Source organism: Pelophylax lessonae (assembly GCF_965119305.1).
Source record: "Pelophylax lessonae genome assembly, chromosome: 12".
Lineage (NCBI taxonomy): Eukaryota > Metazoa > Chordata > Amphibia > Anura > Ranidae > Pelophylax > Pelophylax lessonae.
Genome location: NC_138779.1, coordinates 77,935,457 through 78,007,545, shown reverse-complemented (window position 1 = coordinate 78,007,545; position 72,089 = coordinate 77,935,457). Strand labels below are relative to the sequence as shown.

The window sequence follows — 72,089 nt, the reverse complement described above, 5'->3', positions numbered from 1 at the left end:
AATACGATACATAAACAGCTGTGCAGGTGCTAGTCCAGGGTAATCTAACCAATCCTGCCAGATTTTATAAAACTTTGTGGCTGCATTACGATGGCGATACGCTAACTGTTCCCTTAGCAGAATATAATTGACTCGTGCCACCCACTGTGCCAATGTAGGAATCGTTGGACTCATCCAATAGTTAGCAATCAGTTTCCTGGCCAAGTATAATAGCCTATGCACCATGATATATGCACCAGGGGTAAACGGCTCCGGGTCTAGTATGCCCAACAGACACACCAGAGGGTCAACCGGTATAGGTGCATGGGCAACTTGTGAAATGCATTGTGTGACCTGAGTCCAATACCTAACCAACTTCGGGCAGCGCCACAGCAGATGTATGAAATCTCCCCTGAGGGAATCACATTTAGGGCAAAGAGGCGTATCCCGCCTACCCCACTCATGCAGGAGGACTGGGGTACGATACGTCCTATGGAGTATAAAGAGCTGGGAAAGCTTGTGGGAAGCCGACAGAGACACTGAGGGAAGGGCCTCCAAGGCCTGATCCCACTGATCTCCGCCAATATCCCCCAGATCCATTTCCCATGCCGCTCTACACCGCAAGGAGGCCGGGTCCTGTATACACGAGAGAAGCCATTGGTACCTAAGGGAGATCAGTCCCCATTTATCTTGAGCCCTAATCACTGAGTTCACAATCGTCTGGTCCACCTGCCATATGGGGGACAGTCGCTGCTGGGCCTGAAGGGCATGGCGCGGTTGGAGGTAGCGATAGAAGTGCTGGCGAGGGAGATTAAATTCAGACTGAAGGCGGTCAAAAGGTTTAAGCACAGAGCCCTCAAACAGTTGGGCAAAGTACCTTATACCCCTGTCCCGCCACCCCAGAGAGTCTTGCAACCTAGTGACCTCCGGAAAGGCCGGGTTGTCCCACAATGGAGTAAAATCAAAAAATCCGTCCGAGTGTGACAACACACGCAGTTCCCGCCACAGGCGACGCAACAGGGTCGCCGTGGGAGCACGGAACGGCAATGAGGGAAGATCCATCTCCAAAAGGGACGCCGCTGAGAGAGGTAGCCTGAAGTTAGTCAGAAGCAGGGACTGTGGGTCCGTCGAGGACTGATCCCCCCACCCCGCCAAATGCTGCAACTGAGCTGCAAGAAAGTACATCCGCGGATGGGGTACTGCCAATCCACCCTTATCCTTGGGGTACTGAAGGGTAGACAATTTAATACGGGGCTGCTGCCTCCGCCAGACAAGGTCACGAAACTGGGACTCCGCCCGCTTAAACCAGGACACTGGGATCCACATTGGAGAATTATGAAAGATATACAATAGCTAGGGGGCCCAAATCATTTTAATTAAGTTCACTCTGCCGACCACTGAAAGTGGCAGCTTACACCAACTCTTACCCTTAGTACGTTGCTTGTCTAAAAGAGGCAGCAGGTTCAAACGCAGGTACTGAGCCGGATCCGGGGAGACCATCACCCCCAAATACCTAAAGGTGTCTGCTACACGCAGGCGACCCAGGGCCGGCAGAGAGGGATTGGGTATGGGGTCAAGAGGCATTAGTATGGACTTATCCCAATTAATAGAAAAACCTGAAAATGAGCCAAATTGCGCTATAAGAACCATAAGCGAATTAAGGGAACCCTCAGTGTCACCCAAATACAGAAGGGTATCGTCCGCATACAGGGACACCTTCTCCTCCAGGTCACCCCTCCGGAAACCCACCACAGCCGGGGAACTCCTAATGAGGGCCGCCAACGGCTCTATCGCCAGTGCAAACAGCAGGGGGGACAGAGGGCACCCCTGCCTAGTACCCCTGTAAAGGGGGAATGGGGAAGAAAGTTCCCCATTCACCCTGACTCGCGCCCTAGGTGCCGAATACAACGCCTTAACCCAACCAATGAAGTCATCACCCAGGCCAAAGCGAGAGAGGACCTCCCACAGATAAGGCCACTCGACGCTATCAAATGCTTTGGCCGCGTCCAAGGACAATATGGCTCTATTACCCGGGTTATCAACAGGAATTTGTAAATTGAGATAAAGCCGCCGTATATTAATCGCCGTGGACCTGCCCGGAATAAATCCAGATTGGTCCGGGTGAATGATGGAGGTAATGACCTTCGAAAGCCGGTTAGCAAGAATACGTGCGAAGAGTTTTATATCAGTGGTCAACAGGGAGATCGGTCTGTATGAGTCGGGGTATATAGGGTCCTTCCCTGGCTTGGGTAAGACAAAAATAATGGCTTCACTCATGGAATCCGGTTGGACCCCCGTCCGCATAATATCCTGCATAGTGGAGAGGAGAGCCGGCAGAAGGACCCATACCTAGAGTAAACCTCAACCGGAAGACCATCCGCTCCCGGTGCCTTATTATTAGGTGCCTGCCCCAACGCATCCGTCAGTTCAGACATAGTAATCAGAGCACGAAGGGACAGACTATCCTGCTGCCGAAGCTGAGGCAGGGAGCACCCGTCCAAAAAGGAGGACAGGGCCGCCCCCCGGCCCCCGCACCGGGACTGATACAGATCAGCAAAAAACTGCCTAAAGCCCTCAAGCACCTGAGGAGTGGAGGAGACCACCTCCCCGGAGGGAGAGACAATCTCCGTCACCGAGCCAGGATCCTGTTGAGACCTGGCTACCATAGCCAGCATGTGCCCAGTGTTCTCGCCCTCCTCAAAGTACATTTGCTGCAGGAAATATCGTTTCTTCTCAGCCGCTGAAAGTACCACTGGGTTATACAAAGCCTGCGCTTCCAGCCAGGCCTTCTGCGCAGAGGGAGAGGGCGAGGCTATCATAGCCTCCTCCCTACGTTTCATGTCATCACAAACCGTTTCCTCCCACTGCGCAGAATTACGTTTAACCATAGTAATCCCTTTGATAATTTGACCACGCAAAAAGGCCTTAAGGGTATCCCACACCAACGCAGGGGAGGCAGAACCCCGATTAACAGCCAGGAAGTCTTCCAAGGCCGGTGCAATCGGATCCGGCTCAGGGAACAACGTCAGCCAGAACGGGTTCACCCGCCACAGCCCACGAGTCACCGAGCCCGGAACCGAAAACCGAACCCAAAGCGGGGAATGATCGGACACCAGGCGAGGCTCGTACACCGAATCAGTCACCCGGGGCCTCATAGAGTCATTCCCCAGGGCCAAATCAATGCGGGACAGTCCTCCATGAGTGGCCGAATAGCAGGAATAACATTTAGTGGAGGCCTGCCTGTCCCTCCAAACATCTCTGAGGCCCAATTCCGTCAAAAACTTAGCAAACGCCGTAGGGCGTGAAATAGGGGCGGGCCCGTGATAGGAGAGGTGGAATTTATCAAGTGCCGGGTCCAGATAATTATTGTAATCCCCCACGGCCAACACTGGGGTATCAGGGTGGGGCGCCATAAATTGCGCCAATAGACGGAGAACCTCGTGGGAGAAGGGTGGAGGGACATAGACAGCAGCCAAAATACACAGAAAACCATTAAGTTTGCATAATAAAAAAACATATGTCCCCAAATCGTCCACCCTGCTGCGCAGGCACGCAAAAGCCACCTCCCTGGACACCAACATGCTCACCCCCCGCAAATACGAGGAGTGAACAGAATGGTATTGAACAGGATATGCCAGAGAGCGTAGTAAATGCGTGGAAGCGCGCACCAGGTGGGTCTCCTGTAAACAGACAATAGTGGGCTTAAGCTTCCTAAGATATGCAAATACCGCTTTACGTTTAACCCCATCCGCCAGGCCCCGAACATTCCAGGACAAGATTAATGCATTAAGCTGTGAGAGCTCCATGAGTTAACAAAAACACAATATAAATGTAACAGCAAAAATCCCCCAGACCACCCGACACACCACTCCCCACCGCCAACCATAGTTCGCCAGAACAGAGTCTCCGGGGGCATGCGCACCAAGTGCGTAGGTAAATAGAGAGGGAAGTGCAGTCCACGCCAGCCATCTGCAGCCGGAAGAGTCCTAGGCCTGAGAGGTCTCACCTGAAAAAGAACATAAGGTAGGGAGGGGGGGAAGAGCAGCAGTGCAAAGAACAAAGTCAAGGGGGCCAACAGGGCCCAATAGTAAACCATTCTCCGTTCCACGGAGTCAGCATGTCCCCGCAGGACAACAGGATATGGGCACAGTATGCAAAGGAACCGCATACAGTCAATCTGGGGGGGAAACACGACAGTCTCGCTCAGCCGAGCGGTGATCCCAAATGTAATACCCCTATTGGGGGGTAAAAAACACCAACTGTAGAAAAAAAAGAAAACTTGGAAACGGACAGTCAGTGCTCCGCATCATAGACTGAAACTCAAAGCCAGTAAAGGATAACAGCGTCCCCAAACTCAGGGGGGTGCCTGCCGGGCCAGATGACGTTCCTCCCTATCCAGCCAGTTCACAGCGGCCGGGGGGTTGTCAAAGAATTGGGTCGAGCCATTCGCCACCACCTTCAATTTGGCAGGATAAAGCATGAAATATGGCACATTCAGTTTACGCAGCCTCTTCTTAACATCCAGAAATTTAGCTCTCCTGCGTTGCACTTCAGCGAAAAAATCAGGGTACAGAGAGACTCTGGCATTATCTATAGAGAGAACAGCAGTGGTTCTTGCTTTATTCAGGATGACATCGCGGTCCTTGTAATTGAGCAGCTTGAATAGAAAGGGTCTGGGGGGGGCTTCCGGCGGAGGAGGTCTAGCAGGGATCCTGTGGGCCCGCTCCACGGCAAACATAGGGGAAAAGGAATGCTTGCCAAAGGTTGTCAGCAGCCATGCTTCAATAAAATCCACAGGGTGTTTCCCCTCCGCCTTTTCAGGGATTCCCACTGCCCTCACATTATTCCTACGCAAGCGGTTTTCCATGTCCTCCAGTCTGGCTGCATTAGCTGTAGTAATAGAATGGAGATACTGAACATCCCGCTGTAATGGTTGCCATTCATCTTCTATAGTACTAACCCGGCCCTCCAATGCAGCCGTGCGATCCCGCAGCTTCTGCATGTACTGGCGTACTAGGGACAGTTCTAGTTTCATGCCCTGAACTTCACCAGCCAATCTAGCGATGTTAGCGTTGCCAGTGGTGACCGCAGAAAGGATATCCCGCAGGGTGGGCTCCGAGTCAAGGGTCATGGAAGGGGAGGTAGGCCCCAACTGCAGCGGCGCTCCCGCCTCATGGGGGGCCAAAGGCCCAGAGTCCAGCAACAGAAGAGGGCCAGCATCTCCCAAGTCCCCCGAGGTCATATCCACATCCCCCACATCAGCCTGACAGGGAGGGGGAGCAAGGTCTTTACCTGGAGGCTTTGCGAACAGGCGCTGTGCGGCCTCCTTCTGCTTCTCCTTTGCCGAGCGGGTCGCGGCGCCGCCATCTTGGCCGCCAGGGTCCGCCGCCGATCGGGATTTTGTGCCGCGGGAGGACATCAGTCCGGATAGAAATGGTGGCACGGCCGGCAAGCAGAGGGTGTGGAGAGGTAAAAAGGGGGGGGAGAAGCTGCGCTAAGTGACACAAACAAAAATCAAGAATCTATAGAGTCCCAATGTTTGATAAAGTGATAAATTAAATTAAAAAGTCCAAAATGATATTTTCATCCAAATATCCGTGCGGAAAAATAAGTGAATTCACTGCTTACCAGAAGTAGCAGTAAAATATGCCTTGAATAAGGGTTAGCCGAGCCAGATGAGAATCTGCGACGGGTTCCTCCTCAACAATGGCCGTCCCAAGATTATGATATTTTGGGTGTGGGAATAAAAAACAAATAGAACATAGCGTGATACTGTATAATCAAGTGAATCACTCCCAAGTGTGTGAAAGAAAAAAGGGGAAGGTGATAATGCAGCCCACCACCAACACAAGCAGCTTACCAGATGCTGATGTGTGTAGGCAAATATGTGCAATCAAAAAGACGATGAAGGCTATATAAGAACCACCACCTTAACGTATTGCAATTACCAGATATATGATGAGTAAAAGCGAAACACTGTGTACCAAATAGAGACCGTAGGATAAGCCACCACCTTAATATTAATGCAATTACCAGATATTGGAGGTAAGCCTGAAAATTGCAGGTGAATCGGGCACAGGATGGCTGAGATCAGCAGGATAATAGCAGGATACCAGCGGAGCTACTGTGGGACACGTCCGCTCACATCACTCGTCGGCCGCAACTTCCAAGCACCGTCTTTGAATGGCAAAAGAAACTCATTTCAACTTCTGCCAATGAAATAATACTGGATAAATCCAATCCAGATGTTCCTAAAGTTACGGCCTCTAAAAATAAAAATCAAGTATACCATCCACCCCAGCCCAGCACAGTGGCTCAGGTACAGCCTTATAGAGGCCAATACCCGTCCCATAGATCTCCCTTTAGGGGACGAGGGAAAGGTAGGGGTAGAGGAGCTTCCCGGCCTAAGAACCAAGGACAACCTCATTAATCCCAATATGGATATCAAAAAATCGCAATTGGTCTCCCCATCAAAGAGGTGATAATTCTCCTCATCGTGTTTACAACACTGAAAATGCCCCACAATGGGTAGATGGACCTGTTTATAATAAGAGACAAGGTACAGGGCATAATCCAATATGGAGACATGAATCTAACTATGGAGCCCAAAGTTATAATCAAGGTTCTGATCAGGGTTATAATAGACCTATGTCTAGAAACAGGGATGAGGAAGGATATGACAATTCTTACTATCAATATAATGTCCCTATTCGTAACCAATTCCATCCTCTTAGGGATAACCAACACCCTAATAATAGGCACTCAGAAATTCAATCAGGTTCTAGGTCTCCCCTTACTCTAGACCCTCCAGAGTCTAGAAATATTGAAATGGATGAACCACCCCCCCAGGGTCAGCCTAAACAAAGCTACCCTGGGGGGGGGGTTTCAAAGGGCCAAGCAAGGTCAAAAGCGCCCATTAGAACCGCAAGAGGAAGAAAAAAGACTTAGGAGGTGCGGTTATTTTTAATTTGAGCTGCAAGGTCCTTACTGATTCAGAATGCAATATTTTGGATAAGGGACTTAAATTCGCACCCCCTAAATGTCTAAATAAATTTCAAACATACATGGACATTCACAAGTTTGTCAGAAAAATTAATATTTAGAAATACATGCTGGGCAATCCAGTGAGAGATAGTAGAACCATCTCCACAGAGTTTAAACATTCCAATCTATCCCATGCATCATTATTTAATCCGCCTGGCGCCTTGGCGCCTTCCCTCAAAGTCTTTAGGGATGTGGTTGTGAGAGACTTGAATGATATTCAAGTCCGGAAGAATAGACTCAGTCAAGATCTTGCCACTGGTCTGGATTCCTTGTGTCAGAATAAGGAATTGGTAATTAGACCGGCTGACAAGGGGGGGGGGGGGATTGTTGTGTAAGATAGATGTGACTATTTTGCTGAAATGCAGCATATTTTGAGCGATAGGCACACCTAAACCCCCCTCCCTCGTGATCCAGTTTTCAAGTACAAAAATGAATTAGAAGCAATAGTATCCAAGGGTTTCTCTCTTAATATTCTCAACAAGAATGAGAGAGCGTTGTTGGTGCCTAGATGCCCTAGAACACCTATCATATACCATTTGCCCAAGATCCACAAGAGTCTGACTTCCCCCCGGGACGTCCCATAGTCAGTGGCATTGACTCTGTGACGTCCCGGGTGGGGAAGTACATTGACTCTTATCTACAGCCATTAGTCCAACTCACTCCTCCATATATCAAGGATACCAGGCATGTAATCAATTTGTTGTCGAATCTGGTTCCGACTGATGGACTTTGGATGGTCACTGCTGACGTTACATATTTGTACTCTATAATCCCTCATAATTTGGGTCTACAAGCAGTTAAAAGCTCTTTAGTCAAAAATTCTAATATTCCAAATCTCCAGATTGAGTTCATCATGGAACTACTGGAGTTTGCTACCAAGTCAAACTACTTCTGGTTTGATGGTCGATTCTTTCGCCAAGACAGGGGAGTCGCGACGGGGGCTAAATATGCTCCCAGCTTGGCGAACCTGTTTATGGCCAAGTGGGAGGAGGACGTCATCTATGGTTGTGACCGACCCCAGGTGTTGCTCTGGGCAAGGTACATTGATGACATCCTCCTCCTCTGGAATGGGTCCAAATTAGAGCAGGACTCCTTTATGGAATTTTTTAATCTAAATACAAGGGGTATTCAGTTGAATTTTGAGGCCAGTCAGATTGTTATTAATTTTCTTGACTTGACCATTATGCGTGATACAGGTAGATTTGTTACCACCACATATTTTAAAAAGACAGAGAGGAATTCTTACATCCCTATCGACAGCTGTCACCATGTTCCATGGCTTCGTGCTGTTCCAAAGGGTCAGTATATGAGGCTTAAGAGGAACTGCACTGACCATAAGGACTTTGTGCTTCAGTCACGGGTTCTTACCACAAGGTTTATCGATAAAGGCTATGACAGTTCCTTGTTAGCTGACACTTTGAAAACAGTAGACTCTATGGATAGATAGATCAGCCATGCTTTCAACCAGGACACATCCTATTAATAGTGATTAGGTGTACACTTCACCTTTTGTTACTACCTTTTCCACTCAGCATAGAACTATCAAGAAGATAATAGAAAAACATTGGCATATCCTTAAAAATGATTGTGTATTGACTAAGGTACTACCTAGCAAACCTAAGGTTGTATTTAGAGGAGTCCCTACTTTGAGGGATGTGCTTGCTCCCAATGTTCTAAACCCTCCTGAACCGAAGCCAAGTTTTCTGAACCATCTGGTTGGCTATTACAGATGTAACAGATGCCAACCTTGTTCTGTTAACAAGTGCAAGCAGAGAAATGTAAAGAACTTTACATCAACGAGCACAGGTCTGATGTTTTCTATTAAGCCTTTTATTTCTTGTTCAAGTACGGGTGTAGTTTACCTGCTGCAGTGCCCTTGTGGTCTTCAGTACATAGGGAGGACTAAGCAGCCTCTCTTTGTTCGCTGTAAAGAGCACAAAGCGAATATAAAAACGGAATTTTGTAAAATCTTACCTGTAAAATTCCTTTCTCTGAGTCCTCCGACAGTCGCCGCCCCTCCATATTCATCACAATGGGGTTATGACCTTTGCTCTGTAGGAGTAGCTAGGCAACAGAATATGTTAGTACAAAGACTTTTAGCATATCCCACCCCCAGGGGGGGGTCCCCTCAGCTCATAACCCTCCACTTCCTGTATCCAACTCAGTTTCAGTGGAATAGCAGTAGAGCATATAACCAACAACCCCAAAAGAGGGGCGGGGGCGGCGTCTGTCGGAGGACTCAGAGAAAGGAATTTTACAGGTAAGATTTTACAAAAATTCCGTTTTCTCTTACGTCCTCCGACAGTCGCCGCCCCTCCATATTCATCACAATGGGGATGTCCCAAAGCAGTGCAAACATGAGGGGTGGGAAAAACGCAGCCGCGCCTAAGGCAACGCCGTCTCCCATCAGAGAAAGGAACCTTACCAAAGGAAGGAAACCAGTCGGGCATGAGAAAAAAACACTTGCTCAACAGGAGCAAGAACCCAGGGAAAAACAAAAATCCCAAACAGCCAAGGAGCCCGCAACAAGGGCTCTAGGGAACTGCCGCACTAAGAACCTTGCGGCCAAAGGAGGCATCCGCCGATGCCTGAACATCTACTTTGTAGAATTTTGTGAAAGTGTGCACGGTCGACCAAGTCGCCGCCTTACACACCTGGGCCACAGAGGCCCCATGACGACAGGCCCAAGACGTACTCAGAGATCTGGTAGAGTGCGCCTTCACAGGCACAGGGGGAACTTTCCCCTTCAAAGCATAGGCCTGTTCAATGGTCTGTCTGATCCATTTGGCGATTGGTAGAAGCCGACGCCGCCATGCCCTTCCGAGGACCCTCCGGAAGAACAAACAAGGTATCCGATTTGCGAAAGGATTCAGTCGATTTCAGGTAAACCCTGATCGCCCGGACAACATCCAAGGAGTGCAGCTGCACCTCTTTCGGATGTTTAGGCTTCGCGCAAAGCGAAGGCAAGACAATGTCCTCATTGAGGTGAAAGTCCGAAACCCTCTTCGGAAGAAAAGAAGGATTAGGTCGCAAGACCACCTTGTCCAAGTGCACGACCAGATACGGAGACTTGCAGGACAAGGCTGCCAGCTCCGACACTCTACGAGCCGAGGTAATAGCCACCAAAAAGGCGACCTTCTTGGACAACAAAGACAGCGAGATTTCCCTGATCCTTTCAAAAGGAGCACGCTGCAACACGGACAGAACTAGATTCAAGTCCCAAGGGGGTAAAGGGTCCCTCCTAGGAGGGATCAGATGTCGTACCCCCTGCACAAAAGTGCTAACCAAAGAGTTAGATGCCACAGGACGTTGAAAAAGAACGGCCAACGCAGACACCTGACCCTTGATCGTAGCTAGCGCCAAACGCTGGTCAACACCCGTTTGTAGGAAGGACAACACCCTAGACACCGAGTAAGTGCGCGGTGAGAACCCCCTGGACTCGCACCAGGCAAAATACGCCTTCCAAGTACGGTAATAGACCTTCCCCGAGGAAGACTTCCTCGCATTGATCAAAGTGTGAATGACCTCAGGGGAAAGACCCCTGCACTTCAGGACCTCGGTTTCAACAGCCAGGCCGTCAAAGCCAGCGACTGTAAAGCAGGATGGAAGATCGGCCCCTGCGACAGGAGATCTTCTCGAAGAGGCAGACGCCACGGGGCGTCGATCGCCAGATTTACGAGGTCTGCGTACCAGGACCGGCGAGGCCAGTCCGGTGCCACAAGAATCACCGTGGTTGGTTCCAAGTGTAACCTGCGAAGGAACCTGGACAGCAATTGAATCGGTGGAAACGCATACATCAGTTGGTACTGATGCCACGGGGCAACCAACGCGTCCGACGCAGTTGCCCGAGGATCGCGCGTCCTTGCCACGAACCGTGGTACCTTGTTGCTCAGACGAGACGCGAACAGGTCCACCTCCGGGAGACCCCACTTCGCGCACAACATCTGGAAGACCTCCGGGTGGAGGGACCATTCCCCCTGGTCCAGGGACTGACGGCTCAGATAATCCGCCTGCCAATTCTCCACCCCCGGAATGTGAACTGCCGATATCGCCGGGACGTGCGTCTCGGCGCAAGACAGAATGTCGGCCACTTCTCGAGCCGCCCTGGCACTCCTGGTGCCTCCTTGGTGATTGATGTAAGCCACCGCCGTGGCATTGTCCGTCTGCACACGAACCGGACAGCCCTGTAGTCTGTCCGTCCAACGTCGAAGGCAGAGGCGTATCGCTCGCAGTTCCAGAATGTTGATCAGAAGGGAGGACTCTTCCTCCGACCAAGTACCCTGGGCAGACAGAACGCCCAGAACACCACCCCAGCCCAACAGGCTGGTGTCCGTGGTGATCATCGTCCACAAGAAGGGACGAAAAGATTTGCCCCCCGACACCGACGGGGACTGGAGCCACCACAGAAGATCCCTTCTGGTCCGATGACTCAACGAGATCCGAAGATCCAGAGATTGCGGTCGCCCGTCCCACCTGGACAGAATCTCCGCCTGGAGACCCCGCGTGTGAAACTGGGCGAAGGGAATCGCCTCGAAGGCCGAGACCATCAATCCCAGACACCGCATGCACGTCCGAATGGACGAGGACGGATCGTCCCTGAGGGACCTGACTTCCTCCTGAAGAGTCCTGAGTTTGTCGTCCGGTAGGAAGACCTTCGCCTGGACAGAGTCCAGAATCATTCCCAGGTAAGGGAGATGAACCGATGGGCACAGCGTTGACTTTGGAAAATTGATCGTCCAACCAAACTCCTGCAGAGTCTGCAACGTAACGGACAGATCCTTCTCCAGACCCTGGCTGGTCGCAGACCGAACCAGAATATCGTCCAGATACCCCAGGACCGAGATGCCCTGGGCTCTCAACAAAGCCAGAACCGGGGCCAACACTTTGGTGAACACCCGTGGAGCCGAGGCGAGACCAAAAGGTAACGCCACAAATTGGTAATGATCCTCCGCTATGGCGAACCGAAGGTACCGCTGGTGACCTTCGAAAATCGGGATGTGAAGATACGCATCCTTCAAGTCGATGGAAGCCATGAACTCCCCCGGAATCAGGGCAGCCACCACCGACCGCAGGGATTCCATGCGGAACTTGCGCACCCGCACGAAGCGGTTCAGCGCCTTCAAGTCCAGAATCAGACGTACCTTGCCCTCCTTCCTGGGTACGGTGAACAGATTGGAATAGAACCCCCGAAATCTGTCCCGATGAGGCACCGGGACCACCACTCCCTGAGCCCTCAGGTCCTGCACCGCTAGATGCAGATCCCGCAAACGCTCCGGGGACAGTAGAAGATTTGAGGGAAAAAATCTGCTCTCCGGCCGAGAGAGAAACTCGATCTTGTAACCAGATCGAACGATTTCCTGAACCCACCTGTCCCGGACCCGGGACAGCCATGGCTGAAGGAAAACGAGCAAGCGTCCCCCCACCCCTGAGCTGGGTGAGGGCGCCCCTTCAGGCCGCACTGTTGTGGGCCGCGGAACCGGACTGGCCGGACTTTTGCTTACCAGCCCACGGCTTCTTGTGGGAGCCTTGACCCTTGGACGGCTTGCCCCTATAGTGTGACCGAAAGGCACGAAAGGACCCCTGAGGGGGTCGAAAGGAAGCATTCCTCTTACCAGGAGCCGTCTTAGCCTTGTGGGATTGTGGCAGGAGCGTGCTCTTACCACCCGTGACCCCCTTAATTAAGGCATCTAGGGATTCACCAAAAAGGCGAGAACCATCATAAGGCAAGTTAGCCAAGGTCTTACGTGAAGACTGGTCCACCGACCAACACTTCAACCAAACCAGACAGCGCGACAACACCGCCACACTATGTACACGTGCAGCTAACGGAACCATATCCAGGTCCGCATCACACATATACATGACACCCTGGTGGATTTGATCCACCATATCCAAAGTCGCCTGGGGGGCAGAATCAGCCACCAGGACGCGTCTAAGCACCTGCGTCCAGCTAGCGACAGCCTGGGCCGCCATAAGTGAAGCAAATAAGGCTTTCAACATGGAACCCATAATAGAGTAGGTATGACGGGCAAGGGACTCCATCCGCTTGTCCGTGGCATCCCGGAACACCGGAGTGTCCTCAGCAGGAATCGCAGTGGACTTATTCAAAACCGCTATCGCATGATCCACCGGAGGTGGGATACACCAACGCTCATCAGTAGCGGGCGTAAAAGGATAGCGTAGCTTAAATCTACTCGGTACAGCAAAAGGCTTGCGTATATTACGCCATTGTTCTTTTACAGCGCATTGAAAATCATCAGTGCAGGGAAACACCTGCGATGCTTTGCGCCTTTTTTGCGTCCCATAAGCCGCCAAGGCAGCAGGAGGACATTGCTCATCCTGTAAACGCAGTGTTTGCTTGATAGAAGCAACCAGTTCATCCATGAGTGCAAGCTCTTCAGACGAGCCAGGGGGAGAATTATCCACCCCTTCAACCTCAGCCTCCATTTCTGACCCTATAAGGTCCAGGGAGGAACGGGACCCCGACAAGAAGACCCCAGCCACAGCAGCCCCATCACCATCACCCTCTGAATCAGAGGAAATTGAAACTCTGGGCCTTTTTGAGGATTGAGCAGCCACCAGCATTTGCACCTGAGTCGCAAGGCTAGCCACAATCGCAGCCAAATCCCCCCCTGGGGGGGAAGCAGCAGTCCCCTGGCTTCCCACCAATGTGGCAGGAAACTTGCTTTCCTGAGAATCCATGCCCCAAATTGAGTACAAGTAAATGGGTGGTCGCCCCTTTAAATAAGGCGCTGCGAATGTAGCCCACCGCCACACAAGTACACCCACACCAGGGACCCCCACAGGGAGAAGGTATACACAGGCAAGGATACAGGGAATAGAGGGAAAAAACCTGGAGAGACCGCTGCTGCTGCTGCCTAGATCGGTGCTCCTGTAGGAAAGGAAGTGCTGGCATACAGGGCGCTCTATTAAAGCCTATGGGAGGCTACAAGGAAATGGCCGCCATGCATGTGTACCATGCGGCCGGAGCGATCACAGCCAAAATGGCGCCGTTTGGCCCCGAAACCGCCGCTCCCTCACCTCATGAAGGTGAAAAAGAAATTACACCCTTTGTCATAAAAAACATGGTGGACCGCCGCAGCGGCGCTGTAATGTGCCCCAAGCATGATAGCATCAAGCCCCACAGCACACAGCCGTTCACACAGTCAGACTGACACAGAGTGCAGCACAGCCCCCCCTCCTTGCAGCCCACAGCATGCAGTGTGAGAGATAGGGAAGCATCAATAGTGTGAACACAGGGCAAGGTAACACAGTCCCAGACTGACACCCCCCAGACAGACAGGTCCCCACATAGATACACTTACCTCTTACATGGCGTGGGGGACCCGCACAGGCGAACAAGCCGCTGTACATGAGACAGGGAGAGTCACATCCAGGACGCAGCAGAAGGTGGGTTGAGAAACCGCACAGCGTCCAGTGAGGTAGCCACCTCACCCTAGCATCCCTGCACGGAACAGGGATGGGTCGTTCAGAAAACTCAGGAGCGGTACCTGACTGAACGCTCGATGGCGGGCTGAGAAGCCACTGACCCACAACCTGCGACCAGGGGAGTCAGCCCGAGACGCAGCCCGCAGTATCCTCTTCATCAGTAGATCTAACTAATGCTGGTAAAAATAACAGCTAAATAAAGAAAGAGAGAAAAAACTCAAATAAAATCAAAAAAGAGAGAAGGCTGAGACAAAATGTCCCAGCATAGAAACATCCAGCTACTCCTGACAAGCTAGACATTGAAACTGAGTTGGATACAGGAAGTGGAGGGTTATGAGCTGAGGGGACCACCCCCTGGGGGTGGGATATGCTAAAAGTCTTTGTACTAACATATTCTGTTGCCTAGCTACTCCTACGGAGCAAAGGTCATAACCCCATTGTGATGAATATGGAGGGGCGGCGACTGTCGGAGGACGTAAGAGAAAAAAGGTTTCAAAAACACCTCTGTATCCAAGCATTAACGCCTCAAGCATAATAGGGACCCCCGTAACACCATTTTTTTAGGTATTGATAAGTTTGATCCGCATTGGAGGGGTGAGCCCCTAATTAGAGGCCTTTCTAGATTAGAAATGTCTTGGATTTACAAGAGCAAAACCTTTACTCCCTTTGGCCTTAATATAGACACTGACGTAAATGCCTTTATTGACAACTCTTGAATTTATTACATATCGTATTCCTGGTTATATATGGTGGTTGGAAATATATGAGGGTGGTGAACCTGTTTGTGTTATATCTATAACTTTGATCATGTTTAAACGATATCCCCCTATAAGTGGATCAGGTTACCATTTATGGTGGACCTTATGTTCTATAGATATCTAATTTAATTATGTCACCTATAATCAGGAGTCCTGTTAGAGTTGTATATGGTCAAGTCCACAACCCGCTGGAAGTGTCCCTTATGGATACACTGAAATAGGGCGTATTATGGGTTTCCAGTTATATGTGTTTAAGTTTTTATTTATGATCATATTTATGTTTACATAAATTGTGAACCCTGTGTGAGTCGCATTCTATATGCAGCGCAGCCTCGATTAGATTCGACAGCCCCTTAAATGGTGGAGCTTGGCATAATACCATTATTTACTAGGTTTAGGGCGCATTTATGTCTTAGCCTATATTTGAGCTCATTATGAGCTTAGATATCATTTAGAGGCTGATAGAGATTATATATAAAATTATTTAATGTAAGTATAGCCATATTTGTGTGGCTCATGATTTATTTTTTTAATAATTTTATTCAATATGATTATATTACATATAGGTATCATATTTAGAATTTTAATGATATTTTATTTCCAGTATTAGCCCTATTTTGGCCGTTTACATGGTAGGAGATATTACTGGCATTTTTTCCCTTATCCATTATGGCGCCTCCTATTGCCATTATAGCATCACAAAAGGGAGATATAACTTGTTTATTCACATTATCGGCTTTTGGATGCGTTGCATTTATGGTCATTTGACTGCAATGCTTTATGTTAGGGCTGTGTGTAGGAACGCATTATTGTCCCAATTGGGTAAGTTTACACGACCCTGTACTAAATGTACAGATTGCTGTTACAGCGGTATCCCACATCAAATATGGCGCTCGCTATGTTTAGATGACATTTAGGTAGGTCAAATTGTGTTTGCTTCTATCTGGCCTATGATCAAAGGGATAGTTGGCCGTTACTGGCAATATCCCACATCAAATATGGCGCCCGTTGTATGTAGGTGCGGCCCTTATCTATTATGGCGCCTCCTATTACCATTATAGCATCACAAAAGGGAGATATAACTTGTTTATTCCCATTATCGGCTTTTGGATGCGTTGCATTTATGGTCATTTGACTGCAATGCTTTATATTAGGGCTGTGTGTAGGAACGCATTATTGTCCCAATTGGGTAAGTTTACACGACCCTGTACTAAATGTACAGATTACTGTTACAGCGGTATCCCACATCAAATATGGCGCTCGCTATGTTTAGATGACATTTAGGTAGGTCAAATTGGGTTTGCTTCTATCTGGCCTATGATCGAAGGGATAGTTGGCCGTTACTGGCAATATCCCACATCAAATATGGCGCCCGTTGTATGTAGGTGCGACTCAGATAGGGGCGGTCATGCTGTTGTTTCTTGGCTATTTAAAGCCCCGTACACACACACAGATCGTCGTCATACAAACGTCGGCGGACGAAAGATCTGCCGATTGTACGCGTGTTAGTATAGTGCCTCCGACAGCTGTCTGCACACAATCCGCGGACAAGAGTCTTTCTTGCAAACATGAAAATTTTTGTCTGCGGACACCAGAACGGACGATTGTTCGCCTGTCAGTACAGAAATCAGCCGACAGACCGCAGATTTGCAAGACTGGGCATGCTCAGAAAATAAAAAACACAGGGAAAGTTAACCATTACATGACATCACTTCTGCAGTCAGCTGAAGTCTGCGGACAAAATTCTTGTGCTGTCCTTGTGCTGTCTTTGCACTTTTCAACAGACACCGACATCCCGGGGAGAAAAGACGAACATTTGTATGACGACGATCTGTGTGTGTGTACGGGGCTTAAGTGGTGAGTCAGCACGCCGCCCGTATCCCTAGGAAGACGTCATCTATTATTATTATACATGATTTATATAGCGTCAACAGTTTGCTCAGCGCTTTACAATGTGAGGGAAGACAATACAGTTACAATACAGTTCAAAACTGGAGGAACTAGAGGGCCCTGCTCATTTGAGCATCTAGGACAGTGGTTCTTAACCTGGGTTCGATCGAACCCCAGGGGTTCGGTGGGTCAGTCTCGAGGGTTCGGCACACCCTCCGCTAGTACCACTTTGCTGTCAGGGACTATTTCTCCAGTTTCGGGCATGTCCTTCCGTTCCCGCTCCGCACCATCATCATGGAAATACATAACATCCAGTGGCGTAGCGTGGGGGGGGTGCAGGGGGGCCAGCCGCACTGGGCGCAACATCTGGGGGGGGGGCATCCGCTCCGCAGTGTCATGTCATTCACTCTGTCATGATAGGCTGGCCGCCGCCGCCCGCTGAGTCTGCTCGCACTTGCAGCTCTCTCTGCCCCTGGCTCACTCTCACTGCTGGCTGTGAAGGTCGGCTCCCGGCCGAATCCGATCCAGACGGAGCCGGCGTTGCCCACTGTGGAGTGGTGGTGGGGGAGACAGGCCAGGCATGCGGTGCGGAGAGGGACTGTCTGGGGGAGGGACTAACCCATGCAGCGGCCGCCCAGCGCAGCGCGGGAAAGAACCACCAGGCCAGGCAGCCGCAGCAGCAGAAGAAGCCGGCAGGTGAGAGGCCAGAGAGCCAGTGGTGCTGCAGCCTGCAGGAGGAAAACCTAGCCTGTGAATAAGAGTCGGGACACAGGTGAAAAAACGGTACGACTGGAGTAGTACTGGCTGTACTAGTCTAGTGACTGACTGTCTGACTGACTGTGAGAACACTCAGAAGACTATGTAAAGGGGATCTATTTTATGGGGAACCTGGCCTGCTGTAAGCGGGGAGATCTAAATGGGGGACGGGACCTCACCTCACCCTTGCCTGCTGTAAGGGGGGATCTATATGGGGGACGTGATCCCCCATATAGATCCCCCTTACAGTAGGCCAGGGTGAGGTGAGGTCCCCCATATAGATCCCCCCTACAGCAGGCCAGGGTGAGGTTAGGTCACTCTGGGGTCTCCCATATAGAGCCCCCCTTACAGCAGGCCAGGGTGAGGTTAGGTCACTCTGGGATCCCCATATAGATCCCCCCCTACAGCAGGCCAGGGTCCGGACCTCACCCTGGCCTTCTGTAAGGGGGGATCTATATGGGGGACCTGGGATCTATATGGGGGACCTCACCCTGGCCTGCTGTAAGGGGGATCTATATGGGGGACCAGGTCCCCCATATAGATCCCCCTTACAGCAGGCCAGGGTGAGGAGAGGTCCCGTCCCCCATATAGATCTCCCCTTTACAGCAGGCCAGGGTGAGGTGAGGTCCGGGGTCCCCCATATAGATCCCCCTCACTCTGGCCTACTGTAAAGGGGGTGATCTATATGGGGGACGGGACCTCACCTCACCCTGGCCTGCTGTAAGGGGGGATGCTGGACATAAAAACAAAGAAAAGGAACAGACTTTGTTGCAAAAATGAGTTGCACTTGCCAAGCTAAAGCCACGCATTTCTAAACTGGTCTCTGAAAGACAACAGCAGAAGTCACACTAATTTGCAGTAAATATTCATTATTATGTTTTTGTTTTTGTGTGAAAATTATGTTTTAATGGTTTTGTTCATTTTGTGCACCTATGTATAAATATATACCTAAAATAATATATACCTATGTTTTGAATTTGAAAAAATTATATTTTATTTTTCCAATTAAGAAGGGTTCGGTGAATGCGCATATGAAACTGGTGGGGTTCAGTACCTCCAACAAGGTTAAGAACCACTGATCTAGGATGAAACGTGGAAGTCGGGTGGCTGTGTTCTTCGGATCCCGCCGAATACAAGCGCTGTTTGTTTTTATACATGTGAGTTTTTTACCTTATTCATTAAAAGCCTATTGTTGCATACTTCACCATGGTGGCTGTTATTTTTTCATGATAATTGCTGGAGTGTGGATTGCCCAGGCTGTCTCTATACCACTGTGCATACCATCTAGCGGACCTGGAGTGGAGGTACTTAAGGGATCTGTTGGAGCTGACTGGATGCTTATCTCTGGTGGTTCATTTCCAATGCCTGATTACAGTTTTCATCTGGTAAGGGCATTAGCGTGATTTGGGCACTTTGTCACAGCGGAGGAAGAGTTCACTTTAGCGGTGAAGGATTTCTGTTTCTTTGCACATCAATTGCACATTTTTTTGGACTTTATCTTTTCTATTTTGGACTATACCTTTCAGCTTGGAGCCGATTTTTATTGGTGTTAGGGGGTTTCCCTTTATTTATTTGTGTGATTGCACATACATATTTTATATGTTTATTTAACTCTGTTTGATAGCTCAATACTATCTTATGAGATACACATTTGTTGTATTTACATGCATCATTTTTTAGCGCAGCTTTATCTTTTATATTTCTATTTGGTGTTTCCCACTGTAGCTGCAGCTTCAATTTTTCAATTTCTTCGCAGATTTATTTTGTGTTTAGCGCGGTTATTTTGTTTAAATATTCCACGTATACCTAAAAGATATAAGAACAGAACACATATAAATCAAACAATAATGATAAAATATTCTAGTAGCGCAAAAGGAGATGACAACCACTCTCCACCTACCAAACAGTAAGTGTGACTAAATATGTAAAACAATCTCAGTGCAAGAGGTCCTGCACATGTAAATCCACCAAAGCAGCACAAATAAAATAATGAAATAACAATAGTCCAAAATGATGAATCTTTGGGAAAATTGTAGGTGCAGATGTATTGGATCACCTAGACCACCACCACCACCGTGCTCTGAAGGGGGGAAGCAATGCGCACTCACCAGCTCCACAGGCTCAGTCACTGTAGAGGAAAAGAACAGAGCTCCACTGGTGTGATAACGTTTTGAACTCACTTTATTCCAGTATACACACAGACAGTGCACTCACAACCTCCAGTTGATCATCCGCATTAAAAATGGAGGTGTGCACCTTTCGGGACCCGTGTCCAGACTCCACGCCGTGGACCGCGCGCCTTCCGGGTGTCCAGACTCCTCGTACACTAGATTGAGGTTACGCCGCCTGGCCACGTCCCTACGCGTTTCGTACGCCCGTGAGGAAGTCGGAAGTACGAAACGCATCGGGGCGTGGCCAGGCGGCGTAACCTCAATCTAGTGTACGAGGAGTCTGGACACCCGGAAGGCGCGCGGTCCACGGTGTGGAGTCTGGACACGGGTCCCGAAGGGTGCACACCTCCATTTTTAATGCGGATGATCAACTGGATACATGTGAGTGCAATGTCTGTGTATACTGGAATAAAGTGAGTTCAAAATGTTATCACACCAGTGGAGCTCTGTTTTTTCCCTCTACATGTCATTGAACCTGACCGATCCTATGCCATTGTTCCTGTCCCGGAGTCCTTAGTGGATGTGGTTGATGTTTGGCTTGTTTGCTCAGTCACGAGAGTGACTGAGCCTGTGGAGCTGGTGAGTGCTCATTGTTTCCCCCCTTCAGAGCACGGTGGTGGTGGTCTAGGTGATCCAATACATCTGCACCTACAATTTTCCCAAAGATTCATCATTTTGGACTATTGTTATTTCATTATTTTATTTGTGCTGCTTTGGTGGATCTACATGTGCAGGACCTCTTGCACTGAGATTGTTTTACATATTTAGTCACACTTACTGTTTGGTAGGTGGAGAGTGGTTGTCATCTCCTTTTGCGCTACTTGAATATTTTATCATTATTGTTTGATTTATATGTATTCTGTTCTTATATACTATTGTCACTAAGTAGCAGCATCTTATACCATACAGCTTTAGGTACGTGTCCTCACTAAGCGCTTGGTTGCTTACTGTATTTGGGTTCCGCGTCTGTGTAAGCAGTTTTAGGTATATATATACCTAAAAGATATTTTAACTGCAGTGCTGAAATCAGCCTTCCACAGCTGCTGCCATCAGAGGTATCCATATATGCTGTGCGCAAACGCTGTTTGTGTCAGAATATATAAAATCAATGTGGCAGCCGACGGGTACCTGCAAGAGAAACAGGTTAGCAAAATAATGAAAAACAAACAAGTACAGTAAAAGTAGGAAGAGTAGAAGAACATACAAAATGACTGACACGACAACTGTTTTTGGATTTTTTATTTTTTTTGTAACACTTTTTTTGTGAACTGCGATTTTCCAGCTTGGGTCTCTCAAAATGTCGATAGCCATCGAACATCTTTCAAGACCCTGTGTTTGTGTGCCCTACACTGTGTCGTGCTGTACCCTACACTAATACTCTACTAGTGTATGGTAGCGCTCAAAACATTCCCCAATGCAGAGACCAGGTTGGTCAGGACATCTGGGACAATAATAGCGGGTGTCATGCCTAAATCCACGCCTGCTACAGACACGGGATCTTCTTTGGGGGTGAGTTTGGGTAGGGGTACGCGGGAGGACGTGTGGAAAATGTCTCTCATGAAGCCGGCTCACTGCATCTGGAAGGGGAAGTTGGGCAGGCACACCTCCTGGGTACAGGTAGGCAAGGATGATCGCTTCCTGGAATTCTCGAAGGATCCAGTTCACGCTGACGTCCTGTATAGGACAAAGGCGTTCAGCATAGCCAATTGGAATAAATAGACACTTTTTTGTACCAGCGTCTGGCTTTACGGGCAACTAAATACGGCGCCAAAAGCTGGTCGTTAAGGTCCACCCCTCCCATATTAAGGTTATATTCGTGGACACAGAGGGGTTTCTCCATAACGCCAGTTGCCGTAGGAATTTGGATCGTCGTGTCCACGTGAAGGGAGGACAGAACGAAAACATACCGTGTATCCCTCCACTTCACTGCAAGCAATTTGTCCATTTTCAAGCAGGCTCTCTCCCCCCGACTAAGACAGGAATTTACAAGCCGTTGGGGGAAGCCCCGGCGATTAGGTCGCACGGTGCCACATGCGCCAATTTGTAATTCAAGAAGATGACTAAATAGTGGCACGCTTGTGTAGAAGTTGTCCACGAAGAAATGGTATCCCTTTCCGGATAAGGGTGACACCAAGTCCCAAACTATCTTGCCCCTACTCCCTATGTAGTCTGGGCAGTTGGGGGGGCTCCACAGTGCTATCTTTTCCCTCATAGACCCGAAAGCTAACTGTATAGCCTGTGGCCCTGTCACAGAGCTTGTACAGCTTGACCCCGTACTTGGCACGCTTGCTGGGGAGGTACTGTTTCATAGCAAGGCGGCCAGTAAACTTAATCAGGGACTTGTCAACGCAGAAAACTTGTTTCGGGCGTAAACAAGGCTGCAAACCGCTGATTGAAGTGGTCTATGAGGGGCCGAATTTTGTGGAGCCGATCATATGCAGGGTAGCCCCGAGGACGACAGATTTCATTGTTGCTGAAATGCATAAATCACAGAATTTGCTCGTATCTCGCCCTGGACATGGAGGCACAGTACATGCGCATATGGTGAAGTGGGCTAGTGGACCAATATAGCCGCAATTCACTCTGTTTGGTTATGCCCATGTTGAGGGAAAGGCCCAGAATGATTTTAAAATGGTCTGGCAAGGGCGAATTTGGGTTGGTGGCGATAAATTGTTGTGCATATAAATTTGATTGTTCCACAATAGATCTGAAAAGATCTTCCGTGAAGAACAGCTCAAAAAAGTTCAGGGGCGTAAAACCAGCTGTCTCCACGTGGATTCCAGGTTGGGCAGTGAATGGGGGGGGGAAGTACTGGCACTGTAGAATCAGTGGGTTGCCAATTGGGATATGCCAGCGCATCAGGGAGGGCACTACGGGCCTGTCTTCGAATACGCGGTGGCTGCGGGCCACTACTCGTGCTAGCCACCGCACCAGCTTCAACTGCACTTATGGGACTTGCCACGTCACCAAGTGTTACTGCAGTGCTGGTTGTACTAGGTCCAGGGTGTACTAGGCCACTGGCGCTTGCCAGGCCGCCAGAAGGATGAGCGGCACTAGTACCGACACTCTGCTCCATAGGAGCACCCTGCGATTCCTGCATCTCAACAACTCCAGAATGGGGTCGGGTACACCTGGGTCTAACAGGGACCCATCCGTCGTCTGAGCCATCTGTCAGGGAGCCGCTGCTGTCATCAGGTTCGTGTACGGACCCTGATTCTGCCAGTGAGGCTTCCCCATCGCTCTCATCTGACATGGTCAGTATACTATAAGCCTCTGCACTACTGTACCAACGTTTGGACATTTTGGTAACTAAATTTACCGGTACAGTAGTGTGACTCACAGGTAATAAAAGCACCTGGTTGTCAAGGACTATTTCAAGCGCTACTAAAAAAAAAAAAAAAAACTGCTAATGCTAGCAGGGATCAGGCCTGACTCTGCTAACACAGCGGTTTTGTGTGTTGTGTTTTTTTTTTGTAAGTGACAGTAATCTATTGATTACTACACTTGCCTGGGTGGGGTGGGGTGGGCTGGGCGGAGGGGTTAAACGCAGGTGCTGGCAGGAATCAGTGCTGATCGTGCAAACACTGCGTTTTGGGAACCCTAAACTATGGGGACGCTAGTATAGTTCTGATCAGATATTATCTGTTCAAACACTATACTAGTAATGGAAGTGTGTGTGTGTGTGTGTGGTAATCAATGGGTTATTTCTAACTATGCGCCGGGGATCTGCGCTATTTTAGACTGACACTAACACTAGCTAATGTCACCTGTGTCACTAATAATAGTGATCAGAAAAAAAACTGTACACTATAAAAGTGACACTGTGACAGGGCAATGAAGGGGTTAACTGGGGGTGATCGGGGGGGGGTCAGGGGGTTAAATCTTTGAGGGGTGGCGGGGACCCTAAACCTCCTTTGGGACAGAAACTCGCTAGCGCTAACTCAAGTCAGAATCACACTAATACAAAATACAGTAAAACTTTATTACGTGTGTATTAGTGTGCAATGTGACAGGGGGGGGAAGGGGTTAACTGGATGTGATCAGGGGGTTAAATCTTTATTGGGAGGGGGTGGCGGGTATCCTAAGGATAAAAGGAACGACCGCAAGCGCTAAACCTGGTCACAAGTCACACTTATACAGGTATATAGAAAATGCTATATACTGTATACAGTGTGTGTTGTGACAGGGGGTGTAGAGGTGATCAGGGGGGGGGGATCAGGGGGTTAAATCTTTATTGGGGGGGGGGGTGGCGTGGACCCTAAACCTCCTTGGGACAGAAACGAAGTCGCTAGCGCCAACTCAAGTCACAATTGCACTAATACAAAATACAGAAAAACAGTATATTACGTTTATATTAGTGTGCAATCTGACAGGGGGGTAGGGGTTAAATCTTTATGGGGGGGGGGTGGCGGGTATTTTAAGTGAAAAAGGGAGGGCAGGGCCGCAAGCGCTAAACCTGGTCACAAGTCACACTTATACAGGTATATAGAAAATGCTATATACTGTATACAGTGTGTGTTGTGACAGGGGGTGTAGGGGTGATCAGGGGGTTACATCTTTATTGGGGGGGGGGGGTGGCGGGGACCCGAAACCTCCTCGGGACAGAAACGAAGTCGCCAGCGCCAACTCAAGTCACAATTGCACTAATACAAAATACAGAAAAACAGTATATTACGTTTATATTAGTGTGCAATCTGACAGGGGGGTAGGGGTTAAATCTTTATGGGGGGGGGGTGGCGGGTATTTTAAGTGAAAAAGGGAGGGCAGGGCTGCAAGCGCTACACCTGGTCACAAATCACACTTATACAGGTATATAGGAAAATGCTATATATTGTATACAGTGTGTGTTGTGACAGGGGGTGTAGGGGTTAACTGGGGGGGGGGGGGCGAATGAGGGTTAAGTGTGCCTATCTAAGTGCTTGGTGCAGTACTCAGTTTGATGTGCTCTCTCCTCTTGATGAATCCAAAAAGGATCATGGGAGGGGAGAGCACGTCTTTTCTGAGCCTGTGTTTACATTACACAGGCTCAGCATGGAATCTGATTGAGCGCGCACCAGACCGGCGGGAATGGACGACGTAGTCCTACGTCACTTTGCCTGCACGGGGCTGACCGCCGCAGTAAATAGTCGTGCGGCGGTCGGCAAGTGGTTAAAAAAGTCATGACAGCTGTGATTCCTATAGTGGTGTTGTGAATGTTCCAGGTATCATGTGATAGCTGTGGGCCAATCTCAGCACCCTGTACCATGTGATAGTTGTGGGCCAATCACAGCACACAATAGTAAATCACAACTGTTAAGAATGTAACCCATTCATGACAGTTCAAACTATTACTGTTACAGTGACCACTGTAACAGTAATCAAAGTTTAAATAAATAAATCCTCATCCCCCCCTCCCCCAGGTAATACATGGTGACACTGAACTACTCTGATGAAAGTACTTTATTTTGTTTTTAACATACTGTCACCAGTCAGTATCTCTGACCACCACCACATCAGTCATATGACAACGCTGTACTGCACTGGTGAAAGTGTGTAAAAAATGTTTTTTTTTTTTTTAAATATTACTAGTTACAACTTAAAAAAAAAAAAAAACCTTGCCATGTCTCTCTGTGCCAGGGGGTTTACCATTTACTACTCTATCCAAAATTATAATCTTCATCTAAACCCCAACTTCCATCAATAACAAATTGAAACCAACTTGGTCATGTTCTATTAAAGCCAGGATGCAAAAACATTAAAATAGTAATTACTGCTGCTGACTGGATAGCTGCAGGTTTGACACAGCAGGGGGCGCATTGGACTGACGTTGAGAGACTCACACAGAGCACAGCGGTCCTTCTATATAGAATATCACAGCTAAAGTGGCTTTTCAGCTGGGGCTAGGAGAGGATTGAAGGAAAATAAAATGACAGTTTAGACATAGCAAACATAGGATTTTTTTAACCATATTAGGACAGTCGTTTGAATCTGGGTCGCAGAATTAAATGCACTCCTGTGACCCACAGGAGAAGTATGGCAATGGGTCTCCTTTAAGCACTGTACAGAATGGGGGTATGTCTACCTGTGGGGTCAATGTGAAAAGGAAATAGCAGTGAATGTGTTATTTGTAAAAGGCATAATAGTTATTGGAACAGGTGAATCCGAACTACTACCGCCTGTGTAATACCTGGTGAGCCTTTTATGCACACATAATAAAATGTATTACCTGCCGTCAGCTGGTGAATGTTTTTATTCCAATGAAAGCATGTACAGCCACATACATGGATATAAAATTTAGATGGAAAAACATTATAAACATCTAATAAAAACTAGTTATTAACTGTTCACAATAATATCTACAATTCTATAATTTAGTTGCATATTTTACATCTGTCTTTTTCAGTGGATAATGCAACATAAAAATATGACACATTCAGTAGTCATTCACAGTTATTGGTCCACTTTAGTAATAACAACAATATGCCAATTGAACAGCTTAGAAACCTCTCCAAAAAAGACACATCATCCAGGTGTACTTTTAAAGGGCAAATCCAACCAAAAATGTTTCTCTGTTTTACAAATAGTGGGGTGCGGTGTAAGGGGAAGAAAAAAACATAACACTGAGGACATATAGAAGAGAAAGAAAAACAAAAACGGATGGGGAGGACAAAGGAAAAAAATCTGGATGTGTGCAGAGGGATCATGGAATTGGTATATTTTTGCTGTAAATCAAAGAAGGGTGACTGCATGTAACGGTTATTAGGCATGAGAGGTTTTAAGTATTAGTGATATATTAGGCAATTTCCAGCCACAGTACAGTGACCGTGATCACCTTACAAAAGTATAGTTAAACTGGCCATAGATGGAAATTCGGCTGGTTCAGTAAGGACTGGCTGAATTTTGATCCATATATGGCATTCCCACTAGACAGAAGTTGAATGGGAATGCTGTAAAACTTTTGTCGATCAGCTTGTTGCAGCTGCAGCTCAGTGTATTCTGACAACAGAGGAGTCCCTGCTGTCAGATTACAATGGCACAGCGGGGAGAATTCCTCCATCCACCTGGCTTGTATTTAAAAATAAAGACCCATCTATGGCCAGCCTTAGGACAATAGTAACACAATTTCAGATACTGTATCAACACATAACAAGCTCCCTGGCTTTTTCATTTTTTGTAAAGTACCAAAACGCAAGTATGTATATTGGTTTAGAACATGGAACATTTGCGTCAAAACTGATCTATCATTTCACAATGGTAAGCTGAATGATCCACTGTTTTATATCTTTTGGTGTCCCCCAGAAATGGAATAACTACAGGAAATGTCAGCCCTGATCCCCACACTGCAGAGCCTCACTCTTGCTGCAGCACAACATTTTGTTACTACTGCTGAAATCTTTGTTAAAGAAATTAAAATCCATCAAACACCTTCTTGCATGGACCTCCGCGCAATTCTGTCACTGGCAGCAAAAGAATCCCTAAAAAGTGCAATCATCTCATCCTATGGCATGATTAGTTCAGGAGCCCAAACTTTGCAAAGCCTTGCCCTTCAGCAATAAAGTAGCGACACAGTGACAGGTCCTTGGTTTTTGTCAAGCAGGCAGTGATGCAGTAGAAGAGGCAGAGAGTTCTTGCTGCTCTCTTAGGCCCCTTTCACACTTATGCGACGCAAATTTACCGCGATTTTGCAGCGATTTCGCGGCGCGATTTTGAAAGCAATGGCAAGGCTATATGCCTCAAAATGCATTAAAATCGTGGCAAAGTAGTGCAGGAACTACTTCGAAGTCGGTGCGACTTCAAAACGCACTGATATGAATGGGGCTCATTGAAAATAATGGAAAACGACTTGTCATGCGATTTTGCGGTCCAAAATCGCGGGACAAGTCGCACTAGCAAGAATGGGGCCTTAAAGTGGTTATAAAAGCAAAACATTTTTTACCTCAAAACATTATCTGCATTAAGGTAAACAAACCTTTTGAAAGTTGCTGCCCCTCAGCCCCCCCACGGGAGACTTGGCAGCAGCCAAAGCAATTGGCTCCCGCTGCTGTCAGTCAAATCCTGTGAGGAAGAAGCAGGGGACAGGCCCGGGCCGCACTGTGTGCGTCTTGAGACACACAGTCAGACCCGGGATCAAGCCCATGTGTCTGCCTCCATAGCAAGCGCATACTATTGGGGCAGATGAAGAAGAGGAGGAGCTGACAGTGCTGGTGGGGGATCAAAAACCATTGCACAGATCAGATAAATATGACATATTGGTTTTAAAAAACCAAAAAACCTTTACAGTCACTTTAAGCTGGCCACACTGATCAAATTTTGGGCGATTTCTGCTGGCTCAGATGAAACCTGAGTAGTGTATAGCCCTGCAGACATTGCTCCATTCAACAAAAGTCAGTGGTTCAACTACTGCTTGTCAAAATACCCTGTCATGAAATTGTTGGCCCAATCAGATGCAGCAGTGTTTGGGTATTTTGATGGGCTGCCAGTAGTCCAAATAAAAATAGCCCCGCAGGGGGAATTTGTCAATCTGTGCTGCTAACGTAAATGGGGAAACCTGTAAGATTTCTTTCATTCAGCCCACAGAAATTTATGTGTGTGTGGCCAGCTTGCAATCCTGTCATAGAACTGATAGAGTAGCATGGGCCCTATGGCTGTAAAAATGAGTAGACCTGGAAACTAAGTAGACATTGCAATGTTGTAGTCCCCAAAAAATAAGGTGATTCCATCCTCTGGCATTTGCGGAACGCTGAAAGGCTTTTTTTGGTGGTGTGACCCTTCAAATAAAAAAAGGCACTCACTGGTGGACATTGTCTTTTTTTTTTTTTTTTTTACCTAAACAAAGTCTCATAATCAATGTACCATACCAACTGCCCAGATACTGGTTTTATTCCAAAGATGGGCCATTTATTGGGATTGCTTTCTGCTCTGCTAATAAGAGTTGCAATATCATGCTTCCCTTTACCTAGAACTAGGACAGCGACTTTTCGGGCTTTATTAATGAGTGGGAGGCTAAGGCTCATCCTGTCATGGGGCTTTATTGGACTTCTTGAAAATACCACCAATTCATCTCCTGTGATCCCATTCTTAGAGCCAGGGAAGATAGAAGCAGTATGGCCATCATTCCCCAGCCCTAATAGTACAAAGTCAAAGCTTGAATTGCTGACCAGGGTAGAGATTTCCTGAGCATAGACCTGGGTACCTAAATCTTCCTCAGCACAGAGCCTTTGGTTCCTATGTACAGGCATGGGGTGGATATTTACATAGGGAACTCTGACATGCTGCAACAGACGTCTTTCAAGGCTACCAAAGTTGGACTCAATATCTGTAAATGGCACACAGCGTTCATCCACCATCCACAAATGAGTGTGCTTCCATGGAAAGCCATAATGGTGCCTGGACAATCTCTGAAATAAGGCGATAGGGCTGGAGCCCCCAGATAGAGCCAGATGGAAACTACCTGAGCTCTTCACGGCTTCTTCTGCTGCCCTCTGTATGTCTTGTGCTAGTTTCTCTATCAGCTGTTCAGCCCAGTTAGACACCATGGTGTTACTGAGAAATACGGATTGTGTTGAAGCAAATGCATTGGTCTTTTGCTCCATGCCCATTATCTGTAAGTGTTCATCTGTCAGAAAACGTAGCCCACCATGTTCCATTACAAAGTCTAGCAAATGACTGGTCTCTGACCCTCCTGGATAGACTCTTGGTGAAGTTCTCTCCAGCTCATCCAAGATGGGAGTCCAGAACTTCCAGGAAGCCAGCAGATTTTTTGTTGTGATGAACGACTCCTTCTTTCCTCGATAAATATTTGAGATTAATATGGAGTAGGCCTCTCTTTCTTGAATTGGATGGTACACATAAAAATCAGATAGAGGTTGACCAAACAAAAAGACATTTGGGAGTTCAGACACTTCTTGCCACTGGCTGGGTACAAGGCTTGGTTTGAATAAATTTCGACTTATTAGCACAGCCGGAAAACCTAGCTCTCCATGTCCAATGTGGAATACAACCTGCCTGGGCTTACATGGATCTTTCACTGTATCTCGGGCTGAATCTTTTTGCAGGCAGAAGGCATTGTCTTTAAACACAACTCTGACATATGAAGTCCTCTCATCCAAATCTTTGCCCGATACCAAGAGAAAGGGCACTCCTTCCCACCGCATGTTGTCAATATAGATAAGGACACCTTTCAAAAGGGCAAAAAAAAGAATGCATTGTTTAGACCAGGTTATCTGTACAGTTGGGCCATTTTCTGAATGCCATGACATTTTAAATATTTATTTTCATCTCCTCTGCTTATATTTCACTAATATTTTATATTAAGAAGAACATCAGGCTGGAGTTAAAAAAGAAACTATGCCACTTTTACTAAAATTTAAAAAACTTTTAATGAGCAATTTTGAGTGACCCTGCCACTTTCATAGTGACTACACCAGCAGCACATAGAACAGAGGTGTCAAACTCCATGCTTGAAAGACCTTTTTCTGCAGCCTTCATCGCGGGAGGAAAGTAGAGAGGGCAGGAACATTGTAGAGATTATTTAAGTCCCACTGGAACAATGGGGCTTATTTAATTTTCCCTGACACCAACATGGGACTTCTTTTACTCCCAATGGCAGCACTGGTGGGACTTTTCTTTACGCTCACTGACACTCAGTCTTATTTTACACTTATTGACAGCAAATATGGGGGGGGGGGGGCATAGTGGCATTAAGCAGGTGAACAGAATGGCACCTGGAGATAGAGCTTCCTAGAAGGGAGTTATTCCCATTGTATTCACGTATTTTCCTGGTTTTATAACAATACGTGTGACCTTTACTATCTTTCGTGCTGGGCTTTTCCCACCATGCATTGACCTTGGGTGCTTTGTACAGGCTGGACAGGATATAACAGAGGTGTTGATTTAGAAGCAGCCCTCCACTCAGCTTGAAATATAAATGGGCCCTTTAGGTTGGACATCACTGATATACAGAAAGCATGTTCCAACATTCATACAAACTCACTGAACAGCCCGGGAGTCCCCACACTCAGGGTGCTTTATAGTGCTAAAAATTACCCTAAACTATTGTGTCAGTGAGGCTGCCCATCACAATGTAGAGCAAACTGTAGAACGCAAGAGGTCCTGCGATCACAACCAGCGTAGCTGGTAAAGCATTTACCCCCTTTTATACAAATGTGAGTAGATTTAGAAGAAGCAACTTACTTGCAAATGTCTGTGTTTTGGTGAAAAAATTTGGAGGTTTTTCCAACTCCTCTCTGACCTGTTGCACATAGTTTTGGTATTGACCAATGATAGCACTGCTGCCTTCCAAGGGGTGCAGAGAATCCAATAATTCCAGCTTAGCTCTCAGGACATCATCAGAGCTGGAGAGGTTATTTGGCACTTCCATGGCAACAGAGGTCAAAATTTCTGTCAGATGATTCTGGATAACATCACGTATGACACCATATTCTTCATAAAAACTGGTGCGGCCTTAAAAAAAAAAAAAAAAAAAAAAAATTATTATATTATATTATATTATATATATATATATATATATATATATATATATATATATATATATATATATATATATATATATATATATATACTGTATTTAAACAAAAAAAAAAAATAGAAAACCGTTAAAGAGTTAAATGCTTGACTTGTCTAGGGGGTTTAGGAATACAGGATAAATATATACTTTAATCCTTGCTCAGGCATACTTCCTCCTCTTCACAGAACAGGTCCCCAGAAGCTGCTCCTCTCCACTGCCCAACCAGTCACAGCTCTTTGATGTCATAATGGACAACGCAGGACCAGCTGTCCTTCGTTGTACATGATATCTCCCTGAGAGGCCACGTACATCTCCGAAGCTTCGGAAAGGGCCACCTGTAATAGGCAAGTAATTCCCCCTGTTCATCTCCCCCTAGACAAAGCGAGCATTTAACCCTTCCAGTGTAGAGGGGGGCCCACTGCAAGGGTTAAATGCTCATTTTGTCTCAGGGGGTGATATATGAGGTGAATTATTTACCCAATTGTTTGTCCATTTCTCCAGAATGGAGTTCAATAACTTTTCAGCCCAAAAGCTATGCGACTTGGGTTGTTGTACATTTTGTTCATCCTGTGGTAGTACATAGACAATCATAGAGTACACAAAAGGGACTACAATAAACTGCTGCCAATTCAAACTGAGGACACAATAAAAAAATAAATAGACAATATATGAATAGAAAAGATTACCTTCAGGGAAAGCACATATTGAAACAATCAGTGGATTCAGGATATTGTATTCAGAATTTACATGTAAAATTCTATTTTTTTTGCTAAAGTCAATCTTGACCACACTACTGCTTACTTCCTTACTTCCTGAGCTTCCCTGTATATCACAAAGCATTTACAAAAAACTGAGATTTTCATAAAAAAAAAAAAAAAAAAATCAGCTGGCTATATCTCTGGGTTTACATGATCTTTGGAACATTTTGACACGTGATTTTCAATTATGGTAACCTCCACCTATGTATTTGTTTTTCATATGCGGTTATTGAATTGCCAAGTTTTGTGACAGGTTTCCTTTGAAGCAAAACTCCAGACATAGACATTTTGTGAGGGACCCAACAGGTCCTTCTACTACATTCTGCCTGCAGAAAAGTACAGGAGAGTACGGATACAAGGACAGTCACTCTGCACAAAAAGCAGCAGAGACCGGTCTTTAAAACAGAAAGCTCCTGCATGTAGGCAAAGGTTCATGCTGGATTACTGCACAAATCTGGAAAAATACACAAAACGCACTAAGGAGGAGTCAAGTTAGAATACAATATTTGCTTATCTTTAAGATCAGGTTTAAAGCATAATTAAATCCTTAAGGAGTAAAAAAAAAAAAAAAAAAAAAAAAACTGCTGACAGGTAGGCATTTTATTGCTCATGCCATTTCTCTTCTGCAATAAAGAGATCCTTTTTGCATGCCAGCAATCTTCTTCACATTGCTCACTGCACAGCTCAGTGTGCAATCTTGCATGCCAAGGTGCTTTGATGAATTAACTCTTAGATGGCCAAAGACATAAAAGCTGGAAAAAAAAAAAAAAAAAAGACTATGAAAAGTGAGCTGTGGCATTGAAACATCAAGGGGAGATTGCGGCCACTGCAGTGCTGGAGGGTCCCTTTGGCAAATAAGTGTACCACAAGGTGCTGCTATGCATACCATACTTGCTCTTTGTGACAAAAGCCCACCCACTTGTAACAACTATTGGATTACTATCATTTGAAGGAAACCTGTCAAATACACAATGTGAACCTGTTAAGGCATAGATCAATACGGGTTCAGTGCAAGGGTATGTTTTCTATGTGCCCTGTTCACATTATACGTGTGAACTTCATAAGTGGATGCAACTTTTTTTAACAATGTAAATAAGTAGCGGTGCGTTGTAAGAACGCTACACTTCACAATGCACACCGTACGTGTTATACGTTTCTTAATGCATGCCAACTGCTATAGACAAGCCCATAAGTGTTTTTCAAACCATTAATCTATGTTTCATTATGTTTGGCATCATGCCACACTGTATGCAGTTTTAATATTCTTTTTAATTTAATATTTTTTAATATTCAAATAATTTTTGCAACTCTGTTGCAAAGTTTCTTAACTGGAGATCCTGCCAGGAGCAGCACTTTGTCTTGTAGGCTGTAAAAGTTAAAGTAGAACTATAGGCAAATTTTTTATTTTTTTTTCCATTTTGGATAGATTAAGGGAGGGTAGTAAACGCTGTCAGATTTATTTTTGCCACCTGTGTCCCATTGTGGAGATTTCTGTTCACTTCCTGTCCCAAAGCCAAACAGGAAGTAAGGGGAAATCCCTGAAAATTAAGGAAATTCCTTGGGGACCCCCAGGTCACCAGAATTAGTGTCCCTATTGGAACATTTCACCTCTTTTTCTTTTCTGGGGACAACCCAAAATTTGGGGATTTTCCTTTACTTTCAATGATAATGGTAAACAGGACAATCCCCTAACGGGGGCACAGACAGCGACAAAAACTGACAGGAGTTTTAATCTATCTCTACTTTAAAAAAAAAAGTTTTGCCTTTAGTTATACTTTAAGTGCTGTGCCATTCCTTCACTATCCCTTTAACAGTGCAGCACTTAGGCTGCTTTCACACTGTTCTGTTGCAAAAACACATATCAATTTTAATAAAACAGATTAAAAACAATTAAAATTCACTGTGTAGGTTATATAGATTGTGGTCAAGTCCTTGATCAGACAATTTAAAGGGGCAGCTGCACTGATTCTGGCTGGATGTGTTCCTTTATACTGGCATTGAGAATCCCTTGCTGACAGGCTACACCTGAGCAGTGGCGGCCCGTCCATTGGGGGCACAGGGCCGCTGCCCCCCTATCCATGCATCCGGCCCCCTAATCTACATGCAGGGCGCTGGACGCATGGATTCAAATAGGGGATTTTTTTTTTGAAGCACGTGATTAGAGCCAGAGGCTCTAATAGGCTTCAAAAAAGGTGGGCTCGGGGCGCAGAGCACTAAGCCTCGAGCCCACCCAGTTGTATGGCAATAGTGAATAAATATTCGCTATTGTCACATTGATTCTCCTCCCAGCCAATCAGGAAGAGGGTTGTGAGACCCCTTTCCCGATTGGCCAAAGGAGAAGCGATATTACTGGCCAGTGGCCAGGAAGAGGCAGAAGACACATGGCTGGAGGAGAGGCCTCAGCCATCCAGCATTTCCCGGCTCAGACAGGAGGAGGTAAGGAGGCAGACCGTTCGGGGGGGTTGGGGGGGAATGTGTTGTCTGCCGACTGATTGACCGACCGACTGATAGGGGGGGGGGGGTTGCATTGGTTTGACCCCCCCCCCCCCGAGTGCACAGAGGGGGAATTTTTTTGTTTTTCAATTCAATCAAGACTAAAACCTCTAGGTATGCAGTCTTTTAAAAAAAATAAAATAAGATAGTAAAATGTAGAGCTCTTTTGAGTTTTCTAAAATACCTTTTGCATCAACTGTTTCCTTCATGACAATTTCCACTCTATCCACATGCTGCCTGTTCCAGATTGAGTCTAGATGCTTTTGGTTGCGTCGTCTGAATGGTAGAATCTGTTCAACTGTCTGGAAAAGATACGTCACAAATATATTAGACCAGTGCTGCTTAGCTCCGGTACTTAGAAGTAACCCGTCATGAGAGTAACTGACAGTTAAGTCCCATCAATTACACCGGGCAGAGCAACCATGGGTAGGGAGAGGGTAAGGGAGCAGATTTTTTACCTTTAACATCCAAAATCCTCAGCTTGTAAATACAGTATCTAATTTGCTGTACTTACTGTGGTATTTAGGGTTAAACTCCAGGTAAACAGATACATTCAGAGATTCAACACATATGAAAGCTGTTTTACCTGCCAAAGGATTTGAAATCCTGTCCATGCAGGCCTAAGATTTACCCAGCTCTTCTATACAGCACAGCCTCGTCCAGCAGGCAGGAAACAAGATTTTTCTCAGCGGCAGTTGAACTCAGAGGTCTTGTCCCTTCCCCAAGGCTTTGACTGGACAGTGAAAGGAGAAGCAGTAGACCAGGGGAAGGCAGCCTCAGCACTCCAGCTGTGTTGGAACTACAAGTCCCATAAGGCATTACAGGACTCACAGCCACAGGCATGACTCCCAAAGGCAGATACATGAGGAGATTTGTGGTTTTACTACAGTTTTCATGCTGAGGTTGCCTGCGGTAAACTGATGAGCATATCTCTGTGACTCTGTTCCCTCTCCAATCAATATGCTCCTTATACGGCAGTATAACTGATTGGCATATTCTGCTGCTTCCCCCCTCTCCCAGACTGAGCTGCAAGAGGCCACTACAAATTGAGGTGCTTACAATGCTTGCGTTAAAAATGCATGCAACGGTGAATGCAGAGCTTCAGAAAGGTGTCTTTATCTGCCTAGAATTCAACATAAATGAAAAAAATAAATAACATTTCAGACTGCAAGGAATTTCATGCAATTCAGATTAAAGCCAAACTTTCTTTGGATAGAGTGGAGAGGAGTTAACTGCATACCTCCCAACTTTGTAAGACCGATATAAGAGACATCCGGGGACAGAGAAAACAGGCGTGGCTAAATTTCACTGAATTAGGCGTGGCTTAAAAAAGCCTGGGTAAATAGAGTCTAAACCTACAGACGTTCTACATGGTGTACACAATCTGCAGTACTTGTCACCCTAACACACTCCATTAGGGTTTATGCACATGGGGCTCACCAGGCATTTTATGTGCCTAGTGTAATTTCCTGATGCTTTCCCATGCCCAGGGAGCTGCAAATGCCACTTATAGCCTCCTATACCAATAAATGGCTGTGCTCTTGTGCATCTTTCTTTATCCATGCATGTGCATAGGAGGTCGTTTTTCAATGCAGAGGTTTTGTGTTCAGAATAACGTTGAACTCGCATGCACAGGTAAATGCTATAGCATTCTGAGAGTATTCTGATGGCGGGGAACTCTTCCCACAAAATACAATATCACTGTGGGAGGAGACTCTCCCATCCACATCATGTGTGTGGATGGGGAAATTGATTCATTTTCTTTTTCAACCCGCTAGTTGAACAAAAGTAAATGAATCGTGTATGGCCTGCCCTAGGGATAGACAGATATCTACGAGATGTGCACGTGCATGTACAATCTAGCTTAACACACAAGCAGATCACTTCTATCGGACAATGAATGCGAGAAACCTACCAGTGCTTCTTTGCGTGCTCACTAAGACATTCATCCCCAACTCCTTAAGGCTCGGTTCACACTGGTGCGATGCGGAAACCAGCACAATTCCAGTGCGGGTTTCCGCATCGCATCTCACTGGCAGGCAGTTCACACTGACATCTGCGAACCGCTGCGGGTGTCAATGTAAAGTTAAAGGACCTGTACAGCCAAAGCTCGTTTGGATGTACATCTCCTATGGATCGCAGGAGTGCAGTTTGTCCTGCACTCCTGTGAACTGTTGTCAGCAGAGAGCAGACTGAAGTCCGCTCTCTGCTGACGTCACAAAAGTTGGTCCAGGCACCACATCATGACCACAGAGTCGGGATGTGCCAGGTGCCTAAACAGCCCCTCCCCGCCCCTCCACAGCCCAGCGCTCCAATGAGTGAGGAGGGGGCAGAGCAGAGAGCTGCTGACTGTCAGTCAGCAGCTCGGGGAGCTGTCAGAACCGAGCGATCAGCGGTGTTCAATCGCTTGGTTCTTAGTGTAGAGGCGCTGGGGGGACCAAAACTGCATCCACCTAGGTAAGTATAAATGGGGGAAAAATGGATTTCTATACATCTCCTTTGATGACACCCCCAAATCAGTTTGCAGATCGTAGTGCGAACTGTGAAATCGGGCAGAAAACCGATCGTATGGGTGTGAACACCCATGCGATTTGATTCCAGCGTGAACCAAAAAAGGTCCAGCACCATTTTGGTCCGAGTGCGATGCAAATTCAGCCAAACTGTAAGCAGCTCTCTGCTTCCCCCCCCCCCTCCCCCTCCTCACTCATTGGAGTGCTGAACTGTGGAGGGGTGGGTAGCGGCCGGCTTGGCATTCAGAGTGGAGGCACTCATACAGGTGTGGTGAAAGTGAAAGGTGCGCAAATTTAGAGTGAAAAAATAATAAGAAAGCAGCACTAGACAAATACAAATAGTGGTGAATAAACAAATAAATAGTGCGCTAACAATATGAATTGTTAAAAATCAATAAATGTGTAAAATGTGTTTTCTCCTATGCACTTGTCAAATTTAGGTGCAAACAATAAATAGTCCTTTATGCAAGTCCATATTTGGGTGAGGTAACAGAAAATGAGAATAACACAAGTCTCTCAAATAACGTGAGGCCAATAAACCATCAAAAACGTGAGATAAATAAATCCGTGCCAAAGTGTCGTGCCACAGCCTACAGGTGATGAGGTTTCACATAAACTTGAATTCTTATTGCCAGGGTGGCCCCTTACCACAAAAGACTTCTAGGTTGGCATTCAAATGGTGGACTTGATGGGACGTTCGGGAGGAAGTAGAGAGAAGACATCGCTGGAAGTGGCAGCAGAGGAGTCCCCCTTTTTTTATTGGGTGCCTTCTTTGTGGAATTTGCTCCGTGCAACATTGGAACCACATCACTGCAAAGCGGATCTGCTTCCAGGATTCTTCGCTGGATTTCCTGTTCTGTAGTAGTCCAGGCTCATGTCTCCCTGTTTTCTGGTAAGCATCCATCTTTACCATTAAATGTTATCACTTCACCGTCCCATCAAGTCCACCATTTGAATGCCAACCTAGAAGTCTTTTGCGGTAAGGGGCCACCCTGGCAGGCAAGAAGAATTCAAGTTTATGTGAAACATCATCACCTGTAGGCTGTGGCACGACACTTTGGCATGGATTTATCTCACGTTTTTGATGGTTTATTGGCCTCACGTTATTTGAGAGACTTGTGTTATTCTCATTTTCTCTTACCTCACCCAAATATGCATAAAGGACTATTTATTGTTTGCACCTAAATTCGACACGTGCATAGGCGAAAACACATTTTACACATTTATTGATTTTTATCAATTCACATTGTTAGCGCACTATTTGTTTATTCACTCATACAGGTGTGTTACTGGTCATATCAACAGGTGAAAAACAGAGAAAAACGATTGCAGCCACCACATCGAATGACTGGTGAGCTGCAATTTTATTAAATTTTTGGTTTAGGGTTGAATACCACTTTAAACTCTGCTGTGTGCTACACACATTTTTCAGTCTTTGAGTATGCTGTACAAAACATGTAATGGTTCAGGGATTTTTCGGGTTTTTTTTATAATATGAAATAAAAGAAGAGACCTCAGCATTACCAATGTGTGATCATCTATCATATTCCTTGTATCCTGGGAGGCTGTTTGTGGGCTGATATGTGAACTGACTCAGGAGCTGTGTTGTAAATTTGCCTTGTGCAATCAAAAGCTCGTCCCCTTTTTTCTTTTTGTAAAAAGTGCTAAATCAGATATTTTTCAGCAAGCTTACAGTGCTTATTATTCTTTGGAAGTGAACCTTGACAGGGACCAGTTGTTCGCAATGCTCAAAGGAGTTGCTCAATTTACACAGAATGGTATCTGTACAACAACTTTACAACTTATGACTGATTTTAATAAAACTAGGCAACAACTTTTATGTCAGTGGGGTTGGTTTACTAAAACTAGAGAGTGCAAAATATGGTGCAGCTCTGCATGGTAGCCAATCGGCTTCCAAATTCAGCTTGTTCAATTAAGCTTTGACAGAAAAAAAAAAAAACCTGAAAGCTGGTTGGTTTTTATGTAGAGCTGCACCAAATTTTGCACTCTCCAGATTTAGTAAATCAACCCCAATGGGTGGCAGCATATCATTGGCCAGTTGTTCCCATTGTAAAGGTTGACTGGCTGGGTTACATTGTTCTGGTTTCTCATAATAGTTGTTCTGGAGACAAGGCTAAGACATAGGTCATAGATGATTAGATTTCCTCCTCCTTTCCCCCCGTGGGTAGGAGGAAAGAAAGTTGCTTGATTCCTCCTCCCACAGCACTATTATGTTGGTGGGGGGGGGGGGGGGGGGAGATAATGGGGCCTTCCCAGCTGGCAGAACAAAATGATTACGGCTATCGACTAAAGCCGTCGGCAGTAATCGCATTCCAATAATTCGATGGTTCGACTTGTACAATCAGCCTACACAAACATGGATTGAAATTAGTCTGGTTCCTGCTAAAATCGGCTGGATTTCCATCCATGTATGGCCAGCTTAATACCACTGCTCCCACTACTTCCGAATATAAACACAGGCTTTCGGAAAAGAGTCCACATGCTTTTAAAGAAAAAATTGGAAAAAAAATATTCAGATAGATTTGATTATGCTTGCATGACTAACTGGTAGGGCCCTTTCACACAGGCTTTTCGATCAGGCTCGCCTGTCAGTTTTTCAGGTGGACCTGATCGAACGCTCCATTCGCCCCTATGGAGGGAAGGATGTCAGTGGTGACATGTCCGCTGACACCCGCTGCTATCTGATCTGATCCTGTCCGTGAAATCCAGATGGATGGAAACCCTATTTTTCATCCATCTGGAGGATCGGATCGGATAGGATGAAAAAACGGACAGGCGGTTCGTTTTCGTCCGATCTCCCATAGAGGAGAGCAGGGATCCGACAGGTCTGGCTCTGCAAAGTAAGCGGAGACGGACTTGTCATCCGCCTGCTCACCGGGGATTGGTGGATCGATCCCCGCTGAGCAAAACGGAGTCTGCCGAGCGGAAAGCCTGTGTGAAAGTACCCTTTATCTGTGTCTGTGAATCAGCTGAGCACACCTGCAGTCTGTAGATTAAAGTTACTAGGCATGGTTCCCCTTGCAGGAAAATGGTCAGAGAACTAGCAGCATGCAGCTGTGTGCATTCTTATTTCTAAGGCATAGGCAGCCACAGGTTTCCAATCAATAGGTAACCAATTATCGTGGTTCCCAACTAAGTGATGGGCATGATATCCAATTATGGTAATCGTGTGAGGTTGGTTTAAAAACAAACCTGCTGTTTGAAGCTCTCACTGTGCTTGTGCAGTGATTGCACAGAGAAAAGTCACAGTGACAGCTGTAACAGACGCAAACCAACCATGCTAAATTTGTTTTGGACACTTAGGCTATACCCACCTCTGATTACAAAATTATTAGTCTCACCTGTTTTCCCAGATAATGATCTACCCGATAGATCTCTTCTTCTTGGAAGTAGGTTTGCATATCACTTGCCAGCTTCTTAGCAGATTCATAGTCATGCCCAAAGGGCTTCTCCAACACCACTCGTAGCCATGCTCCAGGGGGAGGCCGGCAGCTGGCATTGATGTTCCGAGCAATATCGGCATATGCAAATGGAGGGACTGACAAATAAAAAAGTCTACCAGCTTCATGAAGATCTTCTTCTGCTAGTGAAGCAAGAATGTCCTGGTGTAATGCTGTATAGTTCTCAGCCGTCTTCAATTGCCTGTAACGAGTGAGCTTTAGAAACTGGTCCTTCAAAAGAGCACACCTATCAGCCTCAACATCTGCTGGACAGCTCAGATTCTTAAGTGAATTGAACAGTATCGCCTCTGCTTTTTCTGGAGCGGTCAGTGCAGCTCCATGAAAACTGAAGGTGTGGCCCTTTGGGACTTCATTCAGATAGAGCTGGAAGAGTCCCTGCCATAGGTATTTTTTAGCCAAGTCTCCAGTAGCCCCAAGAAGAATAACAGATATGTGTCCTTTTTCTTTGCAGGTGACAGTAATCACGCCAACCAGGAGTATACAACACAGAGTCCTCCACTGCATCATGGCTGAAACTTTCAGGCTGGAAAAATAAAATGTTGTTAAAAGTTTGCCAATAAAAAGTTATTTCAAAATATTGTGCCAAAAACTCACAGGTAATTGTAAAATATAATATAAATAAAAAAGCAGGTACGCTAAACTCATAAGTGTCAACCAATCAGGTTGGGGTGAACCAATAAAGTGATATCAAAATCAATTAGTCACAAAACTAATAATAATAAAACACATCTCACAGTGAATACTAAATAATATAACTGATGTGCCTCAAAGGACAAAAAGTAAATCAGCAGTATGATATTAAGAAGATTGCATACTAGTATAAAGTGGCAAAAAAACTCTTAAAGGTGCAAATAAGATAAGGTGCATAAAGTCCAAAACAATGTCCGTAATATCGTGTAATATACACGGTGACTTCCAGGTGCAAAATTCACAGCAACTTAGGGTGCAGGTGGTCCCACCACCATGTCTGGACTGGCCCCTTACCAGAAAATGGAAATCATAAGGGCGTATAGATAGAATCCAGATGAAGAAAAATGCCCAAGTGAGGATATGTGCTGGAAAACACCACTCAAAAGGGAGGATGAGCCTCTTACCGGATGATTATTGGCATAGGGCTGATCACAGACTCTCCTGATGATAAATATCCTCCTTCCTGGGCAGTCTAGGTCTGGATGAATCCACTCTGGTACCAATGAATTTGTCCTCATGGTTTCAGGTTTGAACAGTAAAGATTACTCTATGACCATCAATGTAGAACCAACCAACAGGACTGGATGTAGCATAATCCACAAAAAAAGGACTTATTCTTGGATGTTGTTTAGTAGGGTGTTTGAACGGATCTTGTAATAGCTGTCACAGACGCGCCATGTAATCTCCTTTGGGTTGCCGAGTTACAGAGGAGAGAATCACAGAAGGCTTTCCATGTGCAGAGCGAGGTGTACAGGAAACTGGCAGCGCACACCGCGGACACCTCCTCTACAGTGTTGTGAAGAATTAGAGGAGGTGTCCGCGGTGTGCGCTGCCAGTTTCCTGTACACCTCGCTCTGCACATGGAAAGCCTTCTGTGATTCTCTCCTCTGTAACTCGGCAACCCAAAGGAGATTACATGGCCATAGAGGAGAGCGGGGACCTGACAACTTCGTCTCTGCAAAGTAAGAGGAAACGGAGCTGTCATCCGCCTGCTCAGCGGGGGATCGGCTGAACTATTCCCGCTGAGCAAAAATGGAGTAAGCCGGGCGCACTGCCCGTGTGAAAGGACCCTAAATGAATCCAAATGCTTGTAGTCTGATGTACTGGCGCAGTGTGTGCACAAAGTTTTTCCAGTTTTTTACATTTTTTGAAAAACATTTTTCATTTTGGGTAGTGTGTGGAAGTATTCAAACCTCTGTCAGGGTCTTATTGCTGTCTGTAACTATGGACACTAGGACAATGTTTGAGTTGTGGATATTTTTTAACTGATTCATGACAAATGTTCCCATACATGTGTAATATCATCGCTCAACCACAGGTGGTTTAGTGAGCTTTGACGTTGTTTGTAAAAATGGCTGCCGCATAGCCAATTGACCATGTGGTTTTGGGGGGAAGTGCAACCATGTCTTGCTGACATCACTCACAATATGACCTGTGAGTGGTCAAAAGGAATGACCACATCCTGTGGGTGGTCTCTGGTATACAGGACTATAAATTGAGTCACTAGGATGGGGGAGAAAGGTTCGTTTTTTGAAGCTGTGGAAGAAAAGCATGCAGCAAAAAACCTCCTCACTGTCCTGTTCCAGATATCGAGTGAAAGCTGTTGCCAGAGTTAAGTATTATATGACGTTTCTTTGGGATATAGGGAATAGGAGTGTAAGTTTGAGTCTTATTAATGTTTATGGTAACTTATGTGTAAGGAGCTTTATGTATTTTGATGTCCAGTAAAGTTTGGTTTTATCCTTTTTATAAAAACTGCTCTTGGTGTCTTTGTTCATTTTAAAGAGGAAGTAAACCCTCCTCTGACACTTGTACCTATAGGTAAGCCTATGATAAGGCTTACCTATAGGTACTGTAAATATCTCCTAAACATGTACCGTTTAGGAGATATTTACCTTCGATGCATCCAGTGACGTCACTGGCGCATGCTCTCTGAAGGAACGGCCGATCGTGCCGTTCCTTCAGAGCCCCGTGCCGTGACTGTCGGCTCCCGCGCGGGAGTGACGTCACCGCGGCTCCGGCCAATCAGATGGCCGGATGCCGCGATCCCGGAAGACGGGCGACTGAACATGTCGCCCGTCATACAGGTGAGTGAGCGGCACGGCGGGGGCTCGTTCTAAGGTAAGTATTTCATAATGAGCTAGTATGCGATGCATACTAGCTCATTATGTGTTTGTCTTGCAGGGTGTGAAAGAAAGAAAAAAAAAAGAGTTTACAACCTCTTTAAATATTCACTAGTTATTTCAGTTGCTGTCCACTATACCTTTATTATCAAATTTTGTTGTTCCCACCTTTGATACAGACAAAAAAAAAATAAAATAAAATCGGGGAAATAAGTGCCCCAGAGACAGGAGGGCACAGCAACCAAAGACGCTCACCACTATACTAAAAAAAATAATTCCTGCTGTTATCTATTGGTGTACCAAAATGAAAATTCTGGTGCCAAAACCAAAAATTCAGAAGGCACAAGGCAAAAATTACACAAGGCGGCAAATCGGCTCCTCTGCGCAGGATCACATACCTGTACGGAATCCTCCACTTCCGGGTCTAGGGGCACACACAGGCGCCCGCTCCCGCTGGGATTGGGCACAGGGGGGAGCCAATCAACGGGTCAGGCGGACGCAAAGTCTGCCGGGACCGGCCGATCATTCTCAAGAGAGAAAGAACCGCGGTCTGCCTATGTAAACAAGGCAGATCGACATTCTGTGAGATCTGCCTTCCCACAGTACAAGTACCTCCCACACAGTTAGCAATCAATATACGCTTATTGGGATTTTTTATTTTTAACCAAAAACATGTAGCAGTATACATATTGACCTAAATTTATAAAGAAATTACATTTTTCCCATTTTTTTATTGGATATGTTTTATAGCAGAAAGTAAGAAATATTGTTTTTTATTTCAAAATTGCCTGTGTTTTTTTGTTTATAGGGCAAATCTTTATTTATTTGTGTATAGCGTGGCACGGCCGTTAAAAGTAACGCAGTGTCGGATCACAAAAAATGGCCTGGTCATGAAGGGAGGGTAAACCTCCCGAAATAGGAAGTGATAAAAAAAAAAAATGTGTATATATATTTTTTTTTAAATTAATATGGCTGGCGTTTTTGCATTAAAGACACTAGGGGGCAATTTTGCATTAAAGTCACTAGGGGGAAGTTTTGCATTAAAGCCACTGGGGGGGGGGGACGACACTTTGCATTGGTCACGGGGGTGGCACTTTGTAATGAAGTCACTGGGGGGGGGGGGGGCGATACTTTGCACTGAATTCACTAGGGGAGGTGACACTTTGCACTGAATTCACTAAGGGGGGGGGGCTTGCACTGAAGATTTTGCATTGAAGTTGATGGGATGCAGCATGCCATTATCTGCACCTTTTTTTTCTATCGGCAAAATGCTGATAACCCTATTATCACCTGATATATCGGTGCTTCTCTATTATGATCTCTATCCTCATTGGACAGCTCTTTCATCACTTCCTCTGCCTCTCCTTTGTCACAAAAACAGGAATGATTTGAAATCTTTTTAAATGGTGACCGAGAGGTAGCAATAAAAACCTGGGAGTATGTAAAAAAAAAAAAAAATCCTTGCCCAAATATTGTAGTTAGGGTAATACTGGGCCATTTGCGACCACACTTAGGCCTCTTGCACACAATACTCCTGTTTGAGCATCTACTTTTTCCAGACCTTTTTTTTTTGTATGTATTTGCGAGTATTCGTGCGTATTTGCATGCATTGAGGCTTAAATTACTGACTAAAAATGCAGATTTTTCTATTTTGTTCTTACTGATGAATGCACAGCGCTGGTTTCCGTGCCTGTGTGCACAGGCACATTACAATTAATGGACTATATTTTAGCTCAGAAAAAAAAAAAAAGGTGTACTGAGCTTTTTCAAGCTGCCAGATGCTCAAACAGAAGTATCGTGTGCAAGATGCCTTTAAAACCCTAGGTCACTGGTGCTTTTAATAACAACCAAGTTCCATGCATTTCTGCTATGCTGGCTGGATGGAGGGTTGTTTTGTCTCTGGCAAGTGACATTGTGCTCAGTTTTTACTCAGAAGGAAGTGACAACTCGCTTATCTGGTCACCAGAACAGTGACATGTGGAACTAGGCAAGCATCTTCCTCTTTAGCACTCAAACCAGAGACAGGATCATAAGTGTGCCATTGGCCTACAAAGGAGAACACCCCATATAGTGCACAATTAAAGCGGAGTTCCGGGCACAAAAAATATTTTTTTTTTTGTGCCCCTCCGCTAGGTATGCCGCACCTCAAAAGGAATTGGATAGTTATTTTTTTTTTTTTGTTTACTCACCTTTTTATTGAAGATCGTAAATACTCACCTATGACAGCTTCCTCCTCCAGCGCCGAGGCTTACCCCGTCACTTCCTGCCTCGCGATGATTCCTGGGAGCTAAACGTCATAGCTCCCAGGAATCAATGTGCTGCACCGGCCCCGCTCGTCATTTCCGGGCGACGCCGCATTCCCCTGCTAAACAGCTTCTGGGCATGCCCAGAAGCTGTTTAGGAATGCGGCGCCGCACCGGAAGTGACGAGAGGGGCCGGTGCAGTGCATTCTGGGACACGAAGACGCGGAAGAAGACAGAGAAGAGGACCGCGCCGGCTTCAGCTGCCCACAACCGAGATGGAAACGCTGTGGAAGAAAATTTCTAAGTAAGTATTTCTTCTAAAAGGTAAGTGCGAACCGGGACAGATCAGAGGCTAGCCATTGTGGAATGTGCTAGCCCTGACTGTCCCGGGGGTATGTTCAGGAAAAAAACGTTTTTCTGCCCGGAACTCCGCTTTAACTTTCCAAAACATAAGTCTTCAACCCCCTTCTCTGCTGCCCTGGGGGTGAGCTTTAAGTCCCGTACACACGTACCGAATGTCGGCCGAACGATCGGCCGTCTTTTGTCCGGTGCTGTCCTGTCGGCTGAAAAGTGCTAAAGACTGCACACGAATTTTGTCGGCCAACAACAGCCGACCTCAGAAGCGATGTCATGTGATGGTTAACTTTCCGTGTCTTTTTTCTTTTCTGAGCATGCCCAGTCTTGCTAATCTGCTGTTAGTCGGCCGAATTCTGTACTGACTGGCGAACAATCGGCCGTTCTGGTGACGGCCAACAAAAGTTTTAAAGTCTGCACGCCAGATTCTGTTCGGCCGAAAAGTCGGAGTCAGTTGTCGGAAGCATCATACTAACAAGCCGACAATCGGCCGATTGTTCGGCGGCCAAATATTTACGGCCGACAATCGCTACGTGTGTACGGGGCTTTAAAGTCCTGGCTGCATACAGTGCATCCAGAAAGTATTCACAACGCTTCACATTTTATGTTACAGCCTTATTCCAAAATGGCAAAAATTCATTATTTTCCTCACAATTTTATAAACAAAACCCCATAATGGCAGTGTGATAGATGGTTTGAAACCTTTGCGAATTTTTAAGAAAAAAAAAAAAAAATCACATGTACATAAGTATTTACAGCCTTTGCCATGACACTCAAAACTGAGCTCAGGTGCATCCTGTTTCCACTGATCATCCTTGAGAGGTTTCTACAACTTGATTGGAGTACACCTTTGGTAAATTTAACTCATTGGACATGATTTGGAAAGGCACACACCTGTCTATATAAGGTCCCACAGTTAACAATGCATGTCAGAGCACAAACAAAGTAATGACGTCCAAGGAGTTGCCTGTAGACCTCCGAGACAGGATTGTATTGAGGCACAGATCTGGGGAAGGGTACAGAAAAATGTCTGCAGCATTGAAGGTCCCAATGAGCACAGTGGCCTTCAGCCGTAAATGGAAGAAGTTTAGAACCACCAGGACTCTTCCTAGAGAGGGCCACCCGGCCAAACTTAGCGATCGGGGGAGAAGGGCCTTAGTCAGGGATCTGACCAAGAACCCTATGGTCACTGGCAGAGCTCCAGCGTTTCTCTGTGGAGAGAGGAGAACCTTCCAGAAGAACAACCGTCTCTGCAGCACTCCACCAATCAGGCCTGTATGGTAGAGTGGCCATACGGAAACTGCTCCTCAGTAAAAGGCACATGACAGCAAAGGTTGCGGAAGGCTGTAAAGGAACAAGTCCAGTTAAATGTGGCAAACTACTACTAGCTTTACCATGCCCTGGAAAAATTTGAATCTTCTCAGAGACATACCGTAGTTTGGGCTTATAGCACCCATGTAAGAGTCCTTGAACCACTTCTTGGCCTTGCATACAGGGCCGAGTTAAGAGCATCATGGGCTTGGTGCTGAGGATTTTGAAGGGCCTTAAGGGCCGTGCCTTGGCATGCACCCAGAGGAGGAAGGGTGCAGCCATGCATGCCTAATTCCACATGGGATGCTGTCTCTGAAGCCCATAAACACATCCATGCATCGGCAACTGTCCCTCCTTGTCCGGCCTTCGTGCTGTGTGGGGAGGTTCTGAGGGTGCTGCCTGGGGAAGCGAGAATAGAAGCCAGACTTCTGTGTTTACAAGTGACAGAAGAGCGGTAACAGTGAATATGGCCAACCCGGGGCCTATATTAAGGTAGGGGCCTGGAGCTGCAGCTCCAATAGCCCCTATGTTAATCTGGCCCTGCTTGCATATTGCTACTCTATTCTGTGGAGAGCAACAGCAAGAGTACTGTTAAGCCCCGTACACACGTACCGATGGTCGGCATACAAATGTTCCTCTTTTCTCCCCGGGATGTCGGTGTCTGTTGAAAAGTGCAAAGACAGCACAAGGACAGCACAAGAATTTTGTCTGCAGACTTCAGCTGACTGCAGAAGTGATGTCATGTAATGGTTAACTTTCCCTGTGTTTTTAATTTTCTGAGCATGCCCAGTCTTGCAAATCTGCGGTCTGTCGGCCGAATTCTGTACTGACAGGCGAACAATCGTCCGTTCTGGTGTCCGCAGACAAAAATTTTCATGTTTGCAAGAAAGACTTTTGTCCGCGGATTGTGCGCAGACATCTGTCGGAGGCACCATACTAACACGCGTACAATCGGCAGATCTTTCGTCCGCCGACGTTTGTATGCCGACGATCGGTACGTGTGTACGGGCCTTTATGCCCCATACACACGTGCAGATTATCTGCAGACTTACCTTTTCTATGTAGTGCAAGGGCCTGCCGGATTGCATACAAATTGAAAGTGTTTAGGTTTGACCTCATATTATATGGTTTTGGTAAGTCTGCAGACAAAAGTCTGCAGATAATCTGCACATGTGTATGGGGCATTACTCTACTCTTGTTGCTCACCACAGAAATCCAATATCTCTTTTGCCAGCATTGGCATCTCTCTAAACTGCTGATGGGTCCTTTCTTCAGGGAAAACATAGTGGTGGTATGAAAGGCCAAGAGGCAGAGTCATTTAACCTTTTGCTGTCTAGCCAATCCCCAATTTCACCTGTGTACACTATTTTCTGTTTCTGAAATATTTTTCTAGAAATATTATTGCCACCACCAAATATGCCTGAACTGTGCCTGATTTCTGCTCGCTGTGGAAATATCTGCTGGACCTCACAGAAATGCATGTAATGTGGCACTGGCAGTAAATTAAGGGCACAGTTGGTGTTCCTTGTCATTCTGCATAGGGTTCTTTAAATTCTTATCAATAACAAAGCAGCATGCACACCTACCTTTTTGCAAAGTGCTGACCAGGTTCCCCCTGCAGAGCTCTGTCTGTGCACAAGGCTGGTGTAATGAGCAGGCAGCAGTGAACCAACAAAACTGGTAGGTCAATGATCCCTCCCCTGTTAAATGTTAATGATTACACAAGAAAATTGTTGTGCAAGGATCACACAGAAAGTCTTTTCCTGGCAGAGAGAGAGTTTAGATATCCCAAGCACTCTCACTATCTGCCAGTAATTCTCTATAGAAACATCTCAGCTTGTTGAAACCTTACGGATAAGCTCTGCAAACAGAAAGGAGATATCAGATGCCAGTGTAGTATTTCCTGGAATTCTAGAGAATGCCAAACAACACCACAATTAACAAACTATTTTCCTTTGAACACATAAGCTGACTAACAGCAATACTTTTCTAAAACCAACAGTTACTCCAGCCAGGTGGTGAGACTTTACCCCTTCCTCATACCAGTCAGAGCCAGCAGTTATCCTGAGTAACAGAAGCACAGTACACTAGATACAAAATATTGGGACACCTGCCTTTACAGGCACATGCATTTAATGGCATCCCAGTCTTAGTCCCCTTTCACACATACAGTCCCCGTTTGTCCGTTTTTCATCCATCCGTTGACGGATGAAAAACGGACATTAATGCATCTCTATGTAAAAAAGTATGACAATGGATGATCATCCGTTAACATCCACTTCCGTCAATGTCCGTTTTTTGGAATGGATGAATGCCCTATTTTTCATCCGTCAAAAAAAAAGATCGGATGAAAAACGGATGTACAGTAAACCCCCCTCCATTGCGGGGGTTACGTTCCGGACCCAGCCGCGAAAAGTGAAATTCCGCGAAATAGAAAAACCCTATTAAAATGCATTGTAGGCATGTTTATTTTACTGTCACTGTACTTTTAAAAGTATTTTAACCACTTAAGCCCCGGAGGATTTGGCTGCTAAACGACCAGGGGGTATTTTGCGATTAGGCACTGCCTGACTTTAACGGACAATTGCGCGGTCGTGCGACGCTGTACCTAAACGAATTTGGCGTCCTTTTTTTCCCACAAACAGAGCTTTCTTTTGGTGGTATTTGATCACCTGTGCGATTTTTTGATCATGCGCTATAAACAAAAAAATAGCGTAAATTTTGCAAAAATAGCAATATTTTTCACATTTTTTTAATATGAAATTCCCCCCAAAAAAAAATGTAAAAATCAAAATTTTTTAACATTTTCGGCCAATTTGTTTTATGCTACCTATGTTTGGTAAAAAAAAAAAAAAAAAAACGCAAAAAGCGTATTTTGATTGGTTTGCGCAAAAGTTATCGCGTTTACTAACAAAGGGAAAGATTTTTGTCATTTTTTTTTTAACGCATAATGGCGGCGATCTGCGATTTTTTTTTTGCGGTACTGCGACATTGGGGCGGACAGATCGGACCCTTGACTGACATTGACACTTTTGGGGTTACCAGTGACATTTTTACAGTAATCAGTGCTATAAATATGCACTGTTACTGTAAAAATACACTGGTAGTGAAGGGGTTAACTTTATTTGGGAGGGAGGGGCTGTGTGTGTCCCTAGGGGCGTGCTTTCTACTGTGATTGGCTGTGGCTTGAGCTGTAAGGACAGTGATCAACGGATCTACATAGTAGATCCGTGTGATCAGTGTCTTTACACCGAGGAGAATGACAGGCAGCTTGTTTACACAAGCTGCCTGACTTTCTCCCTCTCCCCCGCCGATCGCAGAGTGGCCGGCGGACATCGGGTCCCCAGACCCTCCCAGGCTAGTGACGTACCGATACGTCACTCTGCCTGTGAGGGGCTGACCGCCGCAGTATATAATCGTGCGGCGGTCGGCAAGCGGTTAAGGTCTTTAAACACACTTTTAAAACAATAGAAACTCATTTACACACATAAAAGATACTAAGAGACAGAGCAAGAGCTATGGAAAACACAAAAATATTTCATTTTTAATGATTTATATAGTAAAATAACATTACAAAAAAAAAAAACGCAAATTACCGGGACCACAAAAACTGAACCGCGATGGAGTGGGGGATTACTGTAAACGGACAAACGGTCCGTTTTTCATCCGTCTTTTCATTGGTAGTGGATGTAAAAAAAAACGGATGAAAAAACGGATGAATGAAAAACGAATGAATAACTGATAATTTTTGACGTGATTGAACTGATGAACTGAACAGACCATATGTGTGTAAGGGGCCTTAGTCCGTAGAGTTCAATATAAAGTTGGCTGGGAAGGCTGTCCACAAGGTTTAGTCCCCACGCACACAAGACGTCTTCAGCGCTGCTTTTACCAGCTTTAGACTTTTTTTTGCAGCTTAAAAATCGCCTCTCCGTGTTATTCTTTGGCCTCATGCACACACAGGCTTTTAGGAGCTGTAAGTGGCATAGGCGTTTTCAAGCTGCAAAATAAAATCCCAGGGTCAGCGGGTTCTGAGGACCAGTGTTACAGCTGTAAGGCTTCATGTACATGGGATGCTTGAAAACCTCTCCTGAACGCTGGAACTGGACAGCTAGTAACTGACGGTTAAAAACTTTCAGTTTTGCCGCCTTTTTTGCAACATTTGTGTTTAGAAGCATTTTTACATTGTAAAATGGTCAGAAATGTATTCCCATTGAAAACACCTATAAACGCGTCACTGTGTTTAGACGCGTTTGCACGCTGTTACAAGCATTTGACATTTCAAATGCCAATAAACTTCCATCTGAACGCATTTTTTTGCTTTAAAAAAAAAAAAAAAAATGCCACTAATCTCAACTGCCTCTAAATGACTTTAAACATCTTAGTGTACATAGCCAGATAAGATAACAAAGGAGAGTTCAGGGGCTAATGAAAAAAACGCCCAACTGCTTGTAAACGTTCGTTTATCAGCAGCATTTAAGAGGCCTTAAAATGTTTTTTTTTTGGGTGTCTAAATCAATGGTTGCCTATGAGAGTCATCTTAACTGATCTGAATGGAAGTGACATCCAAGTCGTATCATGATGATCCAACTTGCGGGATGCAACTTGTGCTCTGAGGATCTTGAAGGTGAGCCCCACGCTAAAATCAAAAATGGCATGGGGTCCCCCCCCCAAGATCCATACCAGGTCCTTTGAGTCTGGTATGGATCTTGAAAGGGAACACCACACCAAATAAAAAAATGGCATGCGGTCTTGCCTAAAATCCATACCAGACCCTTATCCGAGCATGCAGCCCAGCAGGTTAGGAAGGGGGGGGGGGGGCGATCGAGTGTCGTCCCCTCCCAGACCATACCAGGCCACACGTCCTCAACATGGGGGGGGCTTTGGGGCAGTAGGGGCTCTGCACCACCCACCCCAAAGTACCCGTTTATGGGGACAAGGGCCTCTTCCCGACAACCCTGGGCAGTGGTTGTGGGGGTCTGCAGGCAGGGGGGCTCATCGTAATCTGGAAGCCCCCTTTAACAAGGGGACCCCCAGGTCCCCCCCCCCATGTGAATGAGTATGGGGTACATTGTGATTGTACTCATTCACCCCCCCCCCCAAAAAAAAAAAAAAAGCAGTGTAGGGTAAATAAAAACATGAGACGGTTTTGATAAGTCACAAGGGGCAGGGACTCATGGTGACATCACCGAAGGGCCACACCCCATGGCGATATATTTAAACCAGCAGAGAGCAGATCTGGCACAACTAAGGTAGACAGAGTTAAAGGACCAATTCAGAGGCGTAGAAGACAGCAGTGGAGGAGAAGATGGAGGAAGATGTTTAATAAAGGACTGGTCAAAACTGTCTAATTTTTATTTACACTAAACTGCTATTTTTTTGGGGGATGAATAGGGGTAAAATGTACCCCATACTCATTCACATGGGGGGGTCTGGGGGCCCCCTTGTTAAAGGGGGCTTCCAGATACTGATAAGCCCTCTGCCTGCAGACCGCCGCAACCACCGCCCAGGGTTGTCGGGAAGAAGCCCTTGTCCCCATCAACATAGGGACAAGGTGCTTTGGGGTGGGGGGTGCCCTGCCCCAATGCACCCAACCCCTCATGTTGAAGCATGTGGCCTGGTATGGTTCAGGAAGGGGGGGGGGGGCGCGCTCGTTCGTTCCCCATGTCTTTTTTTTTTTCTTCTTTTGGCGTGGGGGTTCCCCTCAAAATTCATACCCCAGACCTAAGGCTTTTTTTTTCCTTTTTCCATTCTGGCATGGGGTTCCCTTTCAAGAACCATACCAGACTGTAAAAGGGCCTTGGGGGGGTGGGCACGCCATTTTTTTTTTTTTTTAATTTTGGTGTGGGGTTCTCCTTCAGAAACCTCAGAGCACAAGGTTTATGATGGTTTCTGATGATCCGACTTGAATGCGAGTTCTATTCAAATCAATGGGTTAAAAGTCGGATCAGTTAAGACGGTGCTCATTAGGGATCCACTGATTTTAAATTGAGGCAGAGAAAGCGAACGTGGCTAAATGCGCATTAACGCCAATGCAAAAAGCTACTAAAAGAGCGTTTTTATAGCGGCTTTTTCCTGGTGTTGGTAGTGGCTTTGCAGCTCCTTTTTTCTAACGCCCTGTGTGCATGAAAACTTAGGACAGTGTCTATGGAAATGTTTGTCCATTCTTCCAGAAGCGCATTTGTGAGGGAAGGCACTGATGTTGGACGAGAATGCCTGTCTCTCTGTCTCCGCTCTAATTCATCCCAAAGGTGTTATATCGGGTTGAGGTCAGGATTCAGGCTAGTCAAGTTCCTCCACCCCAAACTCGCCCACCCATGTCTTTATGGACCTTGTTTTGTGCATAGACAGGAGGGGCAGGGGGGGGGGGAGGTGACAGGAATATTACCAATATAAGAAAAATAAAGCCTGAAAACTAAAAAGGTGGTAAAATAGGTGATCATGCTTGACAGAAGTCAGAACATCAGGCTCAACACCCATCAAGATTTTCCAGCAAATCCCACATAAATAGGCTTGTTTCATTGAGAGAATTGGGACAATGGCTTGTCAACAGTTTGTGGATACCTTTTTCTTCTAATGATACCCAAAGACACCAAAGGAGTTTCATCCTATATTGTCAGCATTGGCTAATAACTGGGAGGCCTGTAGGACACAATAGACATCGAAAGACCTTTTTCAGACGGTGTAGAATTCCCTTAAGTTGCACTGTGTGGATTTTGCCATATGAGTACATTAAGCACGATCAATCAGTAAAAAATTGCGATCTCGATTCACCCCCCCCCACAATCTTAAAACGTAATTTCCTCGATTCATACAGAGCAGAAGCTGTTCTCTGCTCACTCGCAGCTGTCAAAATGTTTATCAACATTGCCAAGGCTGGGAGATTAAGCCCCCGTTCACACTGGGGCGACCTGTCAGGCGACCTGGTCGCCTGACAGGTCACCTGGCATAGAGAAGCTGTGGACCCGTTCTAATTGGAGAGACACAAGTCGCTCCGACTTAGAAAAAGGGTCCGGAGCTCCTTTGGGGCGACCTGGAGCGACCTGCATTGACTTCAATGTTATGAAGTCCGTGCCGGCCGCTCCGAGGTCGCGGTGCGAGCAGCGCGCCGTGACCTGTGAGGTCGCCCCGGGAAGTAGCGTTGCCCCAGTGTGAACGGGGCAATAAACACAATGTTTTACAAGGTATCTTCTCATTCTTTTAGATCAAAGAAATGTTTCTGTCTGTAAGTGAGGGCAGTTTAACCTCTTAGTGCCCATTCACACTACCATGACTTGCCAGGCGACTGGTCAGACTGACAAGTCACGGTCCATTCTGTGCTACGGGAACCGTTCTAATAGGAGCGACTCAAGTCGCTCCGACTTAGAAAATAGTTCCTGTACTACTTCGGGGCGACATCAGAGCGACTTGCATTGACATTCATTATATGAAGTTCCTGCAAGTCGTGCCGAAGTCGCGGTGCACGTGACTTCACAGGTCGCCCCCAAAGTTGTGCCGCGGTAGTGTGAAAAAAATTATGTACAACACCCAAACATATATATATTTTACCAGAGACCCTATGGAATAAAATGGCGATCATTGCAATATTTTATGTCACACTGTATTTGTGCAGCAGTCTTTCAAATTTTTGGCCAAAAATACACTTTAATGAATTTAAAAAAAGCAAAAGTTAGCCCAATTTTTTTGTATAACATGAAAGATGTTACGCCGAGATTTGTGAGAGAATTGAGATCTTTATTCTAAACAAAAAAATTGTGATTCTCATTTTATCCAGAATCGTGAAGCTCTACATGGCATACATTTTTATGACAGGAATGTGCAAACCTATGTACCTTTCAAGCAGGTAAAAAATATTTCCCTATGTGCAACTGCTATATTAACTCCTTAAACACTACAGAAATGTAGCCCATTTCAGCAAGGCTAGCAAAAATCTGTCAATGAATCAAAAATGTGTGACATTACCCAGATTTTCCACCATGGGTAAAAATCTCTACCACCATTAGGGTTTCCATGTTTCACTGCAGGAGGAGCTCATTCACAGTGTCAGAGGTCAGTTGAAATATTTGCCCTCGACTAGAATACACATGTGGTCCAAGGTCCAAAACTCTCCAACTAATCCATCTAGAGGCCACACTCATTACAATCCGATTACAAAATCTAGGTGTACGAAGCATTTATATGAAGGCAGTGACATAGATAAGGGGAGAGTCATGGGGGGGGGGGGGTCGAAACCCCCCCAGAGCATCCTGTCAAAAATGCAAACACATTATGTTCCTGTCAGTGGCAGAGTGTAGCGTGTGTAGTGCTGCAGCAAGGGTTAATATGTCATTGGACAAGCGACAAGCGCACGCTGTTCACCATGGGGCTGTCAGGCTCTGATCGGCTGACACAGTTCTTAACCAGCAGGCAGATTTGAACATAGCAAAAGCAGCACCCGTGGTCCCGCCCACCACACCAGGCAACATTAAGCACAGCGGAAGCAGCGCCCGTGGTCCCGCCCATCCCGCCACGGATTGAGCACAGCTGGAGTGCCGCCCATAGTCCCACCCACCGCTCTCTAGTGATGGTCGGGACTACGGGTGCCGCTCCTGATGTGTTCAATGCTGCCTGGCGGGGTGGGTAGGACAGCGGGCGCCACTCCTGCTGTGTGCAATGCTGCTTGGCGGGGAGGGCGGGACAACGGGCGCAGCTCCTGCTGTGCTCATTGCTTCTTTATGTGTGCAACATGGCAAGCGACAAGCTGCATCTGGTGGCAGGCGACGTGGCAAGTGACAAGCTGCATCCGGTGGCAGGCGACGTGGCAAGTGACACTCAGGGCTCCCACTGATTCTGCATTATGGTTAGTTGAACCTTTTTTATTTTAGATTACAATGTATTAATAGAAATAATGTGCTGCATTCATCCTGACACCATATCAACCATGGTGCCCTGATGATTGAAGTGCCAACACCAGCCATTGCCCAGGCAAATTGGCTGCAGGGACTAGGTAACCGTGAGAGACTGTGAGGCAATTGGCAAAGTTAGTGACTAAGACTGGACTGAGTCTTCCATTGCTGTTATGCCAGGCCTCGTTCACATCTACCAATTTGGGATCACGGTTGGAATCGCCCGAGATTCCAAATTGCATTGCAATGCTGGCAAAACGCAGCATACATATTTGTGACATTTATTTTGATGGCACCAAAACGCAGTGTGGTTTTGCTGGGATTGTTGCGCAAAAGAAGCTCCTGCTCCTTTTTCAGTGACAAGCTTTACGTGATGCTGCTTGCTGCAGGATAAATCACATAACAATTGTGCCAAAACTGCACCACATTTTAGATGCCACTAAAAATAATTTGCACACAAACACATGTGCTGCATTTTGCCAGCATTACAGTGTGATTTAGAATCACGGGCAGAATCACAGCTAGATTTTATCACTTGATGCCATGCACATGTATGTCATTGTTTTCAAGCGGTTATACTGGGGCCATGGCTGCAGCTGTCAGCCATAATCCCAGTATCGTTTTGTTCTGCGATGCCCTACACTGTAAAAGCGATCCTAGTGGCCAATTAGCTGCTTGATTGTTTTTACAAGCCGCAGGAGGGGGCTGCTCTCCGATGCTTTTCCTGGACTTTTCTGTCCCTCCAGAAAGCCTGGCATCTGATCCAGCAGTTGATGCATAGAGGCGATCAGGGACCAGAACGTCACCGATCATCTCTATGGTCTAGGACACCGGAAGCAATGAGGCCAACACATACCTAGGCCACTCACGCATATGTAAACAGTGTTTGCACCACATGAAGTATCGCCACAAGCGTTATAGCCAGAGCAATAATTTTAGCTCTAGACCTCCTTTGTAACTCTAAACGGATAACCTGTAAAAAAATGTAAAGCGTCACCTATGGAGATTTTTTTTAGGTTGTATAGTTTGTTGCCGTTTCACGAGTTTGCACAATTTAAAAAAATGACGTTAGGTATCGGTTTGCTCAGCACAACCTCATCTTTTATATTATTTAAAAAAAAAAATGGGCTATAGTGTTTTCCCACATTAAGGCTGCATTCACATGTCAGCGTATGGATCGTGGGCAGAATTGCCTGCCGATTTTCCGCCTGCCGAATTGCGGTAACACCGCGCAAAAAAAAAAATTGCGGGACGCACTACGCCCAAAAAAGTACAAGAGCTTCTTTGGAGCGTATTGCGTCCCGCGATTTTTTGCGCGATGTTACCGCGATTCGGCAGGCGGAAATCGCGGCAACATCACTCAGCGTTTGGGGTGCTATTGCAAATCACGGGCAACGCACAGGCGTCCCCGCGATTTGCAATGATCTCCGGATCGCGCAGCGATTCTGCCCGCGATCCATACGCTGACATGTGAATGCAGCCTAAAATTGATTGATGTGTATTTGAAAAAAAAAAATGTGTTTAGAAAACAGCTGCGCAAATCCCCTGTGACATAAAACATTGCAACAACCTCCATTTTATTCTCTATGGTCTCTGCTAAAAAATATATAATGTTTGGTGGTCTAACAAAAAAATACAGTTTTTTACATGCAAGAGAGAAGTGTCAGATTAGGCCTGGTCTTCAAGTGGTTAATGGCATTGACTGAGGCTGGGCTGAGTTTTCCATTGCTGTCGTGTTACTTACAGTCCAGCCTAGCACTGGCAGCCATGATGTGGTGCTCACTGGGTTACCCCTCAGCTCTCTAACTCATCAGTGAGCACCACAACATGGCTGCCAGAGCCATGGACTGATTAATCCTCAGTTCACAATATGATCCGCATATGAATAATGCAGGAACCAGTTTAATGCACATGTGCTTCAGGGTGGTGCGATTTGGGCCTATTCATTTTGAATAGGCTCAGATCACACCAAAGTCATGCATGCACCAATTTTGGAATTTCACGGCAACTGAATTGTATGATTGTTTAGTACCATGCAATCCGGGCAAATGCAATGTGTTCGCAAACTGTGTTTGGGGTGTTAGTGCAATCTCAATGACACCCCAAACACAGGTTGCAAATGCATTGCATGGTACAAAACAACCATACAATCCTTTTTCCAAACTTTATGAATTTGGCGCAATCTATTTTTTTTTAAAAAGACTTTTACTTTGTAACTGCTGCTGAACCCCCCCAGAACAAAAAAATTAACTACGGCCCTGTATGGAGGCACCCGCATTTCTCTATTCTGATGCCTCGTACACACGTGCAGATTGTCGGCCGAAAAGATTCGGCCGATGACCGATCGGCCGATTGTAGGCTTGTTAGTATGATGCTTCCGACAGCCGACAGCGCACTTTCGGCCGAACAGAATCTGTCGTGCAGGCATTAAAATTTTTGTATGCCGACACGAGAACGGCCGATTGTTCGCCAGTCAGTACAGATTTCGGCCGACACACAGCAGATTTGCAAGACTGGGCATGCTCAGAAAAGAAAAAACACAGGGAAAGTTAACCATCACATGACATCACTTCTGCAGTCGGCTGTTGTTGGCCGACAAAATTCGTGTGCAGTCTTTTGCACTTTTCAACAGACACGACAGACCTTGGACAAAAGACGGCCAATCGTTCGGCCGACAATCTGCACGTGTGTACGGGGCATAACAGATCACTTTTGAGTCACAAAGGAACTCAGACTTCAGGTAAAGCGGCGATATCACCACAGGCTCATTTTTAACCAAGTTTTGCTAGTTTTACTGCTACAGTGCGGACTGCGCAGAATCACACACACACAATTTTGCATTTTTCGGGAAAGGGTGCACCCGCCCAGCTGTGCTGTCACCGGCTCCGGCACATGCCAATCACTGGTTCCCATAGTAGTTGAGGTTGAATAATGGCCGGGACCCGCCGGCGCCGATCATTGCAGCGAGTGACAGGAGAGAGCTTTGTATGTAAACACAAAGCTCTCTTTTGACAGTGGCAATGTGCCGTTTTTTTTTTTTTCTACAAACCAGGGAATAAAAATCTGTAGACTCCTAAAGCTCTGTTCACATATATGCGAATTGGATGCATTTTGAACCGTATCCAATTCGCATAACATGTCAATCAAACCAGCTTTCTTTGGAGCGGATTCACAGTGCAGCAGCAGTGGGAATTCGCTGCTAATTTAAAAAGAGTCCTGTGCGTTTTCTGATAATTTATTCTTGCCAGTGCCGGGACAAGGTAATCTAGAGCCCAGGGCAAACAAGCCCCTAAGATATATGAGCATTATGTGTCCACAAAAGTCCCCCCACAAAACCCCTGAGCTCCAATCTATATACTTACCTCCTAAGTAAATTCCCTCTCCTCCCAGTACAAATCTACCCCCCTGCTGAAATCTCCCTTCTCAGCACAAATCTTTGTCCTCCATCCCCAAATCCCCCCCCCCCCCCAAAAAAAAAAATCACCCCTCCTAGCACAAATCTTCTACCCCTAAAATTTCTCCTCCTAGTACAAATTCTCCCCAAATCCCCTCCCCTAGCACAAATCTTCTTCCCCCCTCCTAACACAAACCCCCCTGGATGACCACTCTTAGCATCCCGCCCCAAATATCCCCTCCTAGAACAATACTTACATCCTGGTATTCCCCACAGTGCCCAGGGCAGCCACCCCTCCTGCCCATCCCTTGACCCAGCCCTCATTCTGGCCACTGAAATGAATGAATGAATTCAAGGTTCAAGGTGTATTTAGGCGTGTTTAGTAACGTCAAGCATTTTTTCTGCCCAAACTCTGCTGCTCCTGGACGCATTGGCAGTGTTTTTTTTTCCTGCCTCTAAAAGCCCCTGCCACTAAGCGCTGCTAAAAGCCTATGTGTGCATGGACACATAGGCTAACACAGACGGGCATTTGGAGGCAGGGAAAAAAAACAGTCAGGCACCCCTAAAAGCAGCTGTAAAAACATCCAGTGTACAACCGCAGATCAAATGACAGGTTCACTTTAAGAACTACAGATGTGCAGACATTCAAATTCTAATCTACAACAAAACATTCAAAACCTTTTTTTTTTTTACTGCCTGGCAGGCAGGTCACTGAACCTGTATCCTCTGTCACTGGAAACATTTATAATCCTATACATAATAAATGCGCAGATCCTACCATTTTCTATTGGCTATGAGTTTTGTTACATAGGTGCTACAGTGACTTCCCAGATTAGTACTATAGAGCAAAGACCTCATTTACCTGATCCAGTACTGATAATTGTGTTTTGTGTTATTGTATTGCAATATATAAAGTGGGAGGATTGCTGACAAATGGCTTTTCAAAGCAGCTCCCTTATATATACTGTACAGTGCATTCATAAAGTATTCAGACCCCCTTCACCTTTTCCGTTATGTTGTAGCCTGATACTACAGTTATTTAAAATTCATTTTTTTCTCAATCTACACTCAGTACCCCATAATATAAAGTGAAAACAGAACCTTAGAAATTCTTGAAGTTAAATAGACAAAAACTGAAATATCACAATGGCATAAGTATTCGGACCCTTTGCAAAAACAACACTTGAAATTTAGATTAAGCCCCGTACACACGTACCGATTGTCGGCCGTAAATATTCGGCCGATTATCGGCTTGTTAGTATGATGCTTCCGACAGCCGACAGCGCATTTTCGGCTGAACAGAATCTGTTGTGCAGACTTTAAAATTTTTGTTGGCCGTCACCAGAACGGCCGATTGTTCGCCAGTCAGTACAGAATTCGGCCGACAGACAGCAGATTTGCAAGACTGGGCATGCTCAGAAAAGAAAAAAGACAAGGAAAGTGAACCATCACATGACATCACTTCTGCAGTCGGCTGTTGTTGGCCGACAAAATTCGTGTGCAGTCTTTTGCAGTTTTCAACAGACAAGACAGCCCTGGACAAAAGACGGCCGATCGTTTGGCCGACTATCAGTACGTGTGTATGGGGCTTTAGATGCCTCCCATGTCTCTTGAGCATTGCTGTGTTTCTACACCTTGATTGGAATCCGCCTGCGGTAAATTAAATTGGATTGGACAGGATTTGGAAAGGCACACACCTTTCTATAAAATGCCTCACAGCTGACAACTGACAACACGTACTGTATTAGAGCAAAAGTCATGAGGTCAAAGGCAGGATTATTGTAAGGCACAGATCTGGGGAAGGCTACAAAAAGAAATTCTGCTGCACTGAAGGTTCCCAAAAGCACAGTGGCCTCAAATTCTAAAATGGAAGAAGTTTGGTACAATCAGGATTCTTCCAAGAGCTGGACTTTTAGATGAGAGTGGCAGCTCGTCCTCCCTCCTCCTCGGCCCAGCCCGCCCCCGCTCTGTGCAATAGCGTTGGCGAGGCAATACAGGACACTGCGCCGGCGAGCCTGCATTCATGGGCACTGGTGAGGCTGCATTTAATTTAACAAAAAAAGTTCTGAGTTCAAAGCCATTTCAAATTTAAGCTTTTTTTCTAAAATTTCCCTCCTAAAATTGAGATGCGTGTTATTCACCGATAAATATGGTAAGTATGACAAAAAAAAAAAAAAATACTTTAGAATCACTTTAATGTTCAATTTCAGGCCAGCTTTAGTGCTCTCCTCTTTCACATTCATTAAGAGACTCCTAGTTCTTCACCTTCTACCATTAGCGTAGTATCTTTGTTGATATTTCTCCCTGCGATCCTAATTCCGGCTTGTGATTCGATAAACCTGGCATTTTGCATGATGTACTCTGCATATAAGTAAATAAGTAGGGTACAATATACATCCTTGTCGAACTCCTATCTCAATTTTGAACCAGTCAGTTGTTCCATGTCCTGTTCTGTAGGATTGGACGCTGCACTGAGTGGGACTCCCGTTTAGGATTGGGCGCTGCACTGAGTGGAACTCCCGTTTAGGATTGGACGCTGCACTGAGTGGTAATAATAAAAGGAAATGACCAGCGCTATGGACTAAAGTGCATATGAGGGGGGGGGAGGAGAAAGGTATTATAAATAGAAGGTGTAAGCTGCCACCAATCAACCCTTAGATATAAGGGCAAAAGTGCAATGAAAGAATGTGATAATTGGTATCGGCGCTACCTTATTAGTGTGAAGTGAATACCACAAATATCAAAGTGTCACCAATGTTATAGTGAATAGACTCCTAAATAAAATATTACATAACCAATGTGTTTAATAAAGTACAAAATTAAAACAACCAATACAGTGATAAGTGTACCATATACAATAATAGTGAACATAAAAGAAAAAAAGAAAAGAGAAAGAAAAGAGAAGGGGAGTAAACCCCTAACCACAAATGTGTTTATCAGGTATGAATTTCCTGATATATGTGCCCCATATGTGATGTAAAAATGGATATAAATACTTGCTGCTGAGTAAAAAAATACTTGTCCACTAGGTGGCGTTTCCGTTAATAGCTCATGCAGCAGTATATGATATAAGAGAAAATGAGTGCTGCTAGAAAGATACGTAGAGAAAGCCACTAGGTGGCGTTGTGTAATACAACCTGTGCAGCAGATATGGATGGGGGTCTCTTCTCCGCGATAAAGGAGCAGCTCCGAGCCGGCACTTATGCCCTAAATGCTCACAACAAGAGAAGGCCCCATAATGAATAGTAAATCCATGCAATATATAAAGAAAGCGCAGTACACTCACTGGTAGATTAGCGATGATCGGGATCAGAATGCAGTCGGTGCGCGCCGGGATGCTTCCGCGTTCCACAGCCGACAACCGGAAGTGACGTGGTACGTAGCAAACTCCGCCCTACGCGTTTCGTCAGAGGGACGTCAACTGGAGCGGCGTCAACTAGGCGTACTCCCGGACTTATTACAGCCGCCCGTATCCAGGTAACGGAGGGGATGGGTCAGCGCTGCCATCTTTTTACTCCCACTCCGGAAGCCATATTGCTCCTCTACTGGCTTCAATTCAGGATGTGCAAGGGAACGGCCATATTATCATCATATCCGATCAAATTAATGTGACTGAGTGTAATGCGATCCTTTATTTAATATTTCTTTTAAAAATTATATTTTATTCAAAAAAAGGTCAACCTCGATTAAAAATAGAGGTTGATAAAAATTAAAATATAAAAGGACAGATTGAAAAAATTAAAAAAGAGGTTAAAAATGTATAAAAATATTTTGATTACATAAAAACTCCATATGGGAAGAAATTTAATATATAAAAGGTTAGGGTATTTTGTGTAGCTGTCATACTTAAATTTCATATATATACCAGGAAGAAATTATTAACATAACTCACTGTGAGCCTGTTCGTTAAATGGCGGACCAACCGATAATAGGTCTAAAAAATGATGAACAAACATTGGGTGATTTTTAACGGTGTTTGGGGAGTGATGCTGGATGAGAAGGGCAAACCAAAATATAAGATTTAGTGAAAAAAAATTTTTTAAAATTCTGTGATGTGACCTAGTGCAAGTGGTTTATATTATGAGTGGGTTATGTCACTCTTAGGCCTATCTGATGCTGGATGAAAAGGACAAACCAAGATACCAAGATACCAAACTTAGTGCACTAGGTCACATCACAGAATTTTAAAAAAATTTTTTTCACTAAATCTTATATTTTGGTTTGCCCTTCTCATCCAGCATCGTTTTAGGCCTAAAAGTGATACAACCCACTTACGATATAATCACTTGCACTAGGTTATAATCTTCCCTTTTAGAATAAACACCTCTTTTTACTTCATCCTTCTCATCCAGCATCACTCCCCAAACACCGTTAAAAATCACCCAATGTTTGTTCATCATTTTTTAGACCTATTATCGGTTGGTCCGCCATTTAACGAACAGGCTCACAGTGAGTTATGTTAATAATTTCTTCCTGGTATATATATGAAATTTAAGTATGACAGCTACACAAAATACCCTAACCTTTTATATATTAAATTTCTTCCCATATGGAGTTTTTATGTAATCAAAATATTTTTATACATTTTTAACCTCTTTTTTAATTTTTTCAATCTGTCCTTTTATATTTTAATTTTTATCAACCTCTATTTTTAATCGAGGTTGACCTTTTTTTGAATAAAATATAATTTTTAAAAGAAATATTAAATAAAGGATCGCATTACACTCAGTCACATTAATTTGATCGGATATGATGATAATATGGCCGTTCCCTTGCACATCCTGAATTGAAGCCAGTAGAGGAGCAATATGGCTTCCGGAGTGGGAGTAAAAAGATGGCAGCGCTGACCCATCCCCTCCGTTACCTGGATACGGGCGGCTATAATAAGTCCGGGAGTACGCCTAGTTGACGCCGCTCCAGTTGACGTCCCTCTGACGAAACGCGTAGGGCGGAGTTTGCTACGTACCACGTCACTTCCGGTTGTCGGCCGTGGAACGCGGAAGCATCCCGGCGCGCACCGACTGCATTCTGATCCCGATCATCGCTAATCTACCAGTGAGTGTACTGCGCTTTCTTTATATATTGCATGGATTTACTATTCATTATGGGGCCTTCTCTTGTTGTGAGCATTTAGGGCATAAGTGCCGGCTCGGAGCTGCTCCTTTATCGCGGAGAAGAGACCCCCATCCATATCTGCTGCACAGGTTGTATTACACAACGCCACCTAGTGGCTTTCTCTACGTATCTTTCTAGCAGCACTCATTTTCTCTTATATCATATACTGCTGCATGAGCTATTAACGGAAACGCCACCTAGTGGACAAGTATTTTTTTACTCAGCAGCAAGTATTTATATCCATTTTTACATCACATATGGGGCACATATATCAGGAAATTCATACCTGATAAACACATTTGTGGTTAGGGGTTTACTCCCCTTCTCTTTTCTTTCTCTTTTCTTTTTTTCTTTTATGTTCACTATTATTGTATATGGTACACTTATCACTGTATTGGTTGTTTTAATTTTGTACTTTATTAAACACATTGGTTATGTAATATTTTATTTAGGAGTCTATTCACTATAACATTGGTGACACTTTGATATTTGTGGTATTCACTTCACACTAATAAGGTAGCGCCGATACCAATTATCACATTCTTTCGCTGCACTGAGTGGGACTCCCGTTTAGGATTGGACGCTGCACTGAGTGGGACTCCCGTTTAGGATTGGACGCTGCACTGAGTGGGACTCCCGTTTAGGATCGGACACTGCACTGAGTGGGACTCCCGTTTAGGATCGGACACTGCACTGAGTGGGACTCCCGTTTAGCAGTGGGCGCTGCACTGAGTGGGACTCCCGTTTAGCAGTGGGCGCTGCACTGAGTGGGGCTCCCGTTTAGCAGTGGGCGCTGCACTGAGTGGGGCTCCCGTTTAGCAGTGGGCGCTGCACTGAGTGGGACTCCCGTTTAGGATCGGACGCTGCACTGAGTGGGACTCCCGTTTAGGATCGGACGCTGCACTGAGTGGGACTCCCGTTTAGCAGTGGGCGCTGCACTGAGTGGGACTCCCGTTTAGCAGTGGGCGCTGCACTGAGTGGGACTCCCGTTTAGCAGTGGGCGCTGCACTGAGTGGGACTCCCGTTTAGCAGTGGGCGCTGCACTGAGTGGGACTCCCGTTTAGCAGTGGGCGCTGCACTGAGTGGGACTCCCGTTTAGCAGTGGGCGCTGCACTGAGTGGGACTCCCGTTTAGCAGTGGGCGCTGCACTGAGTGGGACTCCCGTTTAGCAGTGGGCGCTGCACTGGGTGGGACTCCCGTTTAGCAGTGGGCGCTGCACTGGGTGGGACTCCCGTTTAGCAGTGGGCGCTGCACTGAGTGGGACTCCCGTTTAGCAGTGGGCGCTGCACTGAGTGGGACTCCCGTTTAGCAGTGGGCGCTGCACTGAGTGGGGCTCCCGTTTAGGATTGGGCGCTGCACTGAGTGGGACTCCCGTTTAGGATCGGACACTGCACTGAGTGGGACTCCCGTTTAGGATCGGACACTGCACTGAGTGGGACTCCCGTTTTAGCAGTGGGCGCTGCACTGAGTGGGACTCCCGTTTAGCAGTGGGCGCTGCACTGAGTGGGGCTCCCGTTTAGCAGTGGGCGCTGCACTGAGTGGGGCTCCCGTTTAGCAGTGGGCGCTGCACTGAGTGGGGCTCCCGTTTAGCAGTGGGCGCTGCACTGAGTGGGACTCCCGTTTAGGATCGGACGCTGCACTGAGTGGGACTCCCGTTTAGGATCGGACGCTGCACTGAGTGGGACTCCCGTTTAGGATCGGACGCTGCACTGAGTGGGACTCCCGTTTAGGATCGGACGCTGCACTGAGTGGGACTCCCGTTTAGCAGTGGGCGCTGCACTGAGTGGGACTCCCGTTTAGCAGTGGGCGCTGCACTGAGTGGGACTCCCGTTTAGCAGTGGGCGCTGCACTGAGTGGGACTCCCGTTTAGCAGTGGGCGCTGCACTGAGTGGGACTCCCGTTTAGCAGTGGGCGCTGCACTGAGTGGGACTCCCGTTTAGCAGTGGGCGCTGCACTGAGTGGGACTCCCGTTTAGCAGTGGGCGCTGCACTGAGTGGGACTCCCGTTTAGCAGTGGGCGCTGCACTGGGTGGGACTCCCGTTTAGCAGTGGGCGCTGCACTGGGTGGGACTCCCGTTTAGCAGTGGGCGCTGCACTGAGTGGGACTCCCGTTTAGCAGTGGGCGCTGCACTGAGTGGGACTCCCGTTTAGCAGTGGGCGCTGCACTGAGTGGGGCTCCCGTTTAGGATTGGGCGCTGCACTGAGTGGGACTCCCGTTTAGGATTGGGCGCTGCACTGAGTGGGACTTCCGTTTAGGATCGGACGCTGCACTGAGTGGGACTCCCGTTTAGGATCGGACGCTGCACTGAGTGGGACTCCCGTTTAGCAGTGGGCGCTGCACTGAGTGGGACTCCCGTTTAGCAGTGGGCGCTGCACTGAGTGGGACTCCCGTTTAGGATCGGACGCTGCACTGAGTGGGACTCCCGTTTAGGATCGGACGCTGCACTGAGTGGGACTCCCGTTTAGGATCGGACGCTGCACTGAGTGGGACTCCCGTTTAGCAGTGGGCGCTGCACTGAGTGGGACTCCCGTTTAGCAGTGGGCGCTGCACTGAGTGGGACTCCCGTTTAGCAGTGGGCGCTGCACTGAGTGGGACTCCCGTTTAGCAGTGGGCGCTGCACTGAGTGGGACTCCCGTTTAGCAGTGGGCGCTGCACTGAGTGGGACTCCCGTTTAGCAGTGGGCGCTGCACTGAGTGGGACTTCCGTTTAGCAGTGGGCGCTGCACTGAGTGGGACTCCCGTTTAGGATCGGGCGCTGCACTGAGTGGGACTCCCGTTTAGGATCGGGCGCTGCACTGAGTGGGACTCCCGTTTAGGATTGGGCGCTGCACTGAGTGGGACTCCCGTTTAGGATCGGACGCTGCACTGAGTGGGACTCCCGTTTAGGATCGGACGCTGCACTGAGTGGGACTCCTGTTTAGCAGTGGGCGCTGCACTGAGTGGGGCTCCTGTTTAGCAGTGGACGCTGCACTGAGTGGGGCTCCTGTTTAGGATCGGACGCTGCACTGAGTGGGACTCCCCTTTAGGATCAGACGCTGCACTGAGTGGGACTCCCCTTTAGGATCGGACGCTGCACTGAGTGGGACTCCCCTTTAGGATCGGACGCTGCACTGAGTGGGACTCCTGTTTAGCACTGGACGCTGCACTGAGTGGGACTCCTGTTTAGCACTGGACGCTGCACTGAGTGGGACTCCTGTTTAGCACTGGACGCTGCACTGAGTGGGACTCCGGTTTTGCAGTGTCTCCTTTGCACACATACACTCCGGTATTTAAATGACATGAGAGAATCGCTCGGTGCATATGAGGCCAAACATATTGTCGCTGCGCTAAAGCGTTATCCCTTCCTAGGAGGGGACTTCAGAGACACCGCCACACCACTCAGGGGCGCTGTGCTGTTCATTTCAATGACTTCTGATAGGAGGACAATTGCTCCAAAGCTGAAACAACATAGGACAACTGCCACCCACCCCAAAAAAAACCTAGCAATACGTACGAAGCTCCCTCTGCTCTGCACACGTGATATATAAATGCTGCAGCACAACTTCTACTTCACCTCCATCCATCCATCCCCCACATTGTACACGGAGCATTCCCCGGATCCAGCCCGGTGACGGGACACGAAGATACATACCTACATATACATACCTGGCAGAGCAGCGCCCCCTACAGACACAATCACGTCATGTACACTGAGCAGGTGTTCTTCCTCCCCTATGTAATATGGCGGATGTTGTCTTCCGGGAGAGGCAGGAAGTAGAGAAGGGAGGGGGTGGAGGTCATGTTTCTTCCTCATTGCTGGGTTCCTCCGTGCACAAGGAGGAAGTGTGTGTTAGGAGAAGTCAGGGATGTGTATAGGAACACAGAAATGGAACGAACACTTTATACTTATTCCTGAAATCTTTTAATCCCTGCGCCCATGTTAACCCCTTGTCTGCTGGGGCTGTTTTTTTCTTAAAATGTATTGTAAAACCCCCAGAAGTTTATATTTAATGAAAGCAGAGACCCTGGAGAATAAAATAGCGGTAGATGCAATATTTGTTTCGCACAATATTTACGTAGTTATTTATTTTATTTACTTATATTTTTTAAAAATTATATTACAATATTATCCCAATTTTTGGGTAAAATATAAATGAATGGGTTGTGTCAAGTAAAAAAGATACCAAAAATGTCATGCTTAAAGTTGCGAACACCCATGGAATCACAAAAAAAAACTACGATACCCAAAACTCCTAATAGGCAACACTGTAAAAGTCTTTCTAGGTGTTCAGTGTAGAGCTACATACAGGTGCCCACCCTGCACTTCACGTTTTTTATAGGGGGTGTGCAGGAGTGACGGGGATGCCTTCAATATATATATATATATATATATATATATATATATATATATATATATATATATAATTTTTTTTTACAATATTTAATTTTTTGTTTTTTTTACCTTATTGTTGCTACCAAGCCCCCTATGTGAAAGCATGGGCAGGTGACAGGTCCTCTCTGTTCTCCAATGCAGCTATTCAAATCCAGATCATGTGTTTGGCTACAGTAGCCGAGGAATGACAGCTGTGACCTTGGAAGTAACATAAAACATGACGCTTCCAGGGTCAGTAGTTGCAGGAGGGATCAGGAAGTGGACGTTGAAATTAAAGGCAAGGAATCGGGTGGCTCTAAAGATGCCTGATCACTTTTATCAGAAACCCTTTACTGACTCTTAAAGCCAATATCAAGCTGCAGCAGCAGTAAGTGCATCGTGGGTGCAATGCTCTGGCTCTTGCATTGTATACATCCCTGCCCCGGGTCTGTACAGAGGTATAGAGCTTCAGAGGGCGGCAGAGAAGAGCAGTTTCCAGGCGTTTACTGTAGACGGTGATCCTACCGTCACCTTAACCACTTGCTGACCAGCCACCATAGTTATACTGCGGCAGGTCGGCTCTGTCCCGCGAATTGATGTACCTATACGTCGTTTCGCGGGACCACTAGTGGCTTTGAGTGGCTACAGGGGTAGTAAATTAGCGGGTCTGGCGGCCGTGATTGCCGCCGGGCACCCACGATCGCTGCCCGTGGAGACAGAACAGCGGTCTGCCTTTGTAAACACGGCAGACCACTGTTCTGTCAGTAATGAACACAGGGATCCTATGTTACTCCTATTTAGGAACGCAGGTCTCTGTGTTCATGCAGCAAGCCCATCCCCCACACAGTTAGAAAGCAGCCGCTAGGGACACATTTAACCCTTTGGTCGCCCCTGACGTTAACCCCTTCCATGCCAGTGTCATTATTACAGTAACAGTGCACATTTTTAGTACTGATTACTGTAGTAATGTCACTGGTCGCCCCAAAAATGTCAGTTAGGTGTCCGATCTGTCCGATTTAGTCTTGCTAAAAATCGCTGATTGCCACCATTACTAGTAAAAAAAAAAAATAAATAAAAATTACATAAATATTTCCCCTAGTTTGTAGACGCTATACGTTTTGCACAAACCAATCAATATACACTTTTTGGGATTGTTTACCAAAAATATGTAGCAGAATACAAATTGGTCTAAAATGATGAAAAAAATTTATTTTATTTTTTTTTAATTGGAAATGTTATATAGCAGAAAGTAAAAAATATTGTTTTTTGTTTTTTTTTTCAGAATTGTCGCTCTTTTATTGTTTATAGCGCAAAAAATAAAAATTGCAGAGGTGATCAAATACCACCAAAAGAAAGCTCAATTTGTGGGGAAAAAAAGGACACCAACCGCTCAATTGGCAGTTAAATCAACGCAGTGCCGTGTCGCAAAAAATGGCCTGGTCATTAAGGGGGTAAAACCTTCCAGTCCAGAAGTGGTTAATGTGGGGTTGTTTTGGCTGTTTTTTTTTTCCATCTGAACAGGAATGTTTTGTATAGAAACATCCCACCACAACCATGAGCCAACCGTTTGGCTTGCAGTTACAGTGCAGCTCTATTGACTGCAATAGACACGTCTGACAGGTAGTGCCGCCTGTCAAACTCAACATGTCAAGTTACATTTTTTGAAGCCGCAAAGCAAATATGTTATGTTTCAGATGGGTGTTTGGGTATATTGAAAGAGATATTTAAGGCTCCATTCACATATATGCGAATTGGATGCATTTTGAACCACATCCAATTCGCATGATATGTGAATCGAACCTGCTTTCTGCTGTCTAAGGTGCCGATTCACATATATGCGGTGCAGCAACAGTGAAAATTGACTGCAAATTTAAAAAGACTCCTGTGCGTTTTCTGAGAACTGCGGTGCAAATTATATGCGAATTCCAGGCTCATTGTCTTGGTTCTATGGCAACGCATCTTGAATCGCACATTCATTTTGAAAACAAATTCAATGATAAAAAAAAAAACAGCGTGGGGGTTCCCCCACCCGCAATCCGTACCAGATCCAAAAGACCTCACCCTTTGTGACTTCATTGACTGATGCATGCTGGGTTGATGACTCCCCTGGGGCGGGGTCACCCCGTGATGTCGTCGGGTGGCCCCTCCCATTAGCTATTTAAGAACTGTCAGATGGCGGAGCAGGCAGGCAACGGGAGCCAGCTAAAGCCTCGTACACACGCAATGATTATTGGCCGACCGATCGTCCGACTTTTGTCCAAGTTGTGTTTTGTTGGTTGGAATGTGCTTAGACTGCACACAAATTTTCTCGGCCAACAAAATTCTACTTCAGAAGTGATGTCATGTGTTGGTTTGTTTTCTTTGTGTTCTTTCTTCTCTGAGCATGCCCAGTCTTGCTCATCAGATTTTTCCCTGTCGAAATCTGTACTGACTGCGCGAAAATCGGCCGTTATGTTGACGGCCAACAAAAGTTTTATAGCCTGCACACCAGATTTTTTTCGGCCGAAAAGTCGGAGTTGGTTGTCGGAAGACTCATACTAACAAGCCGAAAATCGGCAGATCGGACGTTGGCTGAAAATTCCCTGCCAATTTTCGACGCGTGTGTACGGGGCATTAGAGTGCAGAACTTTTTTTTCCCCTCAGGTTGGCAGCGGTATTCATCGTGATCGACACTGGATCTACATCGGGGACATTGTTTTTAATAAAGGAATTGTCAAAAACTGTCTATGTGTTTTTATTTATTTTTGACACCTTTTTGGTGAATGAGTAGGGGGTACAATGTACCCCCTACTCACTCACATAAGGGACCAGGATCTGGGGACCCCCTT

At 46.1% G+C, this 72,089-nt stretch overlaps 1 protein-coding gene across 2 annotated transcripts; it reads right to left on the bottom strand.

Moving 5' to 3' along the window:
• Positions 1 to 28,618: 28,618 nt before the first annotated feature.
• Positions 28,619 to 68,609, bottom strand: H6PD (hexose-6-phosphate dehydrogenase/glucose 1-dehydrogenase). 2 transcript variants are annotated; one of them, XM_082274057.1, is made up of 5 exons: positions 68,556 to 68,609; positions 40,677 to 41,319; positions 34,989 to 35,106; positions 31,220 to 31,489; positions 28,619 to 30,203 (listed from the first exon to the last, which is right to left on the bottom strand). In XM_082274057.1, exons 2-5 carry the CDS (start codon positions 41,301 to 41,303, stop codon positions 28,849 to 28,851), a joined length of 2,370 nt encoding a protein of 789 aa, XP_082130183.1. In that variant the 5' UTR covers positions 41,304 to 41,319; positions 68,556 to 68,609; the 3' UTR covers positions 28,619 to 28,848. The 2 variants fall into 2 exon arrangements, with proteins under 2 accessions (XP_082130183.1, XP_082130182.1); XM_082274056.1 differs by lacking the exon at positions 68,556 to 68,609 and adding an exon at positions 49,104 to 49,209.
• Positions 68,610 to 72,089: the final 3,480 nt, after the last annotated feature.

What these genes read in the sequence shown, in the direction of transcription:
- H6PD (XM_082274057.1), bottom strand. Translation starts at nt 41,303, where the DNA reads ATGATGCAGTGGAGGACTCTGTGTTGTATACTCCTGGTTGGCGTGATT. An exon ending in ATCATTATCTGGGAAAACAG is followed by an intron (nt 35,107 to 40,676) that starts GTGAGACTAATA and finishes TATCTTTTCCAG; the next exon opens with ACAGTTGAACAGATTCTACC. An exon ending in CAAAACACAGACATTTGCAA is followed by an intron (nt 30,204 to 31,219) that starts GTAAGTTGCTTC and finishes CCCTTTTGAAAG; the next exon opens with GTGTCCTTATCTATATTGAC.